Source organism: Cryptomeria japonica, chromosome 3 (assembly GCF_030272615.1).
Source record: "Cryptomeria japonica chromosome 3, Sugi_1.0, whole genome shotgun sequence".
Taxonomy (NCBI): Eukaryota; Viridiplantae; Streptophyta; class Pinopsida; order Cupressales; family Cupressaceae; genus Cryptomeria; species Cryptomeria japonica.
Window position 1 is genome coordinate 376,915,466 of NC_081407.1, and position 72,089 is coordinate 376,987,554.

Sequence of the window (72,089 nt, forward strand, 5' to 3'; positions counted from 1 at the left end):
GTATAATTTGGAATCTATTAAAAGTTGACATTTGTTTGCTAGAGAAAGATCCCCATTGGATAATGTGTGAAGCCAGCTGTAGAAATACAAACATGAAGTTCCCACTTTTTTAACATTTATGGGCCCACTAAAATTGATTGGTTGATGGATAGTTTAGGTTGGTCTACTGCACGAAATAATTCACTATATAAATTTTTGTGTGGATGGTCAATTGGGAGTGTATCCTCTGTATGGGGATATGTATGGCTGATTGGACCAACCATGATTGCATGACAGATTTGGAAAGAAAGGAATCATAGGGTATTATGTGAATAGGAGATGTCCATCGAATCACTTTTAAATTAGATAGAGGGGTCCATTTGTGAAACGGTGAGAGACAAACTAAGATTCAATAAGATCATGTGTTATTCCACTTGGGACAAAAGACTATAGGGTATTTGGTTGCATCTTGATAATGCTACGTGGACCATAAAAACTAAGAATAATAATAGACTTTTGGAAAGATGGAATAGGCCATGAGTAGGTCGGTTCAAGCTTAATTTTCATGAGCCTGCTAGAGGCAACCTCAGGGAGGCTGAGTATGGATGCTTAATCTAAGATTGGAATGACAGTCCGGTAGTTGCTACTAATGGCTATATTGGGATGGCTTCCAACAATGAAGTTGGAATGATGGCTCTGGAGAGAGGATTAAGGCTATGTATAGAGGCAAAAATTGATCATTTAGATATAGAATGGGACTCAAAATTAATTGTAAATGCAGTTGCAAAAAATTAATTGTCAAGCTAGAAATTGATAAGATGGCTCTTGATGATCAGATAGAGGTTTAAGGCTCCTTATGTATTTCTCCATAGCTCACATCTACCACAAAGCAAATAGGGAGGTGGATTTTTTAGCTAATGAAGGTATTAATAGTAAAATTGAGGATGTGGTGTTTGATTCAAGGGAAGTTTTGGTGATGCTTCTTCAGGCTTTAGTAAATCCATTCTAAGATTTGTTTTCTAATAAGGTCTGAGTAATCACATGGATAGTATACTTTTTTGATCACCTTCTTTTAGTAAAGAGGCTATAAATTACATTGCAAAACACAATGTTTGCATCTTGCATATAGCATACTGAGATGGTGGGGATAAAGCTATTTGGGATCTATTGCAATTGCTTGCAAGAAAGTGTCAAAGAACAAATTCAGAGGTTATTTATTATTGAGGAAGACTCTATGTCCTCTCAGCCATTCAAAAGGTGATTGGGTCTTCTTCATCTTTTGGTGGCCATAATCATGACGGGGCCCTTTCAGAGAGATTTTTCTACAATATTATCTAGGCAACAGGGTTCAAAGTTGTCAGGCATGCCAACAAGTTGTTGAAGCCAAATTTTAGGTAGACTGCTATCTGTGAGCCGGTCAAGATTAAGGCCAACCCAAAGAGCGGTTTCATTGTAGGGTTTTTTGATGCCAAGGCTATGGAAAAAAAGAAAATAATGGGGGAGTAACTAAAGCTATTTCATGAAAGTTTGGGGAGTTACAATATTTCTAAGTTTGGGGAAAAAAATGACATCAGGTGAATGATTCCTAATCAAATCCCGAACAACTTTTTGTCTAGGACCACTGTTCAAGCCCCTCACATTCCAAGAGATCACAATCATTTCGGAGGATTGGAAAAGTGAGAATCCAAAGTCTTTACTGACCCTGACTCAACCAAATTCTCCCCCATCAATTTAATCTTGTCCAAATCCTTCTTTCTACCCACCTTTGAGCTCCTCTCTAATGCATTTTTCTTAATGTCTTTTTGATGTAAACCCAGATGAGTGAAAGACTTATTTCTTTTGACCCTAGCCGTTTCTAACTTCGACGCTATCGGAGAGCCTTCCCCTTCAGCCAAATTTACCTCAGAACCAGGAGTGAGTCCCAACTGAACCCCTACTTGTTGATCCATCTCCATCTACTGGCTTCCAACAACTAGCAGAGCCTGGGTAGAGTTCTCAGCTACTCTTTCCAGGGCCCCTCTTGACGCTCCTTGATCCAAAGGGGTTAGCCCCAGATTAACTTCCTGATGGCCAAGGTCATCCAAAACTTCAAATCTGTTGAAGGGGTCCTCCTCCTGTCTCTCTTGCAAAGGCCTCTTTTGTCCTCGGTTCCTGTTCTTTGTCCTGGCTGGGACAAAACCATCAGTACCCCCAGCCTCGACAGACATAGGAGCTTTCTCATTTTCAGCCCTATCTTGGCTCGGATCCGACTGCTGAGGTTGGCACATCATCGATTTATATCTTGGGCACTTACGCTGTAAATGGCCATACTCATGACACAACTGGCAACAGAAAGGTAAAGTCTCATAATCTAACTGCAGAACCCAAGAGTAAGATCCTGCGCACATATCTATAGCATCTGGCAAGGGTTTACTAAGATCAATGTCAACACAGATACGCACAAAGGTCATTACCTTTCTCCCCAGGGTTTGCATAGAGGATCCCACTGGCTTCCCAAGCAGAGCAGCAAGCATCTGGAGCACATCTTCTCGACAGCATTCCATGGGAAACCATGGCAAACGAACCCACACAGAAACCCTATTTGGGAGCTCCTCCAAAGGGTTAAACCCCACATGCCAAGGTTTGATAAACAACCCCACCTGGTTTTTAAAAATATGGACTGCCTTCGAAGACCCTATTGTGATCCTCCATGCAGTTGAAGGTAACCATGAAGTAGTTGTTTGCCAGTAGCATAATCTCCATTTCCCCCTCCAAGGCCCAAGTCCTTTGCGCGCAGTTTTCCAAGAGCTGCAAAGAAACCCTCATTCCCAAAAATTTGCAATATAGCGAGTGTTTTGAAAAATATTCGACATCCTCCGCTATCATCTCAGGAGGAATTATCAGCTTTGGCCTCTCGCTGCATCTCTCCAAGCAACCATTAATCTTCAAAATGCGTGAACTCCCCGCACTACTAGATCCCACATCTGAGGAATAGAGGTTATTATTGAATGTCTTCATGCCTTGTGGTGGGGGTTTTGATCCCACTGCAACACGAAAATCTAAGGCCGACTGATCCTTTGAAACATCCCCACCAATACTCATCATATGACACAAGAGGACAAAGCCCTAAACCCCAAAGGGGCTTGAACGAGAAAACCACCCCCAAATCTCCACCCCTCCCCAACACTCCTGGGATGGAGGTCCACCTGTGGTCCCCAACCCCACGGGAGCTCGCTGCTTTTTTGGAAAGGCAGCCGAGTTGCGCAGCCTGCACCCACTCGCAGACCGCCACACTTCTCCCCTTCGCCCTCCGCTGCTCCCCGCACAACCCACTCTATTATCATATCATTGCAAATAGTAAATGTTTTTATTTTTTATGAAAAGATTTATATTAAAATTAAGTTTATTTATACAATTGAATTCCTAAAAGATATGGATGTATTTAATTACAATCACAATACACAAAAATATGGCTAGAAAAAAAAATGATCATCAAATTACAAGTCTAATAAATTATTATTTTTCTTTATAAAATTAAAATATATGAACAATTTAATACAAATAATTAGTTCATTTAGGTAATATATTGATTATTTACAAATATTGTATTATGTTTAATTAATTTTTATTAAACCAATTTTATTTAAAGTGAAAGTAAGATTTTATGATGTGTAATGTGAATATCATTCTACAATTTTATAACTATGCAATTTGTACATTTATTCTAATTAAGATTTAGTTTTTGATTTATTTTGAGAGAATGTTTTAATAAAATTGATGCTCTGCAAAAAGGATTAGAAAATATGTTTGATGGCAACACACACAAGAGCACAAGAAACAAACGTTAGTGTTAGCAACAAAAGATTATCCTAAATAGGCATATCAAGAGAGATATTAAGCATGAAATAGAAAGCATACAAACATAGAATAGATAAACTATACTCCTCCAAATGCTAATCAAGATGCTCATAGTTGCTCCTCCCTTGTTCCTCTCCTCTCCATATTTATTTATTTAATTAATGGTCTGAATTTGGTTAAGTGAATTAAATCAAATAAATTGAATAATTTATTTAATTAATAGGAGAAGAGGGTTAAGATGAATTAATTAAATATTAATTTAATTAATTCATTAATTGATGGTTAAATAATCAAAAAAATACTAAGTATTCATTTAATTAAGTGGACAGATTTATGTGACTACCAAAATTATATGGTAATATATGGTACACTTTTGTGTTAAGTTTGATCATTTCCTAAATATTTATCTATTTGCACTTACCTGTAATTCTATGCGTTTTATTTATTTATTTTGATTCTATTTGAACTAGTTCCTATACATTCTACTAATTTACTAGCCTATTCTATATTATTTGTTTTAGCTCATTTATTAGTCACCCTTTTCTTAAAGTTGTAGGAACTTACTTAATATACACTTGTGTGACAATTCATTATGTAAATAATTATCAACAATAAAAGGATGATCATTCACATCTATAAGGACTACTCAAACCATTTCAATTTGAAGATTTTAAAGGAGTGATACTTTGTATCTAAATCATTTTCAAGTTCTATGTTTTTTCATTGTTTGTCAATCTTTATCATGAACATAAAGTTAGTCCAATCAAGATGGCTGACCTAGGAAAACTTGGCCCTTGTGATATGATAATTATCCCAAAACATTTCTAAATACACCTAATCCTTAATAGTTAAAATGGAATATAAATTCATTGAATCATAGAATAGAAATTTATTTTGTAATATTTTTATACTACATATCAAGATTTAGATTAATGAAAGTAAGATTAATCCATAATCACAAAAGTCATTGAAAAAGTGATTCAAATTTATTCAGGATTTTAGACATAAAATATTTTTATTTTTGTACTTAAATGAAAAAAATCTATTCTATCTTAACTCTTTATCTTCATTATTATTCCACACACTAAATATCTACTATCTTACTATTTGATTTTTCTACAATAACAACAATTCGCGTACTCTATTATTTAGACTAAACATCATTTACTAGATGTAGATTAATTATAAATGAAGGGATACATTCTCTTCTATAAATATTAAAAAATGTACAAATAATAAAAAATAGCAATATTTATTAATGCATGCATGTAAATGTTTATGAAAATCTAAATTCTCTTTAATACAACAATCAAAATGTATAAATGTGATTGCGAGTTGATAAATGTTTGATGATTAGCAGATGAATAAAATGAATTCTTTGAAAACCTTTAAATATAAGGATAGAGCAACATGTTTATCAGTAAAATTCATCATAATTAACTAGAAATAATAAGGAAATCATGAATCCCTATTCTAGCTAAATAATTCTACATAAATCAATGAAAGTATGCGAGATAACAATAATGATATAAAATATTCAATAAAAACTCCTTATTCCATGATCGCATGTCACTTCCATTGCTCTTCTCTTCTTTGAGTAATGCTGGATGCTGCTAACCTACAAGATGGTACAAAGATTCGAAGTTCATGATTTTTGACAATGGAGAATTGATGTTGAATTTATATATTCTTGGAGGAGGTTGATTAAGAGGTGGAATGGGAGTGAGCGAAAAAGCTGATAGATAGTTTAGGAGGTGGAACTCAATTGATTGAATTGATAAATGAATAGATTGAATAGATAATCGAGTTAACTGGGAGATGACTGATTGAAAAATAGAAAAAGAATGATTGGAGAGAATTAAAGAAATGATTTAATTAATCAATTAATTAAATTGATCAATTAGTTTTTAATTTAGCATGTGTTGTAGGATTTTTTAATTTGAAATTCAATTCCATTTGCATGTAAGTTGAACTTGATTTAGATTTTTAATTTGATTTTGCATGATATTGAATTAATTATTTTAAATTCAATTTGATCTTTGAATTCATGCAAACATGGTTTAGATATTCAATTTGATTTTTGCATGATACCGAATTTAGATTTTCAAATCATGAAATTGAAATGCACATGTATTTGAAATTAGATGAAATTGGAATTTTGGAAAATTCGAATTTGAATCTGAATTAGAAGAATATTGAAATTAGATGAAATTAGAATTTGAGGATTTGGAATTTGAATTTTAAGAATATTGAAATTAGACGAAATTAGAATTTGGGGATTTGGAATTTGAATTTTGAATTAGAGGAATGGATTAATTAATTAAATAATTTCTTTATTAGAAATTAAATTTTAATTAAATAATAAAAATTATTCAATTAAAGTTATTAAATAATAATTAATTAAATAATAAATATTTAATTAGTATAAGAAAGGGTTGAATGATTAGTTGATGAGGAATAGAAATTGAAATAGGATAATTAATAATACGATGAATAAATATGAATTTAGAAGAATAAGATTCATTAATTTAATTAAATAATTATATAATTATATAAAAGTAGACGAATAATAAGTACATGATCAATGAGGCATTTTTAGGTGTCTACATTTGCCCCTCTTTGAGACAATGTTGGAACAACATTGTTTCAAAGAAAATTAAAAGTTCCTGCCTCAGTGTGCCTCGATGATGCTTGGGGTGTAGATATGCCCCCTCGGGAAATTGGTCGAAAAATTATGGAATTAAGACCCATTTAACGATACCATGCTAGTGAGCAATAGTTTTCAGTTTCATGCGATTTTAAGTTTGTTTGACCTATCTACAAGTGATTTGAAATTCAAGGGGACCATGACCGTTGGAGAGAGAAAAACCCTAATTTTGAGCTATAAATAGAAATTTGACCTCTTCATTTGCTCATTTTCTTTCATTTGAGTTCATTGAGTTATGTGTGATTTTTGAGCTTTCTTGCGACTATTTGAGCATCATGGCTGGCTACAGAGCACGACAACACTTGTTAGAGCGAGTGCATTCATACCAAAGACCACCTAGCACTGGAGGCATGGTACATGTTTGAAATTTTTTCTCATTTTTGCTCGATTTTCTCAAAGACCAGTATTTTAAGTGTTGGCATTTGTATGTCAAATTTGTTGCATTAGTTCTTATTGTTGTGCAAACGTTTTAATTGTCTCGCAAGCATCTAACTGTCACATGCATGCTTATTGCGTTGCAAAGGACTATCAATTGCAAATTAGTGATAGATGTGTCACATAATTCATAGCCATCTCGCATGCATGATAAATGTTTCACATAAGTCATTAATATGTTGCACATGCATTATAACTATGTCGCATTCGTTGAATATGTTGATTTTTTAACATGCTTAATTTGGAATTTTTTCATGCAAGTATAATATCAGACCTTTTCATCATTTTTATCTACAGTAGACTCTTGGAGTTCTTGGATGCAAGCAAACGAGGCCTAGTAGTCTTGATCTTCGAGGTGAGTTACCTACTGAGGATATTGTCCTTATTATACATCTTGGGTTGTATCATGGTTTACATTTGCCTGAGATTACAACCAATAGGGCCTTGATCACTACTTTGGTCGAGCATTGGCACTTAGAGACATGTTCATTTCATCTTAAAAATTGGTGAGGCCTTGATCACTTTAGAGGATGTATGGTGTATCTTGCACATTCCAATTCATGGTGAGCGAGTAGTCTATGATCACAGGGATCATATTAGAGGACTCTGTGAGCTCTTTGAGTGTGAGGAGGATGATATTTCCTTGAGTGGACGATACGAGATTGCATAGGGTGTGCTAGAGGACACTTATGATGACTTGACAGTGGTATTATGTAGTCTCATTGGAGGTCTTGTGATACCAGATAGGAGATGTCATGGATTCCCAGTCAGATAGGGTAGGGTTATCTATGGTATAATTATCGAGAGATGTTTCTATGCACTTGGGGCTGTTGCTTGCTTGCCATGTTGTATTATCATATGCATGGGATTGTCTACTTGACATACAAATCTATCAGTTGCGGTGTCACTTTGCTCTAGGTCTGGCCTTGGGAGTAGATTGATATCTTTCGACTAGTTGTACATGTTGAGCTTCAGGTAGAGGAGCCATATGCATATAGATATACTCTAGGGATCAGGCATAAGATTTCAGGTAACACTTTGTATTGGAGGAACTAGATTGACATATCACAATATTTCATTTGGAGACCCTATTTTGATTGCCCTGATTGGGCGGATGATGGACAACACTTGCCATTATGAAGACATAAGAGGTATCTTATAGGACCCATAGTTGATACTCAGAGGATCATTGAGCTACACCTCTTAGGGTAGGTGCTTAGGCAATTTGGAGAGGTACACGGTGTCCCTGATGTGACAACTTATTTTGCTCAAGTTGCATGGGAGGTGTCAGATTGGGTTTCCTGTATACAGCCTCATGTGGCTGCTCATGAGTTTGATTCACTTATGGCCCAATGCAGTGGGGATGGGGATATGGGGTGGTAGATCCAAGTACTACACCTTAGTACAATGCATGGTGGTTGAGATACAGGCCCGTTCCATTAACTGATCCGATAGTGCCTATTAGACAACAACATATACAACATCAAAGACACTGGATGGGAGACACTGAGGAGGAGAGAGATGACGAAGGAGATGGTAGGGACATCGAAGATGGTAGAGGTGATGATGGAGGAGATGGTGAGGAGGAGGATGTAGAGATTAGTGGAGACATCAAGTCCAGCAACAACGGGGACGATGATGATGATTCTAGTTCAAGATCATCTAGCAGTGGTGGAGAGGGTGAGGAGGGTTCTCATGAAAGTGATATGCTAGAGTTGGAGGATGTACCTGTTGCAGAGGTAGGTAGACAAGGTGGAGGATAGAAGGGCGACAATGATGATGATCTGCAGGTCCTTAGAGCTTGGATCCAAAGCCTAGAGGATGCGGTAGCCATGGAGAAGCAGAGACACAGAGATGATCAGGTCATGTTTCCTAGGGAGTATGCAACCGTGGTCATTGAGAGAGATCAACTTCTTATTGAGTGGGATGATGTTGTGTAGAGAGCACGATGGTACTAGATGCTTATGATCAACAATTTGGTCCAGGTACAAACATACATACACAGGCTGATAGGATTTTTGATGCTGCACAGGAGGCCTTATATTATAGACAACTTTATGAGAGAGTTGTTTCCAAGGATCAGATAACACCTAGCTATCATGAGTACATGTCTCGGAGTAGGCTGATTAGGTCTAGATATCACAAGACTAGCAGTGGAGGAGTTATGGGTCCACCTCAGACACCATCGGGACATCGTGGGGTAGGCTCTAGTGGACAAGATCCACCTATTGATAGAGGCAGTGTCAGTTGAGATACTTATTATTATACCACTTGAGCCTTTGGGATTTTGATGTATTTGACACATTTCCATTTTTGATATATATATATATATGTTATGCAGTTTTGGCGGCGGTCTTATATGCATGTGTTTATGTGTATGATGCTTCTTATATGATTGATGATTCTGTATTCTTTTCTATATAATGCATGATCTATGTATGGTCTTTTACTTATGAATTCTACTTGATCTATGATGTGATGTATGACGTAACTACAATGTGATGATTTGACTTAAAATGAACTATTTAAATAAATGAATGTTGTGTTAATCTTAATGATCAATGAACTAAATTATATGAATGCAAATGAATAACTATGTGAAATGAAAATGATAAATGAATGTAACTAAAATGAATATATCTTAATATGTAATGAATGAAATCTGATGGATTAACTATATGATGAAAGAATGCACACTAATTTAATGAATGCATGATTGTTTTTTGAAAAATGTGTCAAAATGTTCTTTGTGCCACTTAACTCAATTAAGAAGAATTGTTAGTTGACTAGAGACAGAGATAGGTGATGAGAGAATGAACCTTAGAATGAACTAGAATGAACTAGAATGAAAGATGAGAATTAGAAGCGATTGAAGATGATTGATATGAGATGATGGAAATTGATCATGATAGGCTGAAAATGAAGATGATGATTTTAATGAACTTTTAAGCCTTTATTCCTAGCGCAATATATATTCATCACTAAGCCTTATTATATAACAATGGAGCTTAGCACACCATGGTTTAAGGAACCAAGGTGTAAAGATATCTCATTGTAGAAATAAACACGTTGTAGATAAAGAGTGAACCCTCCATTCTGGGTATAATGTCAGGAGTTGAGGTATGTGGGGTAGTCACAAGCATAGTTATCCTTCATGGGATACTTGCCAAATGAACATACCAATCACAAACACTAATGACACCATATCCCCAGAACTTCATTGGTTCACACTGTTGGTATTCTACACTCACATGAGAATGGTTGATCTTGTTATTGATGGAAACCAACCGGTAACAGGATTCTACAGGTTCACCAGCAATGCAGACATCATCTATCAACACCAGCATGCACAACAAGTTCATTCATTGGCATCTAGTTTACACCAACAATGAAGCATACCAACACTCAGGCCGACATGAGACAAAGTTTTGTTTATATGAATTATATTGTAATGTAATTAATTATTTGTAAGACGACATGATGTATTGTAAAGACTCATATATGTATGAGATCTTATAGGTTATTTTGATATAGAAAATATACATAATAGAAGAGAGGCGATTATGTAATAGATCATAGAAGATAGGTTATGTGAGCGAATTTCATTCACCGGCAAGGTTTTTGGTTATGGTTTCTGACAGTGCTTAAACTGGTACTGAATCAACCATTGTAGATGCTATTTTGAGCAGTATATTGTCTTGGATTTAATTATCCATTTTGTGGTCAGTGAGACTCTTTCATTGAGCAGTGAGCTCTAGGCTGTTGGCCTTCTTGCATGTGCAGGCCCCTATTGTAAATAATATTTATTCATATTGGACAGTGAGTAAATATTGTGGGTCACAAATCCCATCGAGGTTTTTCCCTTACCAGGTTTCCTCGCCAAAATATCTTGTGTTATGGTGTGCATTTATGTTGTATCTGTTATTTCTCTTTACAACACTATTTCTTGTTTACCGATACATTAATTTGGGTTGCAAAGTTATAAATAAGTTCAAATATTCCATTAACCGGATAGACATTGATTCACCACCACCCCCCCCCCCCCCCCCCCCCCCCGCTCTCAGTGTCTTTGGGACTGTCATTGCATCTAACACACACCACAAACAACAAACAAAGAAAATGATCATGCCCATCCCAACTCCTCTAGTCACTTGTGGACATCCTTGAGTAGCATAGAAACATGACCTATCGCCAAATGATAAAAGATAAAGACTAACTATGACAAAATTCGGCAGCCATATTGATTTGTGTCTTTGCTTTGATTGTTTGATATGATGGTTGATAATATCTGATCTTAGAAAATGTGGACCTCGTTTAATATTGACCTGTCTGATTTCAAGTGTATCCTCTTCTGGTTAAGACAAGATAATGATCACTTGATATGGATAGTTGATACAATTGATAAGATAACTTGATTGATTTGATTGCGGATTGTTGTATCCTTTGTTAACTTCATGTGAAGAATTTGTTGGATATCTGCTAGGGTGTTTGATTCTCGTGAGATATTTTATTGCAAGTTTTTTAATTGATTTTGATTGATTTTGTGCTTTTTTTAGGATCATATTTGAATGTTTTTAGTTGATTTTTTCAAGACTTTTTTTTGTTTTTGATTGATTTTTTCAAGATTTTTTATGCCTTTTAGGGATTTTTTAAGGACTTTTTATGCTTTTTAGGGATTTTTTCAAGACTTATTATGCTTTTTTGGGGTATTTTTTCAGCTATGCCCCTAGTATGCAAACCTGTTATGATATGATGATTAATAGAATACAAGTAGAAAAGATGAAATTTTTGATATGAAACTATGTTATGCAATATGATGTGCTGGATGAAAATGCATTTTCTATTTGGACAATGATGATTTTATGCATTTATCATTGTGTTATACATTGATTGTTTTGAAGGTATAAAGCATTTTAGAGATAGGCATTCATTTGATTGTCAAGAACCCTTGGACCACCCACCTTAACACACTGAGTAACTAAGATTTGTAAATGGATACACGAAAAACTTTCCCATTGGTTCCTTAAAGTTTTGGTCTTCTTTTGCCTATGTGTGTGTAATTGAATTTATTATAGATCTTATGATCATGGAAGACCCTTAGCATCCTATGTGACTATCTACGTAGTCTATTTTGACTTCAAAAGCATCCTGGATAGAGCCTCACTTCTAGTGAACATCTATAGCCCTGACGAGGTTATCACTGTAATCTCTTGAATATTACTCTATTGCCAGCAGGCATCCATATCCCAGATGGAGTTACTCGCATGTTCCCATAGCCAAGCTTTTATTGCACTTTTGATGCATGATATTTCAATTATATATCTTTGTTATTTTTATTTTGATAGATATGTAAACATAGCTATATTTTCTCTTTTATCTCTTGCATTGTCTTGTAAGTAATGAAACCTACATGGGTGTGACAATTGCAGCAACGTTGAAGCATAATTTTGGATTTTTTACTAGCCACATGATCAACTAGGTATCTTTAATAATTTAGAGCAACTATTTAATGTGTGAGATATAACAATTGATAGACTTGGGAGACAAGGCATAACAGTGAAACTTCTACCCAACCATAGACAAAGCCTAACCACAAGGTGATGTTGAAGATGATTGACCTTAGGTTTTGAAATCTTCCTGTTCGAGTATCTAAGAAATGAGATAACCTTTGCTTATTTCATGTGAAGACAGGTGACTTAACTGAGACAATCACCTTGTTTTATTGATGTAACTATATGTGAATGTAGTGATTATATGTAGTGACATGCAGTGAAAATTGTGAATATGATGCATTTGAAAAGAAACTATATGCAATGCACTACTTTTAAGAAATGATATGCAAATGTAGAAAATTAAACCTAAACCAACCCAACCCTTAGATGTAGTATCGTTTAAGGTGCATTCTATTTATAGGATCAAAGAGTGGACCTCCCTCCATGGTATCCAAATCATATGCTCCATTTTCAATGACCCTTGTTATTATGAAAAGACCCTTACTAATTAGGATTGATTTTCCTGGCTTTTCATGCTCTGCTAGGTTTCTTTGATTCCCTTTGAGAAATAGATCTCCCACTTCAAATTTTCTTGGCCTTACTCTTTTATTGTAAATCCTTCCCATTATGTTCTAATAGCCTTGTAAGTGATTCAATGAAATCTATCACTTTTCATCGAGCATTTCTAGCTCTTGCAATCTTGCAACTCGATAGTCTTCCTCTGATATGATGTGTTTCAGGGAAACTCTTAGAGAAGGTAGTTCTATTTCAATCAAGGCATAATAGTTTTTGAACCATAGACCAAGCTGTATGGTGTAGCACCTGTGGTTGTGCGAACACCTGTTCTATATGCTCATAGTGTGGGATTCAACTGTAGATGCCAGTCCTGTCCTGCTTCATTGACAACTTTCTTCAAGATTTTCAATATTGTTTTGTTAGTTGCCTCTGCATGTCCATTAATTTATTGGTAGTATGGAGTTGCAAATATTTGTTGAATCTAGAATTGATCACACAGTTCACACATTTCTTGATTCTTGAACGAATGCCCATTATCTGTTGCTATACACATTGGGACTCCATACAGGTAGATGATATAGTTAATCATGAATTTAGCTATCTACTTTCTAGTGGTGTTTGTTAGAGGGATTGCCTCAACCCATTTTATGAAATATTCGGTAGTTGTTAGAATGAACTTGTGTCCATTGAAAGAAGTAGGATTAACTTTGCCAACAAGATCTAGCCCCCATTATGAGAATGACCATGGTAATGTGATAGGTTGGATATCCTGAGAAAGTGCATGAATAAGATCCCCATGTACCTGGCATTGTCTATATTTATGTACATATCTATAAGCCTCCTTTTCCATATTAGGATAGTAATATCTAGTTCTTAGTAGTTTCTTTTCTAGTGCAGGACCACTAGAATGTGCACCACAAATCCTGTCATGTACCTCTTTTAAGGGAAGTTGTGCTTCTTCGGAATTTAAAAATTTAAGAAGTGTCTCGTCAAGGATTTTTCTATACAATGTGTCAGCAATGATGGCATGTCTGGATGCTTGACGAATGATGGTTTTTCTTTGATTTCTTGATAATTCAAGAGACACATACTGATCATGTAGGTATGCATATATCTCATTATACCATGAGGATTTAGGACCCACAATCACATACACATATTCAAATGATGGAATCTCATATGTCGGTACCATCAATTGCTCTACTAAGAATTCTAACTGAGTTTCATTGCTGGGCATGTCCAGGAGAGACCCCACTCTAGTCATTGCATCAACTACCTTGTTTTGCATCCTTGGAATCTGCTCAAAAGTGATGTGGCTGAAGTGTTGCTTGAAATATTCTACCATATGTTTATAAGGCATTAGTTTATCATCTTTAGTGTTGTAATCGTCATTGACTTGATTGACGTTTAGTTGGGAATCACCATAAACCTATAGCTATATTATCTTCCACCGTATGATAGTGAAGTCCTATGATGAGAGCCTCGTATTCAACTATATTATTTGTGCAAGGAAAGTTGATTTTGAATGAAATTGGAATTGAATCACTCCGAGGAGTGATAAAGAGAATTCTGGCACCTACTCCATGATTTGTGTAGGAACCATCAAAGTACAATTTTCAACTGGTGCATGCTGCCAATATGAACATAGACTCATTAGGAAAATCTATCAATAGAGGGTGACTGTCTTGTAAAGGAGCTTCCACCAATTGATCTGTTATAAATTGACCCTTAACTGCTTTTTTCTCCACATATTCTATGTTAAACTCACTCAACATCATGACCCACTTGGCCAACCTTCCAGTTAATGTTTCTCTGATCAAAAGGTACTTAAGAGGATCAAAGTTTTTAATGAGATAAAATTTATGGCTTAGCATATAGTGTCTAAGCTTCTGGGATGTGAAGATCATTGCTAAACAGGCCTGTTATATGGGAGTGTAATTAAGCTCATATCCAATAAGTGTTCTACTGATATAGTAGATTGCTCTCTCCTTCCCTTGGTCATCATATTGTGCCAAGAGGGCTCTCAAAGATGAATTTGTTGCTGATATATACAGTAGTAAAGGTTTGTGTGGAATAGGTGTAACTAACACTGGTGTAGTCAAAAGATAATCTTTCAAAGAATGGAATGCTTCTTGGCACTGATTTGTCCATTCAAAGGTGACTCCTTTCTTAGGTAAGTGCTGAAATGGGTGACATTTATTTGCTAGTTGTGCAATGAAAGTTTTTATGGACTGCAATCTTCTTTGTAATCCCCTTAACTACTTAAGCGTTGATGGTGATGATATTTCAATAATTGCTTTGACCTTTGATAGATCTACCTCAATTTCTCCGTTAAAAATAATGGAACGTAGAAGTTTGTCGGTTGTGACACCAAACATACACTTCATTGGATTTAACCTAACATTATATTGTTCTAATCGGTCAAATATCTTAGCAAGAACATCAAGATGACCCTCTCCCATTTTTTATCTGGCAAGTAGATTATCAACATAATCCTCCATGATATTATTTATCATGTCATGAAATAATGTCATTGTAGCTCTTTGATAAAATTTCCCCAACATTCTTAAGATCAAAAGGCATGGTGTTCCAACAATATGTTCCCCTTGAATAGTTAAATGTTGTTTTGTATTGGTCCTCTGGTGCAATCCTTAGTTAGTTATAACTTGAGAAACCATCCATAAGAGAGAGCATTTCATTCCTAGCGGTCCAGTCAACAACCATGTCTATATTGGGAAGTCAGAAGTCATCCTTGGTAAAAGGTTTATTCAAATCCTTGAAATTCATACGGATTCTTATACCCCCAACAGGTTTAGTTACAGGTACTAGATTTGATATCAATTTTACATAGTCAATGGGTCTTATAAATCCCACATCTAGTAGTTTTTGTAGTTCTACTTTTACCAACAAGTTGATCTACAGACCATGTATCTTTCAAAGTTTTTGTTTGTATGACTTAATTCTTGGTAACAATGGTAAGTGGTGTAGAACCAATTTTGGGTCCAACCCTGGCATATCGAAATATGACCAAGAAAAGTTGATTGGTCTTTGTCTTAAGAATTGGAAAAAGTTGTCTTTCTCTTTAGGATTTAATGATTCAACCAAGTGTATCCTATGTATGACTTCAACCTCTCTCATATTGACTTCTTCTATCTTTTCAACAAGTAATGAAAAAATTTCTTGGTTAATGAGAAGATCATTTAGCTTTCTTTTTCCCATGTCTATTTTATTAGGATCTTGTGATGTAGAAGAGATTTCTTCTCCAAAGTATGCTATTCAGTCAAAGTCTCTTGAAAATCCAAATTTATGATCATCATAAGGAAATCCATCTCTAATACCTAGGAACTCTACTATAGCTTTGTCATTTTCAAACTAATCCAGATGTGGTGGTTTCTCTAATCATTAAGTGTGGATGGATAAGACATAAATCCTTACTCTCTTATGTGTGAGGTGTTTCTGATATTATACATACTCGGTTGTCATAAACATACTTTATTGACACAATTGGATCTAGTTATTTATCTTCATATATAATGCCATTATCCACAGGTGATTGATTGTCATAAGCTCTATATGCTGAATATGTGCTACAACTATGAGTAGACATGAATTCATAATCATGAGAGTTAGTTATGCTTTCAATGTATGTCTTAATATCCGATCCATCTTAATTTAGTTCATCACATTCCTCAATAGGAGAAAGAGAAGTTTTGACAATATTAAAAAATAGTGGGACATTGCTATATATGACTTGTAGATCCTTGTTTTGTTGTAGAAAAATCCCTCATTTTTGGTATAAGGCATTCTAGTCTTTCTATGGTTGAATCACTCGCTGGCGCTAAACCCGTTCTATCATTATGTTGGCATGTGAAGATATTGCAAGTCCCATATCACTAGATGGTACTATATTTGTATCTTGGATGAAAAGCTGGAAGCTCTCGATAACTGACTCATCAATAGGGTTGTCTTCAGTTAATTCACTTCTTTGAGGTAATGGGACAAACACCACTATTGAAGAATTGCTTTGAGGTGTTGATTTAGAATCCTATGTAGGTCTATTTAATATATCTAGTGTATGTTGTCTAGCCTTTGATACTTTTGTTATGTGTTATATCCTAAACCTTGATTCTTTGGTTTCTCCTGAGGTAAAACAGGTTCTATTCTTCCTTGTCTTTGTGGTCCCAAGCTCGTTGTACCATCATAGCCATGTTTCGGCAACATTTTGAAACCATTTCCGTATTGATCCAAAGGAAGCTTGACTATAGTCATGTCATCTTCTTCTCTGTATATCCATTGGTTCACATCTTCATCTAGAGATTCATCTTGTAAATCTCCCTATCTAATGAATGAGCATGAGTTTTAATATCTAACTATCTCTTTCCCTTTGTCTTGTCTACTTAGAGTAGATTGAGGTTTCCCAAAAGATCTTGGAGAGATATAATTGCCTAACTATTGGTGCCTTTGCAATGGAATACTCCCCACATCCCACTTCTTTGATTTGCAAAGAAAGTGTCGTAGGTACATACGAGGTGTAGAATTATGTGTATTAGTGTTTTCTAATGACTCCAATTGTGATATGAGCGGAGCTGCTTGGTTAATAGGTACTTGGTTATAAACACTTTCCTTCAAGTAATTACAATGTTGGAACGTATTTGGGTCAACATTGTTAGAGTATTTGGGTATTTACTTAATTAATTAAATAATATTTTTTTAATTATTTAAGTTACCTTTATCTCTTTTACACTTAAGCTAACTTTAGGTGCATAATAATTAATTCTTTTATTAATTATTATGTGCAAACCTAGGTTTTCCTTTTTAGGGTTTCTTGACCTATTAAAGGTTGAGTTCATTCTTTTCATTGTAAGAAGAAGAAGGTTTTTTACATTACACATTTTGTGAATATTGAGCTCCCTCTTTTTGAGCATATTTTCTGTGTATTTCTTTCTTCTATGATTTGCTTCCTTGCTTCTCCTTGTAATAGGTTTTTCAGCTTGCAAAGATCATTTGGGCAACTGTAATCTGTATGAGTGCCCTCAAATGACACTACTCGAATCAGAAGGAAAACAAAGACAAACAACATGGTATCAGAGCTTCAGATCTGTAGCTATCTGTTCTTGTTTTGAGATTTTCTGCATTGGAAGTAGATCTGGGGTTTCAGAATTTTTTTTATGCACCTAGGGATAGACCTTTTTTCTGAGCACTTTGGGCCTAAACCAACCTCACCATCGTGCTTAGATGGCCCGAAAACCACTATGGTCATATAAAATTTGACCTATTTTGGTTCTTGAGCCTCTAGGAGTATTTTTTTCTCAGATCTAGGTCATACGGCCCTGGCATGCAGCTTTCTTTGGCCCTCGCCGACAACTCTCCCCAGTGGCCCTACTCTCTCCCGGCCCCGCCACCGCGCTCCGCTCCTGGCCCGCTGCTAGACGTTGCCTCTCCCGGCCCCACTGCCACGCTCAGCTCATGACCTTCCTCCACCGCTACTCCTTAGCCCAGCCCAGCCATTGCCGGCCTCCCTGCGGCCCCCGCCACCCGGCCCGGCCTTGCCGCCGCTGCAGCCCCCACTGCTGCCCGACCTAGACCCACCGCCTGCAGTGCCCATTAGCCTCACCGTCGTCGGAAACTGCCGCCTAGCCACTAGAGCTCCTCTCGGCCACCAGAGCACCACCCGTCCGCCACCGGAGTGCCGCTCCCTGGCCACTGCCGCTCGAACAGCCACCAGACTACCCTTTCCTCTTGTTTTGAAGGGGGGTTTGTTTTTTGGCCATATATTGGGTATACAGAGTCATTTTTTTGAAAACGAATAGGCATCAGAAAGCTGGTTCCGAGCCGGACCTCGTCATGTTGGTAATTTTTTCCATTTTTTTTTGTTTGAATGTGTTTTTTTCAAGTCAAATTGAGGTCTCTTTTTTGTACTCCAGGAGACTTAGAATGAGCATCTGAACTCCGTTTTTCAAAAAAATTAAATTTTGGAAAGTGTGTGCTGTGTACTTTCTAGCCATATGAGTTTTATTTCTAGATTATACTCCATGCATATTTTATTCAGTTTTTTTCTTTTCAGCACTCTGGTGGATATTGTGGTTGTTTCAGGTCCTGGGATCTCTTCTCTGAGTAGGATGTCTCTATTTTGGTTCTCATTTCTATTTCCAGTTTTCTTATCATTGTAGCATTGTATTTATGCAAACGCACTGAGATAAAGTTCCATCATGCATTGTTTACTTGGGATCATGCACATCTTGTGGCTTATTGTGCATGCACTACTTATAAAGTGCCATGAGGGGGTTGATGTTTGAATCTTGTTTGCCATCTTCCATTGTCTAGTGAGTGTTCCTTCCATGACATTCACCTCATGATGTGTGTCAAGTGAGTGTTCCTTCCACGACACTATGTACTTTCTTTGCACCCTTGATGTTCCTGGTTCTTCGTCGTGCAGTTCTTGTTGGCCATTCTTTTCAGTGTACTTGTCCCTCTCTCTTTTCAGCATTATGGGGAGGTTTGTCTTGTTGGTTCTAATGCTTCCTTGGTTCAATTGACCAGCTCTTCAGGCTTTGGTGTCTCATGCCATCTGTATCTTTGAGTTCAGTTGTTTGTCTTTGTTTGCCTTCTGATTTGAGTAGTGTCATTTGAGGGCACTCATACAGATTACAATCTTTTCTACCTGGTCATGTTCTATTTTAGTGGAGGTTCTTCAGATCAGCAGTTATTCTTTGACAGAGTTTGTAGGTTCTTCATGCTTCAGTGGTGTTCTTTTCCATCTCTTTTCAGAGTAGAGTTTTGTTCCCACATGGTTTTCTCTATTTCTCCAGTTCATAAAGATTTCATTGTATTTGGGTACCTGATCAAGCCTTGTTGCCGGGACCCATCTTTATTGCTTTCAGTAACTGTTCTAGGTTTTAGCTTCTCCCTAAGTCTAGCTTAAGGGGGGGTGTTAGAGTATTTGGGTATTTACTTAATTAATTAAATAATATTTGTTTAATTATTTAAGTTCCCTTTATCTCTTTTACACTTAATCTAATTTTAGGTGCGTAATAATTAGTTCTTTTATTAATTATTATGTGCAAACCTAGGTTTTCCTTTTTAGGGTTTCTTGACCATTAAAGGTTGAATTCATTCTTTTCATTGTAAGAAAAAGAAGGTTTTGTACATTACACATTTTGTGAATATTGAGCTCTCTCTTTTTGAGCATATTTTCTGTGTATTTCTTTCTTCTGTGATTTTTCTTCCTTGCTTCTCCTTGTAACAGGTTTTTTAGCTTGCAGAGATCATTTGGGCTCCTGTGGTGTTGTATTTTCTCAACTCCAATAAACATGTATTGTGATCTCAATGCCATTCTACGGAAATCTGACACATTGATGAAATGTCAATGGTACGACCTGCATGACATGAATCCATGGGCGCCCTAGCAACATGTTATAACCGAGCTCTCTATCCAATACTGTGGTATGTAACATCAATTGTAATACGTCCTACTTGTACTAGTAGAATAACCATGCCTTTTGACAGGTGTTTCTCATTATCATATGCTTTGATGTTTATTCTCTTTGTGGGATCACTATGAAACTCAAAATAGCCCAATGCTTTGATCAATTTGAGTGTCCATATGTTGAGACAAACTCCTCCATATATAAATACTCTTCTAACCTTTTTCTTATCTATATACACCTCTAGGTGTAGATGATCATTATGTAAAGCCCTGTCTATAGGAACATCTCACTCTGTGAAAGCAATATGGGTAGAAGCAGCCAAATTTTCCACCATAGATTGGAAAGTGTTTTCATCTATGTCACATTCCACAACTAAATCTTGAAGAGCCTTATTTAGAATAGCTCTGTGATTTGGCAATATTTGTAGCAACTCAAAAAGTGATATTTGTGCAGGGGTCTTTTTCAACTAATCAGCCACATTGTAACTTCCTGTTGTTTGAGGAGGGTTCTAGAAGGTACTCCTTGTAAGGTAAATTTTGACAGGCGCGTGATTACTACACAATCTCTATCTCTTAGGTTTATAGTGATGGTAGCAAATATCTCATCTCATGCATTGATAGTATAGTCGTACATGACCTTGGTATAATTTGCAATATTCTCGTGTGTTCCTAAGCTGGAAGATTTTCCCTTGTCACGCTTAACAAAAGGATCTTTAAATATAGTATAATTTTTATTTTTTGATCCTTTGTTGGTGTCCACTACGATGTCTCCTTGGTCTATTGGATCCTGGATCAAGTTCTTTAATTTGTAACCGTTTGATGTCTTGTGGCTCTTTGTGTGATGATATTTACAAAAGTTGTTGTCATTCCACCAGGTCGGTTTTAAGGGACCTGGTTCATATACCCTGATTTCAGGAAAAGTGATCACATTAGTCTGTATCAGTTTCTTTAATGCCGATTCAATAGGTTCTCCCAGTGGCATGTAGTTCCTTCTTAGGGTGTTGATTTTTTGAAATCTCACATTAGTAGATTGTATGGCATTTATATTTGTTGAAACTGTGTTGTTTTCTTGAAATTGGCTTTTGTTTTGAAAGGATGATTGATTTGGTCCTTGTAAGGATACTATGGGTTGAGATTTGTTTACAACACGAGCATCAACAACACCGTCATTGGTTACATTCTTGTTTTTGGACCAAAACCTTTGTTTATCATTGTTGGTGTTGTTAACTGAATCATGCCATATTTTAGATTCCTTGTTCTAAGAGTCCTTTTTCATATTTTAGGGATTTTTTGTGATTTGTTTGAATGATGTAAGACATTGCATTTGTATAGGGTACTTGTTTTGAGGTATCAGGTTTTCTATAAACATGTCAACTTGTTCAATTTACGGAATATGACTCTGACATCTATGGTAAAGAGATCTCCATCATTGTAGAAATGTTGCAAATGTTTCATTTTCTTTCTACTTTGTAGTGCATAAATCCATCAAACTGACTAGGTTATCAATATTATGTGATAAATTTGCTATGCACTGCTCGGCTAGCTCACCTCAAGATGTGATCTTTTGTGGGAGATGTGAAAACTATTCTAAAGTAGAACCTCTAAGACTCTTAGGAAACAATCTCATCAAGTAGGTATCTTCATATGCAACCTCTATACAGGTCATGAAAATCTCTCTGATATGATCTCTAGGATCGCCTTTGCCTCGGTATCTTTTGAATTCAGGTGTTTCAAAGTGAGGAGGGGAAGTTGACATGTATAGCATTTGATCGAAAGGATATGGACGTAAGTCTTGCATCATATAGTTTTTCTTGTCATTGTCAGTTTGCATATTTGTCATTTGTTGTTGGAAATATTGGACTTGTTGAGAAAGGATTTCCGTTTGATTTAATGGTGCATTTTGTGCATACATATTCCCAATAAATGGATTAGTGGTGGTGTAGACAGGAGGTTATTGAAATGTACCATAGCTATAATTTTGTGTGTCCTAGGTTCCACCAGGTGGCATAAAATAGCCAAATTGTGTGCCAACATTTGGTTGAGTCATGTCAAATGTGTTAGTGGAACCAAAGTAAATATTCTGATGACTATATATTGATCCCATCGAATGGGAAATCAAAAGTTGGGCTGCACTTGTTGGATTTAAAACTTGGGATGTTTGTGTTTGACTTTGTGTAGGAGCACTTAATACAGTTGATGTAGTTTGAGAAGTGACACTGCCCTATGTTTGAGTGGTAGTATTAACACTTGATGAAGCCATACTAGTTTGTGAGCTTTTAGTTGGAACTGCAGCTGCTTGGGTGGATGATACTTGTGCACTTTGGGTAACTTTTTGTGTAGAAATTGAAGCTGCAGCTTGTGTTTGTGGTACATTTGATGTTTGACTAGCATTTTGAATCAAAGTAACCCCTAGTGGTAAAATTGTTGTAATGTCAAAATCTTGGGGTAACTTAGCACCATCTTGCAATAATAAGGTGAGATGCCTTCTACTATCATGATTGATAAGTGCGTTGAGGATCATCAGGACACACGGGTCTTGTTGAGTGGCCTCAAGTTCTTCATGTGTCAAGTTCCTTTTGAGTTTCTTGCATTATTTTTTATTAAGATAAATGGGTTTTACAGGGACCCGAAACCCAAATCGATCCAAAAATTATACAAAGTTAACCAGAAACTAACTAGCTACTAATAAACAACAAAAATAGGGGACTCACCCCAGCAAGTCAAACCACAAAAAACACAATAGAAACAAGAAACACCAACCAAAAATAACTAAGAGCTTTCAAAAGCTTAGTATTCTTTTGGATCACTTTGTTATTGATCTCTTGGAGTTCTTCCATGATGAACTTTAAACTGCCTCTTTCCTAATTTTTTCTCCTAGTGCCGGTAGAGGGTCCCATAGATGCCTCCATATCCTAGATTTTCTTGTCCAAGTTAATGTCAGAGGATAGTTCAAATCTAGCCATATGAGATTTTTTCAAGGCGATATCCTTGTTGACTCTTTTGAGGCCTTTTGAATTGTTATACATTGCCTCCTTACAAACCTCCACCAAGCCCTTAAGTATTCCCTTTAAATCTTGGATTTCAGTCTCCAACCTATCAATCCTAGCCTCATGTTTTGTCTTCATGACCTTAATATCTTCCATGATTTTTTTGGACAACTTCAAGAGTTTATCAGTTTTATCAAGTGCTGGATTCTTAGTGAAAGAGTCCACAATATCCTTGATCCCATGTTTCAGGAAATTAATTTCACCAAAAACCTATCGAAAGAATTTCTCTTGAATAGCAAACAAATTGCCCAAGAGCTTGTCAACATCCATTTTGTCACATTTAATCTCATTTGAGTTTCTTGTATTGTTGTCATGTTGTTAAAGTTCAACTATCTGTGAGGTTCACTTTTTGATATATCCATATTCCATGTAGGGTTAAACAACGGGTCACTGTTTGGATCCATCTTACTTTTTTTCTTTTTGTGACTTTGTGATGGGCATTACAAATGCTAAATGATGACCCTAGGATCTATGAAAAGACTATGACAAACCTAGATTATGAGTGAAAGAATTGATACTAAAAGACTATAATGTACATGCAAACTATATTGACACTCTATTAGGGATTAGGACGGGGGAGTTGTTGAGGACCTTGTTGAGGTGCTTGTAGAGAACGTTGTTGTTGTAATGTCATCCTCTCAAGTCTTTCTTGAAGAAGTCCTTGTGCAATTTCTCTATCAATTCAATGGTCCCTTCTATATTCTTGGTCTATTTCAAACTCAACTCATAAGGCATCTCCATCCTCATTTTGAGAGGACCCAAAATCAGAAGAACTCTTATTGTTCATCTTCTCTCTACAATCCTTTTGGATATGACTAGTCTGCCCACAATTCTAGCACTTCACTTTGGGCTTCTTTCTAGGAGTCTTGGAGCTTTCCTCCGTCTTGGATTCTAACTTCTTGTTCTCCTTCTTGCCTCTAACAGCGAGAGCATCCTTGACCATCTCAGAAGATTTTCATAACGGATTGTAGTGTGTATAAACTGCTACAAGCTTCATTGGGAAATTAGAGTGATAGAAATTTGGGTTGATTGCAATACAATCTGAGCCCATGCAAAAAGTTCGTTGTCAATTGTATGTAATATTTTTTACTATAATACAAAGGAGACGCTCAACTTTTTAGTGTGTGGGTTTTTTCCCGAAAGGGTTTCCCATGGTAAAAATCTCTGTGTATATGTGCATGGTTCTTATATGTTCTCTATTCTTCTGTTTAAGTCATCTCGAGATTTTGCAATTTATGAAGTAGATAGATATTGTTTCTTACATCCTTTGCGAATTGGCATTAGGAGGGCGTTTTTGCACTGTAGATTTCCTTACAATAGATGGAAGAAAACTAGAAAACACCAACAATTATTAAATTTCTACCAAAAGGTTTTTTGTTTTCATCTTTGAAAGCGTAGAGGAAAAGGAGAAAATCTTACAATATGGACTTTGGTCTATGAATGATCATCCATTATATATGCAACCATGGTACCCAAATTTTGATCCTCTAAACTTAAACCCGCATGATAGACCAACATGGATTAGAATGTATAATATACCAACAGAATATTGGTCGGAAGAATTCTTGGAAAAAATTGGAAGATCATTGGGAACTCTTATAAAGATAGATATAGAATTGGTAGACAATAATTCATACATCTATGCACGAATTCATATTGCGGTGTTTAGAACGATACCAGAAAAAATTTGGTTTTGTGCTCAAGGTAGACATTGGTTGTAGAAAATAGAGATAGAAGAAGAAAATAGATTTTATTCATGATGCAATAAAATAAATCATGTAGAAAAGTAGTGTAGAGTGAAGGCTAAGATGAAAAAAATTGGATGCCAAAGGAGCAAAACATTGTACATAAGAAAGATACAGCGACACAAAAAACAAATAAAAATCATTGTGAAGGAGAGTCAAATTCCATAGAGCAAGCGAGTGGTAGTAAACTCACCACTTCATCTTCTGCTAACGGCAGTTAGAGGCAAAATGATGGTCTGCCAATCATTGAAACAAAAAAAAATACAGATGGGGAAAACACATACAATGGAGTGGAAGGGGCAGGTTCAAATGAGAAATTTTCAACAATAGATGAATTAGGTATAACAGATCCCCGATGTATTAGCCAATCGACTAATATATTTCTTAAAAGGAAGAAGAAGGGAAGAGGGAGGAGGAGTAATAAGCAAAAAAGGGAAGATAAAGAAAGGGAAAAAGGAATTGTAAGTGTGGTTGATTTCTTGAACATGACCAAGGGAGGGAAAGCATCCCCTGGGGATCAACAAGGATCCTTAAATAGAATGTTAGGGGCCTATCGGCCCCTGACAAGAGGTTCTTAGTTAGGCACCATCTAGAGAAGAATCTAAGTGAAATTGTACTTCTTTAGGAAACAAAGATTAATCAAGTCAATGTAGATAATTTCTTAAAATTTTGTTGGAAATGAGTAGGTGCTTTTTAAGAGGCATCATGATCGTCAGGTGGTTTGGGTATAATTTGGAATCCATTAAAAGTTGACATTTGTTTGCTAGAGAAGGATCCCCATTGGATAATGTGTGAATCCAGCTGTAGAAATACAAACATGAAGTTCCCACTTTTTTAACATTTATGGGCACCACTAAAATTGTTTGGTTGATGGATAGTTTAGGTTGATCTACTGCACGAAATAATTCACTGTATAAATTTTTGTGTGGATGGTCAATTGGGAGTGTATCCTCTGTATGGGGATATGTATGGCTGACTGGACCAACCATGATTGCATGATAGATTTGGAAAGAAAGGAATCGTAGGGTATTATGTGAATACGAGATGTCCATTGAATCACTTTTAAATTAGATAGAGGGGTCCATTTGTCAAATGGTGAGATGCAAATGGCTATATTGGGATGGCTTCCAACAATGAAGTTGGAATGATGGCTATATTGGGATGGCTGCTAATGGCTATATTGGGATGGCTTCCAACAATGAAGTTGGAATGATGGCTCTGGAGAGAGGATTAAGGTTGTGTATAGAGGCAAAAATTGATCATTTGGATATAGAATGGGACTCAAAATCAATTGTAAATGCAGTTGCAAAAAATTAATTATGAAGCTAGAAATTTATAAGATGGCTCTTGATGATCAGATAGAGGTTTAAGGCTCCTTACGTATTTCTCCATAGCTCACATCTACCACAAAGTAAATAGGGAGGTGGATTTTTTACCTAATGAAGGTATTGATAGTAAAATTGAGGCTGTGGCGTTTGATTCAAGGGAATTTTTGGTGATGCTTCTTCAGGCTTTAGTAAATCCATTCTAAGATTTGTTTTCTAATAAGGTCTGAGTAATCACATGGATAGTATACTTTTTCGATCACCTTCTTTTAGCAAAGAGGCTATAAATTACATTGCAAAACACAATGTCTGCATCTTGCATATAGCATACTGAGATGGTGGGGATAAAGCTATTTGGGATCTATTGCAATTGCTTGCAAGAAAGTGTCAAAGATCAAATTCAGAGGTTATTTATTATTGAGGAAGACTCTATGTCCTCTCAGCCATTCAAAAGGTGATTGGGTCTTATTCATCTTTTGGTGGCCATATTCATGACGGGGCCCTTTCAGAGAGATTTTTCTGCAATATTATCTAGGCAACAGAGTTCAAAGTTGTCAGGCATGCCAACAAGTTGGTGAAGCCAAATTTTAGATAGACTACTATCTGTGAGTCGGTCAAGATTAAGGCCAACCTAAAGAGCGGTTTCATTGTAGGGGTTTTCGATGCTGAGGCTATGGAAAAAAAGAAAATAATGGGGGAGCAACTAAAGCTATTTCATGAAAGTTTGGGGAATTACAATATTTCTACTTTTGGTAACTATATAAGTCTTTATGGCAATCTATTTTCTCCTTCCTAACTTGAGAGAGTCAATGTTCTAGTTGAAGGGATCATTACCCTCCACTGATGGATGTACTAAGCATGATATGAAATAATAAAGGAATCTATCCCTTCTGGTAAAAACTTAAAAAAAAATTAAAAAAATGTTTAATTGAATTAAACTAAGGAGAAGGATAGGTTCATTTACACTTTGTTTTTACAGAACTAATGAGTGAAATATATTTATTATGTTACTTTGTTTGGGAAAAGTTTATAATCTAGTAATTTAAAGGAGTTAAGTATATCATTTACATTTAATAAATGATGTTTAGGAATGATGGAATACATAAATGGTTGTTATTTTAGGAAAATTAAATATTAAGGTGATAGGCCTTTAGTATATAAAAATAATAATGATGATAAAGATTTATTGATATTATAGATTTTGTTCATTCAGTATAAAAAATAAGGATAATTTAGGTACACTTCATGTCTAAAATCTTGTGTAAATTTGATTTTTTTGGTTATCAATTTTTTTTTTTTGGTTATTCAAATTAATCTCACACTTTATTGATATAATATTTTATATGTAGTTCTAAAATATTGCAATGTAAATTTCTATTTTATGATTCATTGAATTTATGTACTATTTTTATTTTTAAGGATTAGTTATATTTAAAAATGTTTGAGAGAAATTATAAAATCACAAGGATCAAATTTTTTTAAAGGCCAACCATCTATGATTGGACTAAATTTACACTTGTGGTAAATATTGACAAACAATGACCAAACATACAAGTGATTTGGAGAGTGAATTAGATATAAAATATTTCTCCTTTAAAAATTTCCAATTGAAATGATCCTAAGTCATGCTTATAAATGTGAATGATCTTTCTATGATTGTTTGATAATAACTAATGATTAAATGAATATCTTTAAATACCAAGACATAATGCTATAGACTAAACTGTAGTACTAAGTCAACTCCTAAATAAATTAATCAAATAGTGGGAATCAACAATTAGGATTTGAATCTTCTTTGTTTATGTCTGTTTTATCTTGGAGTGGGAATCGTTGATCTCTTTGGTCTTTTTTGGTTAAGGGATCCTTGTTAAAACATAGTGTGTTAGGTTTGGGGAGCCTGCATAAACCTCGTGGGGTGGATTTTATTGGCCTTGAGATCCTTATGATTACCCCTATTTTCTTTTTCCAGATGATGGTTAAGGGAGCCTTATTAAAACCCTTATTTTCTCTGTTATTGGGATCTGATCTTCTTTGCTTATGTTTTTTTTTATCTTGGATCCCTGTTGATGAGGGTTTTTTCTATCCTTATCTCGATTAGCTCCATGGCTCAGTGTTTATCTGCATCTTGGGGTTTCTCTGATTTTTCGTATTGATGTGGTCCCATCTTCTATGGAGGGGGAAATGGATGTGGCCGGAGGAGACCTATCTCCTATTGAGGTGGAGTTGGATGCTACTATTTTTTCCTGGAGGCTTCTTACTATCATGGTTGGTTATGTTGAAGGTTTTGGGTGCCTTGTTAAAACCATGTCAAGTTGTGGGAGCCGTATAAAACCCATTTTCAAGGTTGAGGGAGCCTGGAAAAACCCTCTGTATTTTGCCCTTATCAAGGACGGGCTGGATGTTGGCAGTTTTCAAGGGCCTAGTTTAGCTAGTTTTTGTTTTTGGTTAGGATCAGGTCTTGCTATTGCTGGCCTAGAGACTCTGTTACAGGTTAAGGGAGCCTGGGAAAACCCTTCTTGTTGGATGAGGGTGCTTGACTTACCCTCATTCTCTGTTTTGCAGATGTTTTAGCTGGTTTAGATCTGTTGGTTTTGTCATCCTGGTTTGTATTGGCTGGAGTCAGTTTGGTTGAGGCTGCTCTATTTCCTACATCCTTTTTGCCACAACTTTTGTAACGTTTGATTCTTCTCGTGTGTTTGTGGCTGAGTTGTTGTTTGTCTTTGATGTATCTTTCTGCAACATCACTTTGTTGGTTCTGGATCTATGAAAAACATGAGGGTTTCAGTTCCCTTCAAAACCTGTTGTATGGGGTACCTGGTCCCCTCAAAACCTATTTATCCTAGTAAAAAATAATTAGGATTTGAATTTTTTAATGTCAAGTTAGATGTAAGTCATGTGATTAATTTTGTATGATATATAAATGTGTTGAAACAAAGAATATATGGAATCCCAAGATTAATGTAAAGAACATACAAATGTGTAAGCTATTAAATGAGTAGAATAGGAAGTGGTTCAAATAGAACCAAAATAAGGAATTTTTTATAAAAATACATGTAAGTGCAAATAGATAAAGATTTAGGAAATGGTCAAACTTAACAACAAAAAGTATAAAATATTGTGCTTTATAATTATATTAAGATATTCTTTAAAAATAAATAAAAATATCTAAATTGAAATTAAAATAAATGCACAAATTTCATGTTCACAAAATTTTATTTATATTACATATTGTAAAATCTTACCTTTATATTAGATAGAATATTTTTAATAAATAATAATTAAAACATAATAAAATATTCATAAAAAAAATCAAAATAATCAATTATTTATATAAAAATCTCAGAACATACCAACAAAAGTCTATAAAATAACATTCACATTATGAACAACCCCCGATACTGGTTCGTTGAAGTTGAATTTCGACGGGTCATCTAGGGGCAACCCGGGTCAGATGGGACATAGTGGAGTGATTAGTGAATCACGTGATAGCCTCATCCTTTCCTATGTGGAAAATATTGGAATCCAAACTTCAAGCATGGCTTAAGTGGAGTTGTTTATCATGTGTTGATTATGGCCAAGGAAAAGGGGCTCAAGCGTATAATTATTGAAGGTGACTCGAGCAATACCATTATGACACTCCAAAGGGCGGCTAATCTAGACTGGAAAGCTAACTCTCTTATCTCCAAGTGTCACAATCTCCTTTCCTTACTGGGAAATGTCAGGTTCTTCCACGCGAGACATGAAGACAATTGTGTGGCGGGTAAGCTCATGGGGATGGGCAAGTGTATTAATGATTTCAAAATTTGGCTCCACTTGCATGAAATCTCGGTGGAGGATCGTGCCATGATCTTAAAGGACTCATTAGTTAATGACACATAATCCCAAAGTTGGCATTTTTGTCCTTGGATTTCTCTCCCTTTCCACTGCTTTCTGGCTAATTCGATAGGATTAAGATTTATTGATGGTACTTCCTACCACTACATTCCCTAGGCTTTTCACTTTCTTAACTTGGTTTTCTATTTTGCAAATATGGGAGATGATTTTATTAATAATGAACCAAATAGTTTCTCTAAATTAAAGAATAATGGGGAGTTGTGGGACAAGGTGATCAATGGGAACCTGGATAATTTTGTTGAAGGGATGACCGACCATGACCCTAAGCTCCTTGATAATTTCGTTAATGCTTGGGACAATGGGAATGCGAATATTGATAGTGTTACTTTCATGGTTTCGATGGAGGCTATTTCAAAGGTGACAGGGTTGGTCCTTGATGAAATGTCCTTTCCCAAAATTCCCAAAGGGAATTACAAGGACAACTTTGATTAGTTTTTTCAACTAGGTGAAGCATTTTCAAAGCTTCAAAGTGGCTACAATAGGGAGGATCTCCTTAGAATTTAGAAGGATGCGGCTCTTCTCATAATGAAGTACTTCACCTTGGATGATAGGAAAAGAAGGTTCCATACATATATTTTTTCTCATGCTAAATCATCTTCGGTATGGGGTTAGAATGAATTTTCCTTTTTGGATTATGTATTCTTTGTCCTAGTTCATTTGCAAAGTGTTTGAAAAGGGTAAACCCCCACTCCACTAAGGTCTCATCCAAATACTATATAACTTCCACCTAGATTTATCCCCCTCTAGTGGAGTTCCTTCTATTGTGGTTGGGTCTACCTATGATCTCAATATGATTGTTGACGTTATTATTACCCCCTCTAATTCTGGGGAACATATTATGCCTCACTCCTATTATAAAATGAGCACTAGCAAAAACCCTACTAGAATAACCAAATTTAAGGCCATTGCTGCCATGAAAAAGGAACAGGATGTAGGCGTCCAATCTGAGCTGCAACAAGAAATGGTTAACTAGGTTACTGATGATTCTAGCTTTGAATATCAATCCTCAGAGGATTCAAAATTCTTAGATACTTTGGGATCAAACTGTGATGCAGAGCCCCAAGGAACAAAGGCTTCTCGCACAAAATTACTCTACAAGACCCTCAATTAAAGTCTCAACATTCATGGAATCTTGGACAAACTTGTCAACAACATGAAAGGACACCTCTACACTTCCCTTTGCTCAATGGGGCCCCTTTTTGCTCACTTTTTTCCATGTAAATGTACTAATGATGCTTCCTATATTGCTGGTTTATTCTTCAAAGGATTTGTTAAAATACATGGTTTGCCTCTCAACATTGTGACTGACAAGGACTCTAAATTTGTGGGCCACTTTTGGCATACATTATGGAAGAAGTTGGGCACTCAATTTTCCCTTCACATCAGTCGATCACCCTCAGACTGATGGCCAAACTGAGATGGTGAGTAGATCATTGGGGAATTTTCTTAGATGTCTCACAAAGAAGCATGGAGAAGATTGGGATATGATCATCCCTCAATCTGAGTTTTCTTATAATGATTTTGTCAATAAAAGCACAGGAAGAAATCCTTTTGAGGTTGTCTATGGGATTCATCCAAGAGGTATTCTTGAATTAAGGGACCTACATTGATTGGAAAGAAGAAGTGATAAAAGAGAATATTTTGCATTGGCCATGAAAGACATTCATGAGAAGGTGAGAGAAACTCTTCATAAGAACACTGAAAAGTACAAAGAGAAAGAAAATAAGTGGAAGAGAGATGTACAGTATAAGGTGGGGGACTTGGTGATGGCACACCTGAAGAAAGAGAGACTTCCAAAGGGGCAACCAACCAAGTTGCTCATGAAAAAGATTGGTCCTTGGAGGATTGTGGATAAATTTGGTCCTAATGCCTATGAGATTGAACTTCCTCAAGGCTTAGGAATATCACCCATTTTTAATGTTTCAGATTTATTTCCTTACAAAGGTGATGTTACAGGTTTAGATGTAGGTTTGCAATTAGAAGGAGATGAAGGTTGGGTCAAGGATCTATCACCTAGCCAACCATTGAAGTTGGAGTGCATCTTGGACACCAAGGTGGTCAAGAAGACTAGAAAGAAGACTTATAAGGAGTATCTTGTCAAGTGGAGGGGCCTACTTGATGAAGATAGCACTATGATGATAGAAGATGCCATTAAAAATCATGGACATTCTGTTGCAGACCTCACCCCTCAAGAGACTTGATTTTTCTATGCCCCTCGGGAGTATGGCACAGGAGCACCTTGCAGACTTTGAAGAGAATTTGAGAAATGAAAGATTTTAGAGGTGTTTGTAGGTCCCTTGAATGTTTTAATTTTTAATAATGTCTTTCAAGACCAATCATTTTTATTTTGATTAGCCATGTAAGGCTTTGGTGCCATTTTGTGGTGTGAACTTCTTAGGACCTATTTGGTCAACCATGGTCAAATGACATCGAAAATGCCTAAATGAGGCAAAAATTGTATTTTGGTGCCTATGTGGCCTATTTTTAAGGTTTATTATGTTTCCTAATAGGTTACATAGGCAGGTGTCATATATTGTCAAGTTTTGTGCAAAGTTGTCAAGTTTGGATGACAACTTTTGTTGTCAATTTGCACCTAATCTCCTTCCAATGGCTACCTAATTCAAATTTCAGTTGGAGTCGATTGAGGAGGTTTGAGAAACCTTTCTTAAGGCCTTGGAGGTCGAGAAGAAAGGATTACTAAAGTTTTGTTGAAGCTTTCGATGTAAGACAATGATCAAAATTCAATAAACACTAAAACATTTACACAAATTCGTTGTAACGATGCCTTGTACGGTCATTGTACGAACTCCATGTTCAAAATAAGTCATTGATTTGAATAGGCCTCTGTGTTGATTTTCATTTGGTTTTTATTTTGTAGGAAAAGACTAAAAAACAAGCGAAATATTTGCATTTTTGTGAAAGGTGGTCTGAAAAACCTCCAAAAACCAGGGTTTCCGAGGAAATGCTTTCCTAACCCCACATTCCTTTGACCAAATTGTTTCAAAATATGGGGAATGGTAGGGAAGAAAATTTATTTTAATATTTTTAAATTTTCTAAGTGGGCCATTGAATTGGTGAATTTTGGGATCAAGCCCTACGCCAGGCATCCTCATGTTACTAGGTAGTTTTGACTATTAAAAATTATGCAGTAGCAAAAATAGGAGTGGTGGGATCTATATAATAGTGGATTTGGTGTTTAGGGATGTGTGAAGACCTTTCCCATCCATTGGTGTCTTTGGATCAATCCATTGGTGTGTGGTTGCTTTGTAAAAGTGGCCTAAAAGCCCTATTAGGCCTCTTGTAGTAGCATCGTTTGACCCGATCAATGCAAGAGTTGGGATATGAATTTTGGAGGATTTTTGTGTCACAAAAGGAGACATCAAAAAGTGTCAAGAGTCTGTGGTATCATTAAGATAATTTCAAAGTTTTTCCCTTAGAGGCTCAAACCAGGGCTACAAGGAATATGCATCTTATAGAGGGCGGGTCACATTGATTGAACTTGTACAAACAAAAGGGTGTTGTCTTGGTTGCATTAAATGTCTCTAGGGTTGGAAAAGAGGTTCTATAGGGTCCATACTTTCTCTGAAATGGTGGATGTGTTATAATCCAAGTTGGTCATAGGTGGCTACAAGAGGGTGTCAAGAAGAGACTTGATGTGAGAAGTTATATCTCCATGAGTTATTTATGGATCAAAAAGGGGCCCCACTGAGAAAAGGGGAGTGTAGAGGTGTCCTTTCATGTTGTTGACAGGTTTGTCCAAGAATCCATGAATGTTGAGACCTTAATTGAGGGCCTTCTAGAGTAAGTTTGTGTGAGAATCCTTTGTTCCTTTTGGCTCCGCATCAAACTGGTCCCCTACTAAAATTGGAGGAAACCCTAGCCCTCCCCCTCTAAACTCTCCTTTCTTTGATCACTCCAACTTCCAAGTTATTAGTTCAGCTTTGACAAAAATTGTAAAGGACCTGCACAACTTAGACATCCAAAGACAAGAAGAGTTGATAAAATGGCTATTTGCGCACATGAATGTGGCCATCAAGAAGATCGATCAGTTGGAAGCATCGATCGACGTTGAGGCCAAGGCCAACACTTGTGCTGAAGATTTGGATAAGGATAGAGTATGGAAAACTACCAATGATCTAATGGGATGGGGTAGTGGGAAATGATGGGTGGAAAGATTTCTAATGTGTACTCTTGGATCAAGAATGTTGGTAGTAAGGACGAGCTAGAAAAGATCAAGAATACCTAGGAGGCCCTTAAAAAGAAAATTGAGGCAGTCAACTGTTCTTGCAAGGATGTGGCTAGCAAGCATAATTCCTCCCTACAGGCTATCCATGACAAGATGGAAAGGAGAAAGGCAAAAGACACATGGATTCCCTATCCATGAGCTTTGACCCATCACTTCGATGGTGAAGGCCAGCCCCAGCTCTATGCTGGTCTCCTTTGGTTTTGGGTTGGATCGAGTAAAAATGTCTCTTTTTTCTGATAAAGTTCTTATTTTGTGTCATAATTGGAAGGACAAGGTTACCCCCACATAGTAGACCATCACTCTGTGTCTGTTTTGGGCGATTGTTTTGTGTTTTGGTGGTCCTGGTTCTTTGTTTGCCATGTAGCATTTTGGTTGTGTTTTGGTGGGGGGTCTTTTGTTAATTGTGCATCCCTCATGCGCTCTTGGTGTCACTTTGTGGTTATATAATGGATGGGCCTAGATCCCACTTTTATTAATTAAAACATTCACATTATGAACTCAAAGTCTTAATTTGAGGGGAAATGTCTAGAACATATATGTTATTATTATTTTTCAAGAGAAAATATCTTTCAATCCTTAAAGTATCTTTTAGATACAACCAATCTAATGACGAGTATCAAACCTTGTATAGACTACAATTAAATTAATGAAAAACTCAATATCAATCATATGAATTAAAGTTAATTTTATTTTATTTTAAAGTTAATGATTTGTAGAATAGTCCTCTCAAAAATATATTTTCCCTCAACAAATTTATTTGGTTGATGTAGTGTTAAATAAGCAAGAAGAAGCAATTCATATTAGTCATTCAATTTTTTATAATATAATAAGTGAGTTATCTAATAAATTGTTTATACATTATTGTTTTATGATTTTTTTAATTTGTTGGATTTGTAATTTGATGGTTGTATCTTATGTGGATTCATATTTTTGTTGTATTATGATTGTTTTTAGTTTTAAGGTTACATGTATGTTGTTTGTTTTATATTTAACTATCACAATCTAACTTTTAAACATAATCAAATATATGCATATCTTATAAGTATCTTATTATATAAATAAATTTAATTTTAATATATAATCTTTTCATAAAAAACTGAAACCTCTACAATTTACATGATATTATGATAGAATTGTTCTTCCTTTCAATACAAAGATTGATTGATTACAAATAAATATATTTAAATCTTTCCTTCTCTCTCCTCTCCTCTTACTGTTTGAAAATTTCAAAACTAAAATCCCCTTCCTACAAACTTAAAAATATACAACTTCCCTTATATCAAACACGTTTTTTTCTTCTTTATATCTTCCCCTCAAGTGAAATACATGTAAATAATATATTTACTTATTCAATTTCCTATTCCCTAAAAGGTTTGAAAAATATATCCCTTAAATTAAATAAGTTTTTTAATATCTTTACTCTTTGATTCAATAGAATTTAAAATTTACTTACTAAATCCTTTTTTTTTAATAAAAAAATCTAAAAAATACATATACAAATTATAAAAACCAAAAAAACCTAATTTTACCCTTTAAGTTGTAAATTCCACCATTAATATTTTTTAAGAATTAAGAAAACACAATTACAAAATATAATTAAAAACTATGACAAAGTCATCAAAATACAAACAATAATTACAAAATACAAACAATAATTACAAACCAAAGAAGGAGCAAAAATTACAGTCAATAGCAGCCAAGATTACAGTCAATGCCTCAATAACTTCTTACCGTCTTCACAGTTTCACTTTACCAGATACGGCATTAGTGTAAATTAATTCATAAATCAGATCTGTGGTTCGAATCCCACCGATTTTTCCCATACGAGATTTTGCAGAATCATCTTCAACAATGTAAACTTGAGAAGGAAAATAAGCAATTAATGCCATAGCAAGAGAAGCAATAAACTTAATATATCAAAATTTGAAAACCTGAAAAACTTTTGGAAACAAAATTCTTAACTGATTTTCAAAGGCTGTTTCTGTAATCTTCCTTTATACAAGTAAACCTAAACTGTTTGGAGCAGGACAATCAGGACTCAAAGTATTAAATATCTAACTTTTCATTGGCAGCTCAATTAGTATAAGCCAATCCATCTACAGACCGGATGTCAAAATAAAACATGCCCTCATATAAAACATGCCCTTTTGATTCACATAGTAATCAACTGAAAATAGTGAGAGAGAAAGCCTGATGACATCTTCATTCAGCGAAGAACAGTGCTTATGATGGGAATGCAAGAAATTCATGTTGCAGCTTGCTGACACCCTTTCCTAACACAGGAGACGATGCCCACTGACTTGGCATCCAGATGCTTCAAGATTTCTTCCAGAATATCCACATTGTTGCCAAATATTGCATGGCTTGTATGGGAACTAGAGTTATCAGCTGTGACTTCACGTCCTGCAACTTTTTGTACTTTGGACTCCATGGATTCCCCCACCGTGCGCATTCTTTGAATGGTATACCATTCAAAATATGTTACCATAAAATGGGTAACATAGTTTGAATGGTATAGTGGGATGGTTAGATTTTGGTATTATGATTTTTGTTTCTAAAATTGTTATTGCTGAATGTTTATATTCAAGATAACATTTCTTATATATGAATTTACAAATGATAACAATTAAATTATAATATTGTAATTCTTATTGATATTGATGAATGTCTATATTGAAAATGAGGTCTTCATATATATTATCAATTTATAACTCCAAGATAAAACAATTGCCCATGAGACTTGTAGCCCATGAGACTTTAGTCTATGGGTATCAGACAGGAAAATTGCAGAGGATCCAAATATAACAAGTCATGTACCAACTTACCAAGTCTTTTTTAATTTATTTGTTTGGGTGTACATTTGTATCTGGCATTAGAGTTCAAACGTATTGTTGAACAAGCCAGGTCGTAGGTCAAATGTTTTAAACTGTGGCTGTTGTCAGCCACTCGTTTGGACATTTTAATGTAGGCTTAATTAATGTAACAGTTTGAAGTGCCGTCTATTTTGTCAGACACAAAAACATGTGTCAAAGTTCGAATCACTGTAACAGTCTCAATTACCAAGATATATGCCAAGTTCGAATCTATAATATATAGAGTAATCTATTATATTTATTTTATGTTAACCTTTCATTTTATTGCTGGATTATATAGTACTTAAATTGGACTGCTTGTTTCAAGCCTCGGCTTGGTGCCTTAATTATTAATTATTATTCAAATAAGGTCTTTTGATCATTTTGTTATGATGAAAGATAAATCTTAGCACTACTTATGAAAGGTTAGTCATCTTCTAATTGGAGAATCTTAGTACTATATCTTAATTTTTGTTGGGATGTGAAGCCCAACGGTCACATGACCTTTTGGCTCCCTAGACTCTTCGATTCATACTTGAATATGAATGTATAAATATGCGTGCAGTCTATGTATTAGATGATTTGGATATTGGTTAATAGCTGATTTCCCTACTTGAGAGTGGACGTAGGTATTTGTCAAACCATTGTAAATCGTGTCTCGTGTCTCATTCTTTATTTCCGTTTTTCTTTCATTGTTTTATGTTATTTCTTTGCTCGATTTAAACTAACAATTTGTATCAGAGCCTAGGTTGGCTTGAGTAGAGATGGAGGAGGAAGAAAAAGGTAAAATTAATAACTTCTATGATATGACTGTGCTTCAAGCGTTGTGTACATTGGTGGGATGGCTGGAAGAAAGAGGGGAACTTAGTTGAAGAGGAGAATCCAGCGAAAGAGAAGGATGTTGGGATTCTTATTTGCTTCTCTCTTGAACCACCTTTGGCACTTATTGGCCAAATTGTTAATGGCCGGGAAGTTGTTGGTATTCGTGTGGTGAAGGTTAAACCCCATGATGCCTCGGTTGGAATTTCTTGGCAGAAAGATGCTAGGGAAGAAGCCGATGTTGAAGAAGAAGAGCTCAAAAGATTTTGGGAGAAAGAGTGTCTGCCATCGGAAACCCAAGTTGAATCTGTGGTTGATTTTGCCTCCCAAGATGAGGAGGTTGCAGATTGGAGTAAGGTAGCAGGGCAAGGAAGCCTCAGAGTAATTGTGACTTTAGAGAGCTTTGCAGATGGCATGGCCTTGGAAAAAATAAAGAGTCACTGCCATGATGATGAAGACAACCTTTGCATAGACATTTTCATAGAAGAATATGAGCCTATGGATTTGGATGATGAAGTGTAGGACAAAACATGGTTTTCTGGTTTGAAGCAGAAGCAACCATTAACGAGAGCCGAGGACAGTGGGCATCACTCCAAGCGGTTTCAGGCGTCACATGAAGAGAGGGGAGATATGGTTCATCAAGTTGATTGGATGGATGTGGATGATAGTGTCAACGTGGATGATGAGGAGCCTGAGGTTGAGAAGAGTTGCGTGAAGAAGCAACTTGAATCAACAGTTGAGAGTAATGTCGAGATGGAGATTCCCCCTGCTCCCGAAGTGCCCTTGGAAGTTGTAAAAACTAAAGTGCTAAATGTGGCCGTGGCTGTCACTGTGAAAGACATAGACATTGTGAAGGAACATCAGATCATGGAAGCAATGCTCGTCTCCCAGTTGAAGGATGAGGTCACTGTGAAACATAAGGACATTAAGGAGCTCCCTTGTTTTGATGGGAAACCAGAGTATAGTGTGGAGGCGATGCCGCTGGAGGAGTGCAAGGCATGAAATGTTGTGTTGCCTGTGGTGACAGATAAAATTCTGGAACATAGTCTGAAAGACGTCATTAAACTACAGCTAATGAACAATTTTTTTGTATATGGAAGATGAAAGGGAAGAATATACGATGACATAAAAGGAGGCCAGATCTGTTGGTTCTTCGCAGTTGTGGGTCTTAGAGTTAAGAGACAAAGACAGAGTCTCACGCCTGCAACATGGCATGGTGTCAATTTGCGTTAGAAGGCGAGAAATGGAGGATGTCAAGAGCATCGTTTCGTTGTTCGTGGCTGAAGTCGATGGAGTCTACATTGTTTTGGGGGTCTTTGATGGCCATGGCAGATTTCAGGCGACTTTGCACTACAAGGAGCGGATCCATGAGCCCTTTTATGTGAGGGCAGAGGAGGTCACAGAATCGAGTGATTTTAAGAAACATCATTTGCCCCTAGCTTGCATCCAGAAGATTATGAAAGCGGACGAGGATGTGCACATGATATCTGCAGAAGCCCCTTTTGTGTTCGCCAAAGCTTGCGAGGACCACCAATCAAAAAGTGATGATTGTTTTGCCCATGTTTTGATGACGGATTTGTTGAAGAAGTTGGTAATTTTGTAGAATTCAGTGGGTTTGTAGCAGAGCATGTTGGTGACCAAAAAATAGTTGTTTTTTACGAGATTAAGGAATCCGGGCAACGTATTTAGGATTGCATACAAACAAATGACAAGAAGGCATTGCTGGACATAGCAGTTGGTCCTCCAATAGCTATGCTGAAGGTTTTTAATGTTGTTCATGGGTTGGAGAGGTTGTTGTTGTCGGATCTGAGACTGATAGAGCACTATGCAAAGGACGAGTGTCTAATTCTGGCTCAAATTAGTGTGCAAGAGATAGTAGAAGGATGCTTGCTAAAACACCTGTTTGCATTTAATCGAAACATTACAGTTGGTTGGCCATTTTGATTGGTATTTGAATGATGATGATGATGATGATGATGATATGGATTTCCAGAAAGTAACAGATTTGAATGTAATGCATTTTGATTGTTTCGGTGCTCCAACCGTTTCGTCTGACGATAATGATAAGGATGTGACGGTTCTGTTGTCTATTGGTACCACTGAATAGGCGATGATTCTGATTGGCGAGCGTAGTCCTTTAGAGGGGAGCTTGGGGCCAGAAACTACCAGTGGCAAGGTTTGCATATGTTGTTTGACTGTTATCAAGGAATATCAAAATAATTCAGAAGCCAATAAAACCACTTTCCCATTGGGATGGTTCCACACCGGCCATATCGGTTATCTTGACAAGGACGGTTATCTTTTCTTGATCGATAGAATCAAGGAGTCCATTCACATTGGAGGGGAGAAAATATCACCATCGAAGGTAGATGCAGTGTTGTTATCTCTCCCGACGGTTGTCCAAGCCATGGCTTTTGGAATTGTCAATGAACAATACGACGAAGAGATGAATGTCGTCGTGGTTCTTCAAGAAAACATGATGGTTTTATTAATGAAGATCATTTAATTGTGAACTATAAAAAGAATTTGGCGAATCAAGCGTGCTTCAACTTGCAGGAGGAGAAAAACAACGAAGATTATAGATTTTAGATTTTATGTTAAGGGCGAGCATAGGAGCAGGAGTCCATCAAGTAATAAGAGATGAGGTTTTCGATTCAGATTTGGTTTGGAGAAGACTCATTCAAAGTGTGCTAGAACAGAGTATGGAAAAGTTAAAATCTTCCATGGGTCTGGTTCCATAAGGATCAAAACGGAGAGCAGGGGATGTCACGGTGCATGACTGTGTCGGTTGGTCTTCACGGGGGAGATTGTTGAGATGTGAAGCCCAACAGACACGTGACCTTTTGGCTCCCTCAACTCTTCTATTCATACTTGAATATGAATGTATAAATATGTGTGCAGTCTATGTACTAGATGATTTGGATATTGGTTAATAGATGATTTCCCTGCTTGAGAGTGGACGTAGGCATTTGCTGAACCACTGTAAATCGTGTCTGGTGTCTCATTCTTTAATTTTGTTTTTCTTTCATTGTTTTATGTTATTTCTCTGCTCAATTTAAACTGACTATTTTTACCTTTAATTTAATCTGGGTCTTCCTTTAAAATATACCATTTGATTTAATTTGAATTTTTTTAAAGATACACAATTCTGATGTATTTTATGTATAAGCTTACAAAATCTATAGAATATATTAGTCTTAAATATTTTTAGTTATATTGATCTAATCTCATTTTAATTTATATTTGTTTTCCATCATGGAATAGATTATATCTATATAATTTTATGTTAAAAAATGTGACTCAACCTTGCATTCTAATGTTAACAACACAAAAAAGTAAAATTTAGGCAATTTTAGATAGTTTATTTTGGTTCCAAATCATGTTGAAACTAATCTTGATGTTTTTATTGTTGAACTTAAGTCTACTCCAAAATCACTAATCTAAGAGAAAGGGATCAAACATTCTACATTGGAAGTTAGGCCTCCCATGTAAAAAATGTAAACATCTATGACAGAGATAATTTTAAGAAAGAGTTACACTTGTTGACAAACATATGGCACATCATAAGACATTTTTGAATGGAGATGATAGAGTTAAATTAAGTTGCCAAATTGATGAATGAATAATGATGATGTTATGACAAGTGTATAAAATATGATATTTTAGTCTTTGTACTTGCCTTACGATTTAGGCATTAGATTTTGACTAAGGATTTGGGTGGTTTTAGCTCATGATTTCCTCTTTATCATTTGATGATTTTCATGTACTATGCCTTCTATTTATTGGATGCTTGAGATGGTAGTTTGATAGTTTAGTTTTATAAATATTATCATGTTCTCTAAATATAGATTCATATTGGTATGTTGGTATGATATCTTGTAAAGGCTCGAGCTTGCAATTGTATTGTAACCCTTTTTGTGTTGCTAATAATACAATAAATTTGAGATTTGGAGGTGGGGATTTTTGTAAGGGGTTTTCCAAGTTATATGCTTTTGTTATGGTTGTGTACATTAATTTTGTGTTATGTATAACCTTTCTATTTACACATCGATCCACTTAGATTAATTGTGAAATATTTATTACGCTTCCTTTCATTTGGTATCAAAGCTTGATCATATTCATTATTGGGTGTTAGGATTAAAAGGATATTTTGTTCAAATTAAATTGGCTTTGGATAAGGTTGTGTGTAAAACAAAATCCTTTTTGTAGAGAATATGTCATGCACATCTCTTATGGATATGGAAAAGTTTGATGGTGCAAAAATAATCAAGCTATAGAACCTCGAAACAAAGGATTTATTGTTGGATTGTGATCTTTAAGGTCTAGTCATTGGAATAAATCTTGGAACCATGCAATAAAAAAAATTGATGTTTTGAAAAAACATGAGGAGCCTCATTCAAATTTAAGAAAATGTTTCAAGAAAATTCATGAAGAATGAATATTTTCTAAAGAAGAAGTTATATTCATTAAAGATGAGTGACAATGACTCTATTTTTGAATACCTAAATATGTCCAACACTTTGTTTTCCTAGAGTTCAAGCCTATTGATGTTGTAGCATTGTAAATTGTACACCTTAATTAGTGTGCCCAATTTCACACTCTCCTAGCACTCATTTTAGTATTTCTCATTTCTATATGCATCATATGACCTTTTTTGTAATTAATTAATATTTAATTCAATAATATGGTTCTTTTTCCACTTTATTTAAATGATAGACACTAAACAATGGTCAATGCCTATGTCTCCTATTTTTAACATATCACGCGTGTAGTCTTTACTAACCTAATTTTTCCAACTTTCCCAACTACCAATTCTTCCCAATTTCACCCAATTTGACCTAATTTGACCTAATTTGTCTAAATTGAGGTCTCTCGATGTCAGTCTAACTGTTTTGCCTTGTAGGGTTAATTAAATGTTCAGTGTGTATTCCCCATAACTGAATAATTTATTTAAATTATTTAATTATCTAATCATGTCATCGCAATTGATTCAATATCTTTATTTATTTAAAATTATTTGTCCTAATTTTTGAAATAATTTTTTTTTAATTTGTTTTATGCGATTCTCTCCAAATACTCTTAATTTTTGAATTTGGAAAACTAATATATTTCCCTATGTTATTTGATTGTCAAAAACCAATCTTAATTATTTGTCCTAATTTTCTTTTCCTAATTTTTAAAATATATTTTTTTTTATTTGTTTTATGCGATTCTCTCCAAATACTCCTAATTTTTGAATTTGGAAAACTAATATATTTCTCTATTTCATTTGATTGTCAAAAACCAATCTTTTTGGTAATATCTCATTCATTTTATTTTTAAATTAAAAAATGAGATGCAAAATTTGAAAATCATCTTTTTATGAGGAGATATTTAATAAATCTTATTTATTAATTTCCTGCATTTATCCTCTCATGTGGGGATAATTCTTGATTTTTAATTTTTAATTCTTCTATTTATCCTCTCATAGGGAGATATTTAATAATTTTTAATTATTAAATCTCCATAATTTCTCCAACTCACTTATTTGGTCTTCATGAGGAGATAATAAATATTTTATTTATTAATTATCCCTGATATCTTCTCCTTGATTTTTTCGATTTTCATCCATCTCTTGAATGGTAGCTTTGTTGCATGCTCAATCAAGTCCATTTGATGTCACAAAAATCAATTCGATCTTTGACCGTCCATTGAAATCTACATTTCTATAAAAGGAGGCCTATTTCTTCATTCAATTCATCTAGAATTTTAGTATCTTCATTATGTCAAAATAGCTTAGCAATAGTCTCATTTTTATTATTTTGTTAGAAATTAGCATTTCTATCTTGCATAGCCACATTCCTAGTAAATCTCGAATATCACATCCTTTCTTTCATTTCATATTTTTACCTGCACGATGAGAGCGACGTATCAAAATAAGAGATGAAAGGAAGAACAACTAAGCTCTATTGGAGAAACATGGTTTGCATTTATGTTTTCATTTTAGTAGTTTTGTTGGCTAGATTAGGATAATTTAGCATAAATTTTAACTATTTTGTGATTCTCTTTGATTGTTCTTTGGTTTTCATGATTAACCCAATTTTATTGATGCACAATCACATCATCTCTCTATTGTTTGGGCCCTTAAATCTAGATGTGTTCTTTATCTTTTATTATCCTAATTTATCCTTATCCTACCCAAAATTTTAACTTCCAAAACATATTTTGCATATCTGTACATCATGTTTGAGCCATTGATCTGGAATTACATTAGAACCCCTTTATCTTGCATCCCTAAAAAATTTGGGATAAAGTTGTTGAGACCAAGACTGTCACACTCCCTTGTTCCCACACTTTTTCCTTGAATTTCAAGAAGATAATTGGGTAGTTTTGCCCTATCCAAATTTATCTCTATGGGAAAATACACTAAATATAAGTCTTCCTAAAGGTGAATTGAATTATGAAATCCCAATATAAGGCAACCTCCTCAATTCGTTTCTACATCTGGAACATCTCATCTCATGCTATCATTATCATCTAATTCAAGAGTAATTATTCTTCCTCAAGAACAGATCTGATTCAAGGAGCAATAAATTACATCAATACATCTTCATATTATGTTTCAGTTATAATTTCATGATGGATTTTATGTGACTTATCATGTTTTTGCATCAAAACATGGATGACTTATGCCAAGAGCATTATAGCCTTGCCCTCAAAAGGCAGTCTTTCTAATTCAATTCAAGTTAATTTTATATTTTAATCAAGGTTAATTCCAAACTTAGGGTTTGACCTAGGAAAACCCCTATCCACAACACCCTTTCTCCCCTCTTGTGTGTAACTATAGGTCATTGACAGAGACATAGAGTTTAGGGGACCTTCACTAGACTGATACAGACCTATTCTCAGAAATTAGACATGATTTTCGTGGCTAGGGAACTTGGCATGCCCCTATGCTCAAGGTTCCCTCCAAATTTAGTGGAAAGCTTAGTCTTAGTCTCAGGAAGTAAATTATCAGATCTTGTCCCGAAATCAAAAGATGGGCATTTTGGGCATCTCGATTTCATAGACTTGGCTCTAGATTGTAGATATAGGTGCACATTCAAAATTACTATCCACCTATGTGTTTGCTATAGAATATTTGTTTGCTCATCAATCAATTGTAGCATTCTAAGTCATAGTTTCACATTTCTTTAACATATCTCCATAAGTCATTCACTTCCCAAAGCAACAAAAGAAGAAAAACCCCAAAAGTGTCATTGGACTGTCTTCTACAAGATTTAGTCAAATACAATCACTTCTTTAGGTGATTTATTATTCCAATGTTTGTATGAAAGTTTATCTTGGCCTTAGTCTTTCTCGATTCCATTTTCATCCATTACATTTTGGTGAACCTGACTCTTCTCACACTTGCATATATTTTGGTTTTAAACTGTATATTTTCATTGCATACATTGAGAGAACATTGCTTTTGTTGTATCTTTGATGGCTTATGAGTATCTTGTTTGATCCAATTTGTAGATGGAGTTGTTAAATTATTTTGCTAGTTCAATTTCAAGTTTTATTCAAGATTTTTATGATGTTTCCTTTTACCCATATGATGATAATCTAGCTATTCCTTTCATTCATAGTTATGGTTTACCCTCTCCTAAGGATCCTCCTACCCATGAGGACACTTTAGTGTGATAAAATATTATTAACACTTCTTTTAAACCTCTCTCTCCTAAGGATGAAGTTTTGATGAATGATGTGGATCTTTCTCCTAAAATGCTCCTCTCACATAGGGATATGCTAGAGGAAGAGGGTGATATCATAAACACCTTCCTTAATGTCACTTTATCTTCTATGCATGGCATTCCTCCTAGATATGAAGCATTGATGGATATAGTTAATCCTTCTCCCAAAGTTTGTCTTACCCATAAAGATACCTTGGAGCAAGAAGATGAAATCATTATCACTTTCCTTGATGCTCTCTCTCCTAAAGATGAGTCCTCAGAGAACAAAGAGCTTAATCATGTAAATATTATTCATGTTTCTAGTCATGTGAGGCCTAGATTTATTCAACATCCTACTCAACCCCAAAACCAACACGTGATTAATGATAACAAGCCAAAGACACCTTGTAACAATATCTCAAATGTTGCAAAATGGATATGTTGAAGAAGTGATATGAAAAGACAATTGGAGCAAAATTATGGTCCCAAAATACATCACAAATATAATTCTATTATCACAAAGTGAGATTCCAATGTTCTTCTCACTTCCATTTCTTCTCCTCCTCATCCTAAGAAACATGTTGATAAGGAAGTTAATCTTGTTCAGAAACTCATTGCCTTAAATTCAATATATTAAAATTTCAAAACTCAAAAACTTTTGTAAGCAAATTTTTTAACCGATTTTTATCTTTTGTACGTCATATAATTTTACTTTACATCGGTTTAAATGTAAATTGTTTGGAGGACAAACATGACTTATAAATTTATTTATAAACAAAATATTTTTTTGTAAAGTTAGATCTCTTATCTTTGATTATTCATCTAATTTGTTTCACATGTTTTTGATAAAGATGAACAGGTTTTACATGGACCCAAAACCAAAAGTTTTACAACAACCGATCATCAGCCAAACAGACATGAACAAAATAGGGGAGCACCCTCGAGCAGTCACAAAAACAAAAGAGACACAGATAAACAAGACAAAAAAGAAAGAAAGACTCTCAATTAAGAGAGAGCACCAGATCCTTGTTCTTCTGGATGGAAATCTTATTGATTTCCTCTAGTTCCTCCATAATGAATCTGCAGGTACCCTTGTTGCTGCTCCTGCTTCTATTTCTGGAACTAGGACCAGTGGTTTTGCTGTCTCCAACAGCCATATCTTCCCCTCCAATATCTTTCACCAGTTCACTATGGTAGGATCTGTAATCAACAACCATGGCATTGATCTTTTCAAGCCCCTCTATACTGTTGTTCATGGTTTCTTTTCTTATGTCACCAGGTTCTTGAGAGTTTTCTTAATCTCCACCATAGACTGTTCCATCTTTTCAATTCTTTGTTCATGATTGCAGTTCATCACCTCAACGTCCTAGGAGAGCTTTTGGGTCATAATCATGAGTTTCTCAGATTTGTTGGGCTCAGGGGAAGTAGTGAAGATATCAATAATCTCTTTAACCCCCTCTTTGAGGGTATCAAATTCGCGCTCCACCCACTTCCATCAGCTCTCCTGGCTTCTGGTAGCTTCCATAACCATATTCATCAGGTTACCAATCCTCTATATCCCATTGTTCTATTCTTTGGCCATGTTCCCTTGTTTTTCTTTCAAGACGTTGATAGGGATGTCCAAATTAATTCCCTGATCTGAAATCTTCAGACCATGGTCCTTAGCCACCAAATTTTTCTTTTTAGAGAGGGGCTCAGCCTTAGAGATTAGTTTGTTGGTGGTTTTGTATTTGCTAGCCACCCATCTGGGAGGATTCTTGCTTCTAAATGTCCTAGGGGTAACCATCATCTCCCCTTCATCCGCAGGTTTATATTCAGGGTCATCAAGAGGAACCCCACTTTCTTTCAAACTGATTTCCGAGTCAGAGACATCCTAGATATCTTTCTGTTGGCCAGTCTCAGATAGAGGGGGCACAACTTCAATGGATTTAGCGTACTCCATGATGAGCACAATAAGTCCCTCGTGGAGAACAGGGTTGTTTGGATTCTCTAAATGTTTTTCGAGGCTATTTTCAGGAGAGGAGGCCAGATAGAAAAGAATATAAATGATTTTACCATGTCTAAAGTGATTTATTTCACATGTTCTTATGCATTTATTATTTATTTCATTCTCATGTTCACATATCCTTATACATTTGTCTTATTGAATAGTTTATTACACACAAATAATCACATTTATTTTCATATACATGTTATCCTTTGTGATCTAGCCCCTTTTATATCTTTGGACTAGTTCATAGTCAAAAAGTCATTAATGCTATCACCAGGTAGTCTTGCCTTAAATTAAATTTGTACTAATATCCTACTTTCACCATAAAAAAATAGCAGGTCTATTCTAATTTCTTCTCTAAAGTTAAAGAACAAACTCAGTTTCACTTCTTTTATAAAAGATATTTGAAGTGCTTGACAAAGAAGTATTTGAAAAAACATAATGTCAGAGATTGGCTGCAAGTGATAGCATCCAATAAGGATCGCAATGTCTTAGCTCATACATTTTTTTGTCTATGCACTATAGTATTTCAATATTTTGTTAAACCATGAAAATAAATATAATACTGTGATCATTTTTATGTAATGTTTCTTCCTCTATATTTAATATATAAAAAAAAATCGAGTTTATTTCATTAATTATTTATACATTGATTGTCATTGATTATAAATATATAAAAAAAAATGTTTATCTCGCGAAAAACAAGTGAATTAAAAGTCCAACTTACTTGTTGTAATTTCTTTTGCATAATTTCAATATTAAAAAAAAAAGTCCAACTAACTAGGTACATGTACATTGAACACCGAAAATATGTGGCATTGAACACCGACACGAAATAAAGGCTATGGCCCATGGGACGATGAAGCGTTAGGTGACATGACATTTGGGTTGTAGAAATCCTATGTATAATGGGACCCACAGGAACTAACAATGGATATGCAGTGATATTGCCTTATGGTACGCACATCATTGAAAGTGAATGGTTAACATTTAGCCTTTAGGTGGCTTTAATGCTAGCTTGTGCGGACACATTATGTGGTTGAACTAGTACATGCGGAGGAATGATGATAGACTTTGTGATTAATGCCGAAGGCCACCGCCATTGTATGTTAGAAATTAGAATTGAGTGAGAGGTTTTTAAATCTTAGGTGGATTAGAATTCTTGGTATCATACTATTTGCACTTGCAACTTTGTCTTGGGTTTCCTAAGCAGCATGGAAGTCAATTTCTCCTTCCATACTGATAAGAAATTAGTCCAATTTATCAGACAATTTACAGACAGGAGGCTAGAAGGTTTGTTCTTGTTTAAGGATGAGCGGTTGTACGAGAGAGTGAAAATGCTGTTAGGAGAGGAAATTGTCCATGTAGGTCATCGCTACAGAACAAAAATGGAGGCATTATCATTGATTGCTGCTTGGGGTTTCCAATTTGAGGATGAGGTGGACAAGGTAAAAAATTCCTTGAGAATTATAATTGATTCAAACTACCCGTTAAATCTAGATAGTGTGTGTGCTCGTGTGGTCCCGAAGGTGGGCATTGTTCCTGAGGCAGGGGTGGTTGGTTTGGTGGCGTTGCTACCACTCATTCGATGGGATGATGATAATTTGAAGGCAAGATGCAGAGCTCTTGCTTGGCGTGGGTGGAAGGTCTTCAAAATATTCACAAGTTTGATGCAGTGTGATGAGGTTTTAATGGTCCTTCATGAATTGGCATGTGCATAAGTGAGTCAAGAGTTGTGGCTGAGACTGAAGACTACCCAAGCAATGAAGCAACTCTCAAAATTTTATGATGATTCAAAGTACAAGCCGTTTCTAGGTTAATCCTGCTATGATCAGTGTTGTTTGGTATTTTCTATTTGTATATTTTTGTTCCATGTCCATTTTATCCCCAACTTTGTATGTATGAGTGGGATGTCTGCTACAAATTTTGGTACGCCGAATTACAATTTTGGGGTTTTTTCATGTAGTAGGGTTTTATTTTTTGTTGGGAATGGTGAGTTTGGCCCTTGGGGGAGTTTTTTGCGGTGGCAGAACTCTGGTGGTTTTAATATACCATACCACCTATACTTGCATATTTGAAATATTTTATTTCCAAGTAATACAATAGAAAAATTATCGATAAAAAAATGAAATATCATGCAAGTTTTGAAATTACATATTTAAATTATATATTTAATTTATTATAAATTTATATATTTAATTCATTTAATTATCATTCAAATCCTATTGATAATGGGATGGATGACAACTGACAACGGATACTGTCATCCATTGGATGAGCACGAATCAACGCCTTAAGGTGTATTTTGGGCCGAATGTGGGATCTCTAAATTTTTTTACAAACTTTCATCAGAAACACGTGTCATTGAACACCAACAAGAAAGAAAGGTTATGGCCCATGGGACGATGAAGTGTGAGGTGACGTGGTGTTTGGGTGGCATAAATCCTATGTGTTATGGGACTCATGACAACTGACAAAGGATACTATCATCCATTGGATGAGCACAGATCAATGACGTGATGTGTATTTCAGGCCGAATGTGGGAACAATAATTTTTTTTTGCAAACTTCTAATGGAAGACTTCCATAAATAATAAACATTTAATTAAGTATAGTTCTATTCTAAATTTGTAATTGTATAGTTAATCAACTTTAATAAGCTCTATTTCGGGCAGAAGTTGAAAAGGATTAAAAAGTCTTCAAAAACCATTCCTGAAAAGTGACTTGTGTCTATTGACGTGGTCGAAAAATGGAAAAAGTCCTTGGACCCACAAAAATTGACAACATATACCACCATCCATATATATATATATGTATGTATGTATATACACACACACACACACACATATGTGTGTGTGTGTGTGTGTACATACATATATATACATACATATATACATATATATAGATATATAGATATATATACATATGTATATATATACATACATATACATATATATGTATACATATATGTATATATATGTATACATATATATATATACATACATATACATATATATGTATATGTATGAATATATATATGTATACATATATATATATATATATATATATGTATACATATATATATATATATATGTATACATATATATATATATATATATGTATACATATATATATATATACTTATAAATGTATATATGTGTATATATGTGTATATATGTGTGTATATATATATATGTGTGTGTGTGTGTGTGTGTGTGTGTGTGTGTGTGTGGATATAAGATTTAATTTTCACCATAAAAAATTAGCAGGTCTATTCTAATTTCTTCTCTAAAGTTAAAGAACAAACTCAGTGTCACTTCTTTTCTAAAAGATATTTGAAGTGCTTGACAAAGAAGTATTTGAAAAAACATAATGTCAGGGATTGGCTACAAGTGATAGCATCCAATAAGGATCGCAATGTCTTAGCTCATACATTTTTTTGTCTATGCACTATAGTATTTCAATATTTTGTTAAACAATGGAAATAAATATAATACTGTGATCTTTTTTATGTAATGTTTCTTCCTCTATATTTAATATAAAAAAAAAAATCAAGTTTATTTCATTAATTATTTATACATTGATTATCATTGATTATAAATATATATACAAAAAAGTTTATCTCGGGAAGAACAAGTGAATTAAAAGTCCAACTTGTAATTTGTTTTGCATAATTTCAATATTAAAAAAAAAAGTCCAACTAACTAGGTACATGTACATTGAACATCGAAAATATGTGTCATTGAACACCGACACAAAATAAAGGCTATGGCCCATGGGACGATAAAGAATCAGGTGACATGGCGTTTGGGTTGCAGAAATCCTATGTATAATGGGACCCAGAGGAATTGACAATGGATATGCAGTGATATTGCCTTATGGTACGCACAACTTTGAAAGTGAGTGGTTAACATTTAGCCTTTAGGCGGCTTTAATGCTAGCTTATGTGGACAAATTATGTGGTTGAACTAGTACATGCGGAGGAATGATGACAAACTTTGTGATTAATGCCGACGGCCACTGCCATTGTATGTTAGAAATTAGAATTGAGTGAGAGGTTTTTAAATCTTGGGTGGATTGGAAGCCTTGGTATCATATTGTTTGCACTTGCAGCATTGTCTTGGGTTTCTTAAGCAGCATGGAAGCCAATTTCTCCTTCCATACTGATAAGAAATTAGTCCAATTTATCAGACAATTTACGGACATGAGGCTAGAAGGTTTGTTCTTGTTTAAGGATGAGCGGTTGTATGAGAGAGTGAAAATGTTGTTAGGAGAGGAAATTGTCCATGTAGGTCATCTCTACAGGACAAAAATGTAGGCATATTCATTGATTGCCGCTTGGGGTTTCCAATTTGAGGACGAGGTGGACAAGGTAAAAAATCCCTAAGAATTATAATTGATTCAAACTACCTGTTAAATCTAGATAGTGTGTGTGCTCGTGTGGTCCCGAAGGTGGGCATTGTTCCTGAGGCAGGGGTGGCTGGTCCGGTGGCACTGCTACCACTCATTCAATGGGCTGATGATGATTTGAAGGCAATATGTAGAGCTCTTGCTTGGCGTGGGTGGAAGGCCTTTAAAATATTCATAAGGTTGATGCAGTGTGATGAGGTTTTAACAGTCCTTCACGAAGTGGCATGTGCAGAGGTGAGTTGAGAGTTGTGAGTGAGACCCAAGACTACCCAAGCAATGAAACGACTCTCAAAATTTTATGATGACCCGAAGTACAAGCCATTTCTGGGTTAATCCTACTATGACCGGTGGTGTTTGGTATTTTCTATTTGTATATTTTTGTTCCATGTCCATTTTATCCCCAACTTTGTATGTATGAGTGGGATGTCTGCTACAAATTTTGGTATGCCAAATTGCAATTATGGGGTTTTTGCATGTAGTATGGTTTTATTTTTTGTTGGGAATGGTGGTTTTGGCCCTTGGGGGTGTTTTTGCGGTGGCAGAACTCTGGTGGTTTTACTATACCATACCACCTATACTTGCATATTTGAAATATTTTATTTCCAAGTAATACAATAGAAAAATTATCGATAAAAAAATGAAATATCATGCAGGTTTTGAAATTGCATATTTAAATTATATATTTAATTCATTATAAATTTATATATTTAATTCTCATTCAAATCATATTGATAATGGGATGGACGACAACTGACAATGGATACTGTCATTTGTTGGATGAGCATGAATCAACGCCTTAAGGTGTATTTCGAGCTGAATGTGGGATCTCTAAATTTTTTTGCGCACTTTCATCGGAAACACGTGTCATTGAACACCAATGAGAAAGAAAGGTTATGGCCCATGGGACGATGAAGTGTCAGGTGACGTGGTGTTTGGGTGGCAGAAATCTTATGTATAATGGGACCCATGACAACTGACAAAGGATACTGTCATCCACTGGATGAGCACAGATCAACGACGTGATGTGTATTTCGGGTCGAATGTGGGAACAATAATTTTTTTTTGCAAACTTCTAATAGAAGACTTCCATAAATGATAAACATTTAATTAAGTATAGTTCAATTCTAAATTTATAATTGTATACTTAATTAATTGTAATAAGCTCTATTTCAGGCAAAAGTTGAAAAGGATTAAAAAGTCTTCAAAACCATTCCCAAAAAGTGACTCGTGTCTGTTGACGTGGCTGAAAAATGGAAACAGTCCTTGGACCCACGAAAACTGACAACAGATACCACCATCCATTGGATGAGCATATATCAATGGCTTAGGGTGGATTTCAGCCTGAATGTGGGAAGTAAACACATTTGTGAGAACTTCACCCAAAATTAAATGTTTTAAATTTAATTAACTATAATTAAGTCTAAAAAGCTTTATTTTGGTCGGAAGTTGAAAAGGATTAAAAAGACTTCAAAAACAGTCCAAAAAAGTGACTCGAGTTTGGTGACGTTGCCGAAAAATGGCAAAAGCCCTGGGACCCACGACAACTGACAATAGATACCATCTCCCGTTGCATGAGCACAAATCAATGACTTAGGGTGGATTTTGGCCCAAATGTGGGAAGTATACACATTTAATTAACTATAATTAAGCTCTATTTTGGGTGAAAGTTGAAAATGATTAAAAAGACTTCAAAAACAGTCTGGAAAAGTGACTTGTCACTCAAGTCTGGTGATGTGTCCATTGTCCTCAGAATTTAGACTGAAGCAATGAATATTTTGTCCTTCGGTGGTGAATAGATATTAATAACAATTTATTAAATTACAAAACAAATTCTAGAAATTTTGTCCTTTAGGTATTACTTTTGAACTTTTCAATATTTTTAAAATAAGTGACTCATAATCGTATATCATTTCTTGGACAAACCAGTAAATCCAGGGAGATTTAGAAACGACTACTAGATTGAGGAATGCAATAGAGTCTGTCTGCGCCAATCTAGTGAAATAAAAATTTCGAGTAAAATCTAGAACACCTACATCCCACATTTTTTATTTTTTTGAATCTCGTGGTTGAATTTGAAGTTTAGCATTTTCAGGCTTGTATCTAGCATTATTTTGAATTATTAATAGTAACAACGATGGGGAAACCGGGAAGCAGTAGTTCAACAGGAAGCCAAGTGAATAAAAAGTATAGCTAACTGAACTGGTTAAAACACCAGGTTTCACTGATGAATACCATGATATTTATGACCCTGCTATCCATAGTGAAAAGCGTATCATAAAAATTAGATATGCATTGTCTAATAAGGCGATAGATCCAAGCAGGGCAAAATTTCCAGTTTTCAACACAATGTTAAAAAAAAGAACAAATAAAATTGCATCGTGGGATGCTAGATTGGGAAGCATAGTGTTACCTGAAGTATCCCCTTGCCCTGAATTTGTCATGGTTTGCGTCAGAAATTATGATGAAGATAAAAAAACAATTGTCAATAAAAATACAAAAGAGGAAATTCTATCCATAATCGAGGGAGAATTTACTCGTTTGTTGAACCTAGGGTTTGAAACACAAAACTCAAACGTCCACATTGACCTAGGAAAGCTGGCAGAGAATTATGAGAGTCCCGATCCAAGTCATAGAGATTCATTTATCAGAGCTCTAATAATGTGTGGTACTCCGTTGGATTTGAATCATAAGCCTCCTTATGATTGTAACATTTTTGGTCCATAGGTTCAGGATACTATTTCCTTGCTGACTTTTTGGCTGCGATTGGAAAATGATAGGGAAGTGGGTGCTAGCCTTCTTGAAATGATTTTTAATATCCATCGTATAAGTCAACTACTAAGATATAATTTTGTTGAGCACGTTGTTCAGTCCATGAATTTTTTTTACTAATGATCAAAAAAGGTTCTTGCAAGACATTTAGGTTCTCATCCTACTTGTGCTATCTTCTTCTATCCAAGTATCGTGCAATATTCGAGACCAACAATCTTCACATTGTGAACTATAAGATTTATGAGAAGACTTGGAACAAAAAAAAGTGTCCAATATATGAATGGACACCTAAGATAAGGATGCATGATAACAGAAAGAACTACAACCATTTTGTAGACTTCTTTTTAGCACCAATGTATAATGGAATTACAAGCACTCCAATGCCTAGATTGCCTGTGTCTTGTAGAGATTGCATTAAGCTCGGAAGTCAAATACAATTGGCTGACTGGTTCTTCACGGAACAATACACTGTGTTAAGGTTTTATGGATCAGCAGTAAAACCCTACAAACTTCCAATACATGTGACAGAGAGGGTATTTGCATAGGAATATGTACGAAAGTTAGAGAGAACAGATAGTCACTTTCATGGTCAGCAAAAGAAGAGCATATTTCCTTCCTTTCCTTTCTCATGTGGAGGGTTCACATTTGAGAGAAAATCATTTAATGTGGCACATGATTGTTTGAAAGTTTTTAGCTTTGGTGATGAGGGTTTCTGGCAGTATGATCCAATTAGTGTAATTCAAGAAAGGCTTAAGAAAAATGGGAACTCTTCAACATTATGTCAACATGAAAGTAAACCATTGCTAGAAAAGCTTAGAAACATGGACTCCTAGGATGAGGTAAAAAAAGAGATGGAGAAAATTGTCGCTGATAATAACATTTCAATAGAAGAATTGTCATCATAAATTATGGCATTGCACACACAGAGGACAACAGAGTAGGGCATCCAAAATAGGAGGTCCTACAATTTCTACCAAAAATCTGCTATTCCATCTAACAAATCTATTCCCAAAATAATTCTGCAAGAATGTACATACATATTCTGGACTCAAACCAAAATAAATGATATTTGGACTATGAGGAAGAATCTCAGCGAACCAAAGACTAGCACAGAATTTGAGTCCATCGACGAGGATGTAGAGTTTAGCAAATTATGGAATATGGAGCATCCCACAACAACATATGACATGAGTGATGATAAAAATGAGTATGAGGTTGAGGCCACTCCAACAACTACTACAATCCCTACAATATTTGGTGGAGTCAATGAGTCCATGAAAGAAAAATATAGCAAAGTGGAAAACATTGTGGAAAAAATGGGTTTTGAAGGTGGTGGTCTAGGTTCTAGAGGAGAAGGCATTTGGTTTCCACTTGAGGTACAACTTTCATCAATTTCAAAATCAAAAGCTCCTGTTAAACCATTCATTGGACTTGATTCATTAGATTCATCATGGAAAGGTACTACTCATTACCCTCCAGGTCCACCTGCATTTGTTAAAGGTTCAAATCCATAACCACCATTACATCATGGTATTCCCATTGGTGGTGAATCAAGTGTCACTACCATTAGTGGGGAATTGGGGATAGTATTCCTATTAGTGTTCAGTCAAGTGCCACTGTGATTGGTGGGGTTGGCATGGGTACTACTATTAATACTAGTTGTCTTGGTGTTGGACAAGTACAACAACAAAATATTTCTTGCAAGAGGCTACTAGTGTTAGATACCCATACTATTCATAATCTTATATCAAGTGCCACTGCCTCTACAAAAATATCCTTTGCAGCTTCAGAACGGAACCCTCAAAAGACTATAAAATCTACACATGCAAGTGACAGTGGGACAAGACCAGGAATGGTTGTTGGTACTCCTCATAATGCATTAGTTAAAACCATGGGCATAGGTGGAACTGGGGCCTCTACTATTTCACCTTTCAAATATTCAATTGCTTCAGCAAGCCCAGTTTTTCAATTTCGTGATTACTATGAAAAATTTGAACACACAACAAATGCAAATAAAGAAAAAAAAAGAGAATTGCAGAGGGTTGCCCTGATTGAAGTTTTAGAGGAACAACCTGCAAAGAACTGGGTATTTCCAACATATGACCCACAGAAAGATATGATGGAGTTCATGGTTGTTATGCCCCCAAATAAAGATAAAAATCCACCACACAGTCAGATAAATCCCTCTGAATTTCAAGTTAGCACCCTCCAAATGGATTTTTACAAAGTACAAAATGTGGGCCAAATTAGTGTGTCAAAAAGGACTAACGAACTAGTCTACAGTTCATTGCTAAAGGTCTGGAGAAAAAAAAAATGGAGAAACAAATAGAAAAGTTATAGGCATACCTGGGAAATGAAAAATCAAAGAGGAAAGAAATAGATAACAAGTGCAGTGATTTACAGAAAAGGATAAAAAATTCGGGCCCTGCAGTAGAAATTGCAGAGCAGGAAAAGATGGAGGCAGAACTGAAGAAACTGAGGGAAAAATTGGCTAAACGAAGTAAAAAAATTGATGATGAAAGAGCTAGTTTTTAAAAATTATACAAATTTTTTTGATTAAGGATAAACAGGTTTTGAGGGGACCCCAAACCCTATAAAACATGTTTTGAAGGGACCCGAAACCCTCAAATTTTACCAGGATCTAGAACCCAAAAAACAACGCTTCCTAGAGGAATAATCATTAAAAAACTCGCAGCCCAACCACAACCAAGACTAAAAATGAATAGCCTCTAAAACAAAAATAAGGGGTTTACTAGACTCCCTTAACCTTCGAGTGACAACATGGGTTTTCTAGGCACCCATAACCTTCAAAGACACTAGACTACAACAGGTAGCCATACATTCAAGATCAGGACTCAAAGGGTTTTGAATGAATCCCCTAACCAATAGCCTGGGTTTTGAACTGGCTGCCAAAACCAACAGAGAAGGGTTTTCCTAGGCTCCCTTAACCTACAACATAGATCTCAGGTTGCCAAAAACAAAAACTATCCTTAACCAAAAACCAAAATAGCAAGTGGCCAAGCTAGGCCCTTGAAAACTACTAGCATCCAACCTGCTTGTGGGTTTTACAAGGCTCCAACAACTTGAACCAGACATCAATAAAATAAACAAAAAACAACAGCCAAGAGGGGCATTTTGAAAGGCTTCTTGAGCCTTCATAGTGGGTTTTACAGTGGCTCCCATAACCAGCAGGAGGGCACCCGTCACCACCCAACATCTGATCAGCACTCGCCTTCTAGAACAACACCTCTCCACCTCAATAAGAAAGGAAACCACCTCAATAAGAAAGGAAACCACCTCAATAGGAGATGGAAGGAAAGAGACCAAGCATAGGGAAAATGAAGCAGATAAACTGAAAATAAAGACCAAGAACCAACAAATATTCACATGATGCTTAGTTGGAAAGAAGGGTTTTGAAAAGGCTCCCAAAACCTTGAACAAAAATAGAGGCCAGTAGCAGAAGGACTCTATGCCAATAAGTTTCACCAAAGTCTCAACCTCTTAAGGAGAAGAGGGAAAGAATCCCATCAACAAAGAGACAATCACAGGAGCACATCCAACCTCGAACAGAAAGGTATCCAATACTCCCATCAGCAGCCATCCCACCAAACTCTGCCCACAACTCTTCCCCTCTATAGAAGAGCGGTCCACCTCAATAAGACAGGCAAAGACAAAAGGAAGAAAGACAACCGTTGAAACACCAGAGAATCTCTTGAAAATAATAGATCCATTAAAGCACTCACAATATGCAAGAGAAAACTTAGAAATATCACACCAAAAGGATGCAGGGACCTCCTAGAAAGAGCTCCCCAACCACACCAGATCATTCCCAAAGGCCAAAACACAACCCATGGGGAGAAAGGACTCCAGAAAAAACAAAACCTCCACCCGAATCCCAAACATCCCCCTCACACCAAGGCACAACCAAGAGAGCATAGACTACGGACAAAGCCACCGTAGCCACCACCAAAACTTTCTTGCTCGAAGCAACACGACCAACAAAAGGATCTCCACCTCACAGGCCGACCAGGTCTAGAAGAAAGCTCGACCCATATCTAGATCCAAGCACCCGTAGATCCAATGGTCTCCATTGGCAACACAAAAAGGAAGAGTAGACTCAGGGTAAGGGCAAAGAGCCCTGACACCATCCACACTCTAATTCGTGCCCACAATTCCCATGATAGAAAGCACCGATGGGAAAAATATTCTGCCATCAGCCAAACAAGGCAATGAGGAGCAGAGCCAAGACACATCCCTCCCAACGACCAGAGAAGACACCAAAGCGTCCACAAAACTAGCAAAAAGGTTGACCTCCAGCAAGACCCCAACCCCACTAGGATCGACCACCTCCCCATCCCCATCATCTCCTTCCTCCGCTGCATCTTCTCCTCCACCGGCTACCCTTGAAACCCTAGTTCTAGCGACGCTTCCCGCTTCCTGCATCTTCCCAATCTAAAAATTCTACAAAAGTTATGAGTCTGCTACTGCTGAAATAAAAAAAATACAGGACCTATTTGATCATGAGAAGGAAAAATAAAAACATTTGGAAGAGGAAGTAGAGGAAGAAAGAAAAAAAAGTGCACAAATGAAAGAAGACTTGCACAATGCAAATGATAAAATTAAAATTTCGGAGGATAGATGGAAAGATAATATGAAAAATACAACAAAGTATATACAAGAAATCATTTGGGGGCAAATAATGGAGATGAGTGACAAGTTGTGTGAATGGTTTGAATTGAATGAAAGTCTGAGATTAATTTATTGAAAAATCAAAGGGCACATTGAGAAGAGCATACAAGTTTATTCAAAAGAGGATATGACAAAACAAATTTTGCAAGTAGTCTACAGTACCAGTGATAGCTATTTGGCATCCAAGGGAATTAACAACCACATTGATGCCATAGTTAAGACATCATCTATCCTTAAAAAATGCCAGAAACTAAGGGAAACATTAGAAGTTATGGATGAAGGTGGCAAAAAGATATTGACGCTGCAAGAAAAGACAACTACTTTGATTAAACTTGGCTTGCTGAAGTCCATTGACCCATCAAATAAATTCATTGGAAAAGAAGCTTAGAAAAAAGTCATGGAGAAAAAAATGAAGTTTGATTTAGACTTGCTTCCTAAGAACACAACTCCCCAAAGCTTTCTGGAATTCATCAAACCATTTACAACTTTGAATGTGGTATTCGGTGAAACAGTGATGTCAAGTCACTATTCTAAATATGGGTTGTTGACAAAGTTGCAGTTGACTTTCCATAGTTTAAAGAATATTGACCTTCCATCAGATGAAGAGTGGAGCACCCTACAAAAACTGGCACAAAAATATCAAGAATCATAGTATGTTTTGCATAGTTTTCTGCTTTTACTCTTAATTTCAAGGTTTTATGTTTTTTCTGTTTGGAATTTGGCATGGCTTGAAATAACTGTATTTTATGAATAGGAAAAAACCACCACTTTCTATTGCTAATACAACCTATGAATCTATGATGCACAGTGCAAAGCTTCAACGTGCAAATTTGTATTCTCAAATTCTCCCAAGTTTTAACATTTCTGCATTTCTCTATTTTTGATTTGTAGGTTTTGGGCACTGCTATTATCTATATTTAATTTGTCATGGCTTGAATAATTAATATTTAATTTTGAACTCTTTTTCTTGAATAGGAGACATGTAGTAGTTGTTAAATTGCTAAATTGCTAATCTGACCTGTGATGGCCATGCAAATTTGTGTTGAGTTTGTGATACTAATAGTAGTTGGGATGATATATTCAATGTTCAGTGCCTTAGTAATTGATTTTTATGTTGAGTCTTCACATGTTGCAAATCGACCTGAAGCTAATATTTCTCCCTTGTTTCTATAAAAGGGAGGGTCATTTGCAAAGGGTATTGAATGAATTGTATCATATGGCTATATTTTGAAAGAATTAATGAAAATCTAAGTTCTCAACATGTCTAAATAAACATCTTAGTATCAATAAACACATTATGGTCTTTTATTATGCTATTTTAAATCTGGAAATAGAAAGTTGAAAAATACAATTACAAATCAATATTAAATTCTAATTGCAAAAAGTTGACAGACTCATAAAATATCATCAAGTTATCAACCATAATAATACTCTTTTGTAATATGAATGATGAGATACAGTAATAAGATTAATAAATACCAATCTCTTAGAATTGCCATTCCTCCTCATCAAATTCAGAGCTTTCTTGATTCCTGTCCATGTTCGCTTCACTCTGAGTCTGTATACCTTCATAGAATTGCATCTCAATGCTACCAGTAGGTCCAGTACATGAGTCAATAGTCCCATTGGAACTTTGGTTTGAAGTGTTGCCCAAACCTCTTCTTTCACATTTGGACCTTCATATTTTCAGTGCCCTATCGTAAGGAAAAGTGTGGACATCATACCTAGATGTATAGAGCCTCAATCAATTTTCCAAATTTTTCTGTAGTTTGTTTCTTAGCTTTGATTTTAGCAACCCCAAAGCATTGAAAACTCTCTTATCTTCCACCCAACCCAATATCATGGTAAGACATAAATTAACAAGCTTGAAATATTCTGGTATTGAATCACGCAACACTAAGTTCCCACCTAGATTTTTCCAAAGCCTTGTTACCACCGATCCTTTTTTGCGGGGGTTCTCCATTCTATCATATTTTTCCCTCATAGTATATACAAAACTAGATGATTGCTCTCTAAGACAAGTGGGTAAAAGTACAAACCCGTGTCACACTTTTACAAAGGAAAAGGCTAACACAACAATAACTATTCAATTTCGTCGCCATAAAAGTGTCATTTCTATTTTGAATTTGAAGATGATGTAAATTGATGAAATGTGTAAAATTTGTTGAAGTTTAAGTCTACTATTTTTTGAAATTTTTTTGTCAATAATTTATATGTTTTTTTAGCTTTAAAGTCCATTTTTTTATTGCTGAAAAATAGGGAGTTTGGTTCCCACCTCAAAAGTAAATGTAAATCAACTTTTTTTTTTCTCATTTTGATATCAGTTATAGATCACATATTTATATAGTGCATGAAAAATAAAATAAAATTTGATGTATATTTTCTTTGTAATAGCATTTGGAAGTCGAATACACCAGAATTTGACAGTTTTTGTCTCCCACCACAATTTGTTTATTCAATTTATGATAATCCAAAAAATAAAAATACCCTTTTGGAGAAGACTCTCTCTTCTAGTGAACCATATTTTTTTCAATTTTTTTTTGAAGTGATTTGATATATTTTTTTGTTTTCAAAGCAGACTCATATCAAACAAAAGAATACCTAGTTGTAGTATTTTTTATTTTTTATATATTAAATGTAATCAAAACATTATAAAAATTATATGAGTAAAATCATGACTTCGATCTCTAAAAAGGGGTATTTCTAATTTTTTTAATAAGTTTAATTTACCTATTGAATTTTGTTGCAGAAGTAACAAGTTTGAGAAAATCATCATTTTTGTTGATGTGGTTGCCACTTGGCATTCCGCATAAGCCATTCTGTTCGGAACAATTCAAAAATAGTTCCAACCGGAACCCTTCTAACCGGAATTGTGAGGGCTGACGCGACTGGTCGTACAAGCGACTGGTAGCTTGAACCACATATAAAAAAGAATTATTTTTTCCATTAAAAAAACCAAATAAATCAAGTGCAAAAATAATGAGTTATTTTTGCAAACAATCATTTTTTTTTTCAAATAAAGTGGCATCGTGTGCATGTTGGACTCTAACACCTCCATCACGCACATGCTGGACTCTAGAATGTTTGTAGGATGAATGGCTCATCCTGTGCAAAGCTCGATCATCCTAGACAATGCACACATTTTGTTGGATATATATATATATATATATATATATATATATATATATATATATATATATATATATAATTTAAATCGCTCAAGAAATGATTTAATCAACACCTAGATATCCATTTAAATAGAACTTAAAAATAAAAAAATAACAATTTAAACTTTATATATACCCGTGTCTCCTGATGAACAACCGGGTCAGTGGCAGCATCCAAATCTCCATACATCGACCCTAAAGTGATACTCTATATAGTTCAAAAAATATAATCCAATATATATAGTTAATTTAATCTATGCAGTTCATGTGTACAATCAAGTAGCTATATAAAATATCTAAATTAAAATTAGTAAATTATATATTATATAATTCATACCTCTCCTGTAGCATGTAAGGCTCATCTGATCCTGCTGATGTCAGAATCATGCAAGGAGCCCACTGCAACATGATCCCCCTCACTATCTGGCTCCATAAGAATGGTAGTGAACATCCTTGAAAATCCAGTATCAGGTACTATGGCTCGATCAACTGATGTATAAACAGGAGGAGGAGGTGTATCCTGACCAACTACTGTATGCTGGGGCGGGGCAGTAAGATGTGCAGTAGCAGTAGGCTGAGAATCTATATGCTCACAACCACGACTAGATGCACCCGGTCTACCAAGTGCACGCCTAACAAATGATGGGGCATCCTGTAGTGGGATCCTATGATCCATAGCAATGACCTGATATGCATCCAAGAGATCACTGGATAAGCATGCGCTCATCTACCGTAAAGGATCCATGTCATGCATGCGTGCAACATCCATCGGTGATTGTATGTCTACTTAAACATATGGATCATCACTCACTGATGCATCATGAATGCTATTATGAGAGTGCAATAAATATCTACCCACCCGATTTGATGTAATCTCATCCACCTGTGTGGCTATAGTAGCAATACTGGAAAATATGGACTATCGAGTGTCATCTGGCACACTATCTACAACATGTGATAGGTCCACACTCTTGGGAAGAACCACAAGGTTTGGACCAATCAATGCTCATTTATTAATGGGCGAGGGTGCACTTGGTCGTCTAAAATTATCTGAAAAATCTGCCCTTCCCTTGCCCAACGTGTTTTGGAAAATCGGTGTAATCAACATCATCCAACAAATGAAACTCTGCAAATAATTGTTTATAGAAATAAAGGGGCAACTCATCCTTTTGGGGCCACCTATGATGAGTGGCTAACCATCTAGGATAGATAAATGGTGCTACTAGTGCATCTATGCACTTGGTAGGCATATAGCCTTTCACCCTACCAAAGGCCTGATAATGAGGAAACATGGTTTTCACATCAGCTACATAGAAACCCTATCATTCACTGTGTCCCATTTCACAGTACCACATACACTGCGTGAAAGGGAGCTATAGAATTCCTCCGTGTTGACCTCATCATATGGATTATAATTGTCGACGAGGTCAATCATATGAACTAGCTCATGTCTAATAGTCTCACCCCTTTTTTATTTGTGTGATCACGCATGTTTTCCAAACTGATATTTAAATGATCTAAGGTGTGTTGGAGTGCCTCAGCAGTCTGATTGTAGAGCTGATGTCTCTCCTATGGAGTTGTTGCAGACCTATGTGACGTCTGCTCACTCCCACGAGGATGAACACTAGGCTCAGAAGTACTCGTGTTATGTGATCCAGGTTCGTCAGACATGATGCTCAGTGGATAATGTAGAACTAGACATATATATCTGCACATGTGCATGTATATAGTACACATTAAATAATAATAAAAAATGTATACATACATTTAAATCATTTTAAACATATTTAAAAACATGTAAATTAAAGAAATTAGATATATACATTTTAAAGAAATTTAAACGTCATAAATGCATACTTGAGTTAAAATTTTCTAGATATAAAGACAAAATTAAGATAAATTTCTAGAGATCCATACACAAAAGAAATTTACACAACTATAAATTTAATTTTAAATTTCAATATATTTCTAATTTACAATTACATATATTTGCATATACAATAATTAATTTCAAAATTAGTCAAATTAAGACCCCAAGTTAAGTCAAATTAATTTACAATTAATTCACAATTTTGCATATGTACAAATTAATTAATAGGTCCTAGTTTGGTCTTATGTGGTCCTAATAGGTCATACTTGGGGTGCAGGTAAATTTCGTAAAAGAAACCAAGTAGGTTTGCATTATCTTGAATGACGTGGAAACAAGCTCATCAGCTGCCCAGAAGAGAGCAATTGGAGAAAAGCAGAGGAAATTGTTAAAGGGTGATAAATACATAGAGAGTATGCAATACAAACAAACAATGTTTAAAGTGTGTGATGTGGTCTCTAATTTATGTCTGGAGGGACTAACTGGTTTTGGAGTTGAACGGGGAAACCTATTGGGCCACGCTTGGAGGAAATCAATGTGTTCATGCAAGGGCCACCTTTTTTCTATTATGAGAATGATGCTTTTGCACCGAAGGATATTTGGAAGACAATATCAAAAAATTTCTATGGTGTGGAACCAGAGTTGGTGGACTCGTCGAAGTACTTTTCAACTTCCAGAAGACCAGAGAATTATGCTTTCAAAATCGCCCTTCTATTAGATTGTCTACATAGCCTCTTGGTCTTCTAATATGCTGAAATGTGTACTTCAAGTCCACCAACTCTAGTTCCACACCATAGAAATTTTCAAAAATTGTCTTCCAAATATCCTTCGGTGCAAAATCATCATTCTCATAATAGAAAAAAGGTGGCCCTTGCATGAACACGATAATTTCCTCCAAGCGTGGCCCAATAGGTTTTCGCGTCCAACTCTAAAATGAGTTAGTCCCTCCGGACATAAATTAGAGACCACATCACACACTCTAGACATTGTTGTTTGTATTGCATACTCTCTATGTATTTATCACCCTTTAACAATTTCCTCTGCTCTTCTCCAATTTCTCTCTTTTGGGCAGCTGATGAGCTTGTTTTCATGTGTTGCAAGGGGCCTTAAGTGGTCCTAAGGGGTGCACATGTGTTGCAAGGGGCCTTAAGGACCACATATGACCCTTTGCGACAACATTTGGTCTTTTGTGGTCCTAATAGGTCCTAAGGGGTGCACATGTGTCACAACAGGCCTTAAGTGGTCCTAAGGGGCCACACATGTGTGACCCCTTAGGACCACATATGACCCCTTGTGATAACATTTGGTCTTTTGTGGTCCTAATAGGTCCTAAGGGGCGTACATGTGTCGCAAGGGGCCCTAAGTGGTCCTAAGGGGTCACACATGTGTTCTAACACATGCGTGACCCCTTAGGACCACATATGACCCCTTGTGACAATATTTGGTCCTATGTGGTCCTAATAGGTCCTAATGGGTGCACATGTGTCGCAAGGGGCCTTAAGTGGTCCTAAGGGGTCACGCATGTGTTAGAATACATGCGTGACCCCTTAGGACCACGTATGACTCCTTGCGACAACATTTGGTCTTTTGTGGTCCTATTAGGTCCTAAGGGGTGCACATGTGTCGCAAGGGGCCTTAAGTGGTCCTAAGGGGTCACGCATGTGTTCCTTAAGTGGTCCTAAGGGGTCACGCATGTGTTAGAACACATGCGTGACCCCTTAGGACCACTTAAGGCCCCTTGCGACACATGTGCACCCCTTAGGACCTAACACATGCGTGACCCCTTAGGACCACATATGACCTCTTGCAACAAAATTTGGTCCTATGTGGTCCTAATAGGTCCTAATGGGTGCACATATGTCACTAGGGGCCTTAAGTGGTCCTAAGGGGTCACACATGTGTTAGAACACATGCGTGACCCCTTAGGACCACATATGACCCCTTGCGACACCATTTGGTCTTATATGGTCATAATAGGTCCTAAGGGGTGCACATGTGTAGCAAGGGACCTTTAGTGGTCCTAAGGGGTCATATAAAATAATTATATACTCCCTAGGATGTATACATACACATACACATACATACACCTGAGGACATGCTATGAGGGGTCGTGTACGGTCTTGAGGGGTCACACACATACACCTTAGGACATGCTATGAGGGGTTGTGTGTGGTCCTGAGGGGTCACACACATACACCTGAGGACATGCTATGAGGGGTCGTGTGTGGTCCTAAGGGGTCACACATGTGTGTGATCCCTCAAGACCACACAGAAACCCTCATAGCATGTCTCGAGGTGTATTTATGTCCTAAGGCGTATATAATTATTTTATGTGTATTTATGTATGTATGCACGTATGTATTTATGTATGTGTATGTACATGTATGTGTGTATGTATGTATATAGACATAGGTATGTATGTGTATGCATTTTTATGTATGTGTATATCCTAAGGTGTACATATAATTATTCTATATTTATGTATGTACAAGTATGTAGGCATGTATGTATGTTTGTGTATGTTTGTATGTAGGTTTGTATGTATGTGTATGTAGGTGTATGTATGTATGTATGTATGTGTACGTATGTATGTAGGTTTGTATGTATGTATCTACGTATGTATGTGTATGTATTTACATATGTATGTGTGTATTTATTTTCTAATATTCTAAACTAATATGATAGAATATATACAAAAAAAAAAATTAAAAAACTTTAAAAAAACTAATTTTCTATTAAACACAATTTAAAAAAAAAACAATATAAATTAATATGTTAAAATAAATACATTTAAAAAAAAAAAAGGTACATACCGTCGAAGCCCTTCCAGTCAGATCTCTGAGACTTTTTGCGCCCTCCTACTTAACTCCAAGCCGCTCAATGCAAAATGAGCAGCTTGGGTGGATTTTGGCACCTATATAGGGTAACGGGTTTCCGGTCGGAACGGTTCCGGCTGGAAACCCCTTGCCATGAGAGCGCAACGTGGCTGCTGAATGCGGCCAAATCGGTCTGACCGGAATGGTTCCAGCTGGAAACCCCTTGCCACGAGAGCGCAATGTGGCTGTTGCATGCGGCCAAATCGGTCTGACCGGAATGCTTCTAGCTGGAACACTTTCGACCGGAACACTTCCAGCCAGAACACTTCTAATCAAAATGCTTCCGATCGGAATAGGCATTGTTAGCCTAAAGTGCGACATAGATCCATACGATCACCCGAGTTTCATCTAATATTCCATTTATAGTTACTCCATTCAATTCTTTGGATATGCAAAATTGTTTTATCAAAGTCAGTAGTTTACTTCAAAAATCAATTGCACTGTTAAGGCTCCAATATTGAGGAAACACAATAGACATGGCGTTGAGTAGGTTGTTAGGAGGGAGTCTACTTCTAATCTATGAGGAAAGATCATAGGCAATTTTCTTCATAGAAGTAGTTACACACTCAACAATCTTGTCGAAAATTCCTTGGCAACTCTTGGTAGTTGCTTCTTGGTGCGCTTTCCTGGTTCCTCGGGGTCGACTGTGGCATAGAAGTGCATTGGTATCTCAACTCCCCATACATTGGCACATACCTCCCCATTTGCACCGATTTGTAAAATGTTACCAGGATTGTTCAAATTTGTGAGTGTCTGCCACTTAACAAATTTTTCATCAGATAGTGTTTGGTTGATTTCAATAGAGATTGTCGAGGGCCATGCATGTCAACTTACGCGCATAGCATATTATGCAATATACAAAGCTCTTTTTTGGGAATCCTTAATCATATTCCTCATTTCCTCTAGCATGGGCAGAAGAGCTGCTAAAGTTAAGAGTGTCTCTAGATTACTTAACCTCCAAAGAAGGTCATGAAATTTTGGTTGCTCTGATTTGTTGCGAGTTGTGTGAAATAGCCCAATGAAGGATGGATATTCTAAAAATACTCGATGTACTAGACCATCCAAAGAGGTCTATCTGGTATCATTATCCTTAAGAAGCTTGTTCCCATCAGTTATTTCATCAACAAAGCGTTCAAATTCCATAAATTGCTTGGGACTTCAACAGAAGTGTGAGTAGAGTTCCCTGATTAAAATTTGATTTTTTTTATTGGAGCATACTTGCTCACAATTCCAAAAGCTAGATTCATTCCAGTGAGCCATGCAGTGAATTGCAGTAATGTAGGGTGCAAAATAAGTTTCAATCTTTGTACAAAGACTGTTCCTGTGACCGTGGTTGTTTCAAATGGTCTGCTTGTTTCAAGCCTCGACTTGGTGTCTCTATAAGAATTATTAATTATTAATCAAATAAGGTCTTTTGACCAATCACTTATAAGTTCTTTTTAGCTATTCAAATGAAACTTCTTTGACAATTTTTTACCATTTCAAATTTTAGGTATTCTATATTCTTAGTACTATATCTTAATTTTTATCTTAAATTTAATTTGCGTCTTTCTTTAAGATATCTCCCGAACTAGTTCTTAAAAAATGTTGGAAATCAACAATTAGAATTTGAAAATATTGATCTCAAATTATATTTGGATCATGTGCCATCAATCTTATACATCTCAAAAATGAGCTAGGATAAGGAATCAATCGTATGTTTACATTAATATTAATTTGAAAAAAAAAAGATTAAAAACCAAAAAAACATATTTTAATATGATTATTTAGAAAAATAATGTGTACAAAATAAAATCATACTATTTTCTTCTTTTAATAATAATATATTTTAATGATATCTTCTTTTGTTTGAATATTCCATTTTTTTTTGAAGAATTAAAAGTGGAAAAGTCAAAATCATCAAAAATAAAGAATTAACTATTTTTCTTACTTTTTTAAATGATTACTTTTTCATTAAGTGAAAATATTATTATAATTATTTATTCTTGTTAATGAAATTATAAATAATAATTCAAAATTATTCGAATTCATTTAATTATAGTTATTTGTCTTATTTAAATTTTAATTGATGTAGAATACTTATTTTTTGAATTAGAAATCTATCTTTAATTTCTATCTTCTTTCAATAAGAATATAGTTTAATTTAATCTTTGTTATTAGGACATTCTATCTTATTTTTTTATCAAATTATTCTAATCATCATCTTCTTCTTTTAAGGTTCAATTTACATTAAGTTAAAATTTTATTTTTTTTATTTTTGACTTATGAAGTTACAATTAATAATTTAAAATATAATAGAATTAATTTAATTTATACATTTGTCTTATTAAATTTTAATTTATTGTAGAATAATTATCTTTAACTTTTTTAGTTTTATATCTTTCTCTACTTATTCTCTCTCCCTCTAACTCATAAACACACACTCCTTGTTTCTCCCTCCCTTTCTCTATCTCTATCTCTCTTCCTATTCCTCTTTATTTCTTTATATTTCTCTCAATATATATCTCTCCCTCTCTCTCTATTTCTCCCTATCTCTCCCTCCCTCATTCCCTATGTATCCCACAATCTATCTCTTTATCATTACCTCTCTCTCCCTTTATCTTCTTTTACATATCTATCTCTTGCTCCTCTTCCAATATATGTCTATCTCTTCCTCTATCTCCCCATATTTCTCTCCCTCTACCTTCATATCTATTTGTCTATCTCTCTCCATCTCTCCCTCTCTCTGTGTCTCCTTATATCTCTTTATCTCTCCATATTCCTCTCTCTCTCTCTCTCTCTCTCTCTCTCTCTCTCTCTCTCTCTCTCTCTCTCTCTCTCTCTCTCCTCCTTTTAACCTCTATATTCAAATCTATTTTCCTTTTTATATCCATCTTCCCATATTTCTTCTTTTCCTCTCTCTCTTTCTCTCATTATTTTTTTAGCTTCCACATCTATCTAATCCTATCCCTTCTCTCTCTTTTCCCTCCATATCTCTCTCCTTTTCTCTGTATTTCTCTCCTATTTCTCCATCTTCATATTCATACAATCTCCGTCTCTATCTATATCTCTATATTTATATCTTTACCTCTCTCTATTTATCTCTTGCTCCCCCTAGTCTACTTCTCTCTCCCTCTCATCTGATTGCAAACATAACATGATCCTGTTGGTTATGGAACTTGATTATCTTCCTAATTGAAAAGTTTTGTTTCGGTTATAATTGGAACCTTGTAAGAGGATGCAAAGTGGATTTGACACTATCACTTCTCCATTGACACCTTTGTTGCACAAGCAACATTATTTTCTAAATTTGGCCTACCAATTGATCTCATGTACTACACAAATTTATCCCTAATTGACTTTCGACACCTCTTCGATATACCCATTGCACAGTAAGGTGCAATTGATAGTTTTTATATAATTGAGAATGATATTATAATAGAAAGTGTCTTCTTTTTAATATAATGATTGATTGGTTACTTAGAGTCTTTTCTTCTCTCTCTTCTCCTATTATATAGTTGAAAATTTCAAAAACAAAATCTCCTTCCTACAAAAAATTAAAAGCATATATTTCCCCTAACTTGAATACATTTTTTTATTAAATAAAAAAAACACAATTACACAATATAATAAAAACAATTTTTTTTTTATCAAACTAATAGAAACAAAGGAATATTATAATCCATACCAACATAACTAAAAAAAATTACAATATATATTGATAAATACATTTATCTTTAATTTTAAGAAATATATTTATAAATAGATTTCTTAATAAATAAAATAATTTTGTGTAAAGTTGGATTTCTTGTTTTATGTTATTTATTTGATTTATTTTATATGTTCTTATACATTTGTCTTATCTACTAGTTTATTATGCATATATGCTCACATTTATTTTAATGTGCATTTAAAATCTCCAAATTGAAATGGGTTTGAGTAATCCTTATAGATGTGAATATTTGTAATGTGTGTACATATTTGTACACTTGTAAATGAATAGAATGTGTAAGAATTAGTTCAAATAGAATCAAAATAAAGAGAAATGTATAGAACTACATGTAAGTGCAAATAGATAAAGAAATGATCAAACTTAACAAAAAAGTGTACCATATGTTACTCTATAATTTTATTGAAACATTTTCTTAAAATAAATCAAAACCAAAAACTAGATTGAAATTAGAATAAATATACAAATTTCATAGTTACAAAATTGTAAAACAACATTTCTATTAAAAATCATAAAAAAATATTTTCATTTTAAATAAATGTAACAAATAATGAATAAAACATTAGAGAATATTTATAAATAATCACTATATTAACTAA

General features: G+C 35.4%; 1 protein-coding gene across 1 annotated transcript; it reads right to left on the reverse strand.

Moving 5' to 3' along the window:
• Positions 1–18,430: 18,430 nt before the first annotated feature.
• Positions 18,431–37,101, reverse strand: LOC131874184 (glycine-rich RNA-binding protein 1-like). The gene is made up of 2 exons (XM_059217439.1): positions 36,915–37,101; positions 18,431–18,669 (listed from the first exon to the last, which is right to left on the reverse strand). Exons 1-2 carry the CDS (start codon positions 37,099–37,101, stop codon positions 18,431–18,433), a joined length of 426 nt encoding a protein of 141 aa, XP_059073422.1.
• Positions 37,102–72,089: the final 34,988 nt, after the last annotated feature.

Excerpts from the sequence above, each read along its gene's own strand:
- LOC131874184 (XM_059217439.1), bottom strand. The coding sequence starts at position 37,101 with ATGCGCACGGTGGGGGAATCCATGGAGTCCAAAGTACAAAAAGTTGCA. Across the intron at positions 18,670-36,914 it reads CTCCTGTGTTAGGAAAGGGT|TGGCCAGGGAGCGGCACTCC; the intron begins GTCAGCAAGCTG and ends TTCGAGCGGCAG.